This window comes from Hippopotamus amphibius, chromosome 9, assembly GCF_030028045.1.
Source record: "Hippopotamus amphibius kiboko isolate mHipAmp2 chromosome 9, mHipAmp2.hap2, whole genome shotgun sequence".
Lineage (NCBI taxonomy): Eukaryota > Metazoa > Chordata > Mammalia > Artiodactyla > Hippopotamidae > Hippopotamus > Hippopotamus amphibius.
The window spans coordinates 38336466-38405428 of record NC_080194.1 but is presented as its reverse complement, the minus strand read 5'-3'; the positions used below and the strand labels follow the sequence as shown (position 1 = coordinate 38405428).

Below are 68963 nucleotides of genomic sequence, written 5' to 3'. Positions count from 1 at the left end.
ACATGCCGACTTGTTAGGTGATCTTTCTAACATTGGATGCTAATTTTCTCATTGTATGCAGCCTTAGTTAGAATAACCTGCTGGCTATCAAAAAACCAATTCCAATTTGTCAGTGATTTAAAACAAAACAATTTTATAATTTTTAATAACATCTAGTCCAATGCCTGTAGAAGGGGAAAGCTCTCTTCCATGCAGTCATTCATGTCCTAGCCTCCTCCACCGTGTGGTTCTACCATTTTTTATGGATTTGTGTCTTCCAGTGGATTATCTGCAGCTAGCCAGAGGAGGAGGAAGAGATGGAATGCAGAGGACATTGAGGAGATTGTAAAAGCCATTCCTGGAAGAGGTGCATACCATTCCCTTGGGCAGGCTTAGTCTTATAGCCTCACCCAACTGCAGGTATGCCTGGAAAATATAAATTTATTTATGTTTAGTAGGAAAAAGAACTCTGTTTGGAAAAACTAGCCTTGTCTCTGTCAGATATATACATTGATTGTCAAGCTAAACTCCAGCTTGTGGCGTGAGAATGGTGAGAAGTGGCAGGGGAACCTTTGGAGATTTCCATGGCTCTCCTGGACTCTCCGAGACACTGTCTGTCCTAGAGCCTGATCTACCTCTTGCTTGCCTCATCCAGATGCTTTATTAAGTAATTCCTCATGTTTTACTTTAGACTCATTCGAGAGAGAAGCAAAGGGACACTTTTAGATCCCTTCCATGTTTTCCTGTCATCCTCCTCACCTGTGATCGGAAGGAAAGAAGGCACTGGGTGGAATATCGGTAAGCTGCCCCTCAGGGATGCAGATGGGGTGCAGGGATGTGAATCCCTCCCCAGACCCAGTCCCCAGCCCAGGGCCACCTAAATGTACTCCTGAGACCTGCCCTGCCATTCTGCCATGGTGACATCAGGAGTCCCATATTTGATTCAAACAAGCAACGATTTTCTACTCAGCCTTTGAGGGACATTTGCTGGGTCCTGAGGGGATAGTTGGGACATCAGAAATAATTATTTCTTACACTATTCTAAAGACACTGTTTTGTTCCACAAAGTGGGCTAAGGCCTAAGGTTGGGCAGCTTTTAGGATAATTTGAAGCAGATGCTCAGGTGATCAGAGCCACATTTCTTGATACCCTCCAACAGCCCCTTCCCTCCCCAGCACCAAAGCCTGGGGGTGCTGAGGGAAACAGATTGTGGTTGGGAGGGAAAAAGGGAGCACTACTGGGGAGGGTATAATATTTTTGACTGGGTGGCTCTGGGTTACTACCATACAACATCCACCCATGGGATGAATCTATCATTTTTTTTTTAATTTATCATCTTTTGTCAAATCAAATGCATTATCTCTGAATCTCTAAAGTTTCTGTTGCTCTTAACCATATTACTCCTAATATATCATTTATTTCTTATAATTTAGTGAAAATAATGTTACTATTTTCAGCATTTGACAAATAATTTTTACACGTTATATCTCATTGGATCCTCATAATGATCCTGTGAAGTAGGGTTTAGTATGTTCATTTCATGTGTGAGGACACTAAGGCTTGAAAATGATTAGATGCTTAAAGTCACATGGAAATATGTGGCATATGGCAGAAACAGTACCTCAAATCAGGATCCTGACTTCTGGTCCAGAGTTTACTCCAAGACGCTAGAACTATAGGTCCCCTCACATCTCCCATTTTCCCAGCCCTTGTGCCTTCTGCTGTCACCACGTAGTCTCCTTAGCAGTTGTGGTTGAAGGTATGGGCAATAGCCTTATGGTTTCTCTTGAAGAGAAAAACAAACGTTCTCAGTCATTTTAAAGCTGTGCTGTTCCTTCCTTCTTAGACTATGCTCCTGGGCTGACTTTTGCTCCTTTCCCTCATGTTTAGAGATCCCCTTTTGCTGTCCTTGAAACTGTGAGATGAACCCAGCTGTATCATTTCTGCCTGGAATGTGAATCACTTATCTTAAGCTCCAAATCCCTCTCAGACCCTGAGCCCAGGTCTCTGTGTGTCCTTGTGTTTTTCTTTCACGTGAGAGGATTGTGGTACTAGAGATATTGGAGGATGCTGGAGAGGCACGTCATCCCTAAATCATTCTTTATCTGCCGTGCTATTTGATTCCTCTACTACTCACTTTTGGGCACAGGGCCCTGAGTGTTCTTCCTTGGCCCCGCAGCAGTCACTGTTAACACGAAGACAGGATGATAAACCTACAAGCTCAGGGATCAGTGAATTTGAGTTCTTGTCTGATTCTGCCACTAATAACTCTGGGACCTGGGGCCATTTACTTCTTTCTAGACCTCAGTTTTCTAACCTACAAAATGATGGTTTGGGCATAGTACATGTTGGGGATACGTATAAATTGGTACACTTTATGTGATTACATGAAAAATGGATCTGGAGGAAATATCTGATCATTTTCTTTCCTGTTCTCAACAATGTGGCTGTGATATAAAATTCTTTGATTTTCATGTGATTATTATTAAAAATGCTTTTGTTTTTTCCAGGTAACCACACTCTGAACTTTGTGTCTGCCCCTGTACAACACCACCTTGAAGGAGAGGGAGATACAGGAGGTGGTGAAATGAGGTGTCTATTGACATATTGAGGAGAGAAACAAGCTATGCATTTGTGAAATGATTGGGGAATAATCCAAGGAAGAACCTAATCAGTGATGGAGTCATCAGGGACCATTTATTCTGTAACCTGGAATTCAAGTGGGATTTGGAGGAGTAGAATGTCTCCAAATTAAGGAATTTTCCAGATGTTAGGATTTTGGGCAGTTTCAGATGAAGGGTAGTGGTATAAGACGAGGGGACTATGTGAGGTCTATGCTGATTAAATCAAGCACCAGCATTCAAGACTTGGGAAAATAAGCATGATGGGAAGGAGTTTCACTTGCAACAGTTCCTGAGCATCCTCTTAAATCTGGTTATGTGAATTGCTCCAGTCACAGATACAGTAGGATATATAATTATGGGACCTGGTTTCTGATTTTCTTATCTAATGCATTTCCCACCAGACCAAGCTGACTTGTCTCTTCTGTGTTTAAAAATCTTGCAGAAATATTGACTAAATTGAAAATTATTTTTGACTGTTTTCTAAGAGCAATGGGGGAAGAGTGATGGTGATAGTGGAGTTAGTGAGACCATATATCCTGAGCTCCTAACCTCCATATCATTGAATTTAACCTGCCTGCCTTTCTTTGCAGGGGCATTTTGTTCTACTGAGATGATCACCATGATTCTTTGTAGTAATTCTTGTCTCTTTCCACATACTTTCTTCTTGGCTGGCATTCCAGAACTGACTGCTGTTCATATTTGGATCTCACTTCCCTTTTGCTTCATGTTCTTACTGGCAGTGACTGGGAATGGTGTCCTGCTTTTTCTCATCCGGACAGAACGGAGCCTTCACCAGCCCATGTTTTTCTTTCTTGCCATGCTTTCCTTTGCTGACCTGGTTCTCTCCCTCTCCACTGTGCCCAAGATGCTGGTGATTTTCTGGTTTGGTGCTACAGCCATCAGCTTCTACTCCTGTCTTTCCCAGATGTTCTTCATCCATGCATTCTCTGCTGTGGAGTCAGGAGTGCTGGTGGCCATGGCCCTGGACCCCTTTGTGGCCATCTGTAACCCACTGCGTTATGCAATCATTCTTACCCCTGAAGTTGTTGCCAAGATTGGAGGGATAGTGGTGCTGCGAGGTGTGGGTTTGACCATCTCCTTTCCAAGCCTGGCCCGTCGCCTGCCCTACTGTGGGTCCCACACTCTTGCCTACACCTACTGTGAGCATACGGTAGTGGTGAAGCTGGCCTGTGGGGCCACCACCGTGGATAACCTCTATGCCTTTACTGTGGCGATCTTTCTTGGTGTGGGGGATATGGCCTTTATTGCCTACTCTTACGGGCAAATTATGAGGACCGTGATTCATTTTCCTTCACCTGAGGCACGTGCTAAAGCAGGCAGTACATGTACAGCTCACGTCTGTGTCATCCTCTTTTTTCTATGGACCAGGCTTTCTTTCTGTGATCATGCAGCGTTTTGGCCCAACCACAGCCTCCGCTGCCAAGGTCATCCTTGCCAATCTCTACTTGCTATTTCCTCCTGCACTGGACCCCATTGTCTATGGAGGCAAGACCAAACAGATCCGGGAGCACCTGTGTAAAATTCTAAGCCCCAATCACATTGGCCCCACTTGAGTATAGCTCTCATTAGTTGGACCTCAGGGGCCAGGGTGACCTTCCCCTATGGGGTGGAGCCCCGTAAAGCCAGAACATTTACCTGGTGGGGACAATGAAGAGAAAGCAAACGAAGTTATCCTGAGTGTTTGGAAGTTGGGAAATCTCTTCTGAGACCTATGATGTTTAGATATTGGGATGGAAATTGAGACGGGCTGGAGTACCTCAATTGATTAATCAGCAAGTAGTTTTTTGATACATTTTTCTTCTAAAAGTTTATTATTTACTCGTGTTGACAAGATCAATGCATCAGGTAATTAAGAAACAATCAGGGCTTTGATGGACCTGGATCAAGTGACTCAGGAGTTCAGGGAGAGATGAACTGTGTGCCTTTTTTAAACATATGAAAACATGGGCCACTTCCCACCACCATGACCCTACACATAGCCAGTCGGTGGGGGTGGATAGGCCCTCTCTATCAGAAAAACTTTAGCTGATTCACTTTTCTGTACAGCAGAAACTAACACAATATTGTAAATTGACTATACTCCAATAAAAATTAATTAAAAAGTAAAATACTTATTGAAAACAAAAAACCAAAAAAGAGAAGAACTTTGGCATCACAGAAACTGGGGTGACAAACTCTGGAGATACTTTAAAGTTTTAAGTTTATGAGAGAAACTCTTTAAAACGTTCATGTTCCATCCGACTCCAGAATTGCAGATAAAGTTTGATTTTTTTAAATCCTTGTACTTTTCCACCTGTTTTTGAGATCAATGACCCTCTATGACTCAAATAGTGTTATGTATCTTTAACCTCTGAGAGTAATGATAATTCTTTTATTTCCTCATTTTAGTCTCAGGTGCAAAGACTTGAGTTTAAGTTTATTGCATACAATAATTATTGCTCTAATTCTTGTTTTATTTTGTCTTCATTCCTAACTCTCTTGCCTATTGTTTTCCAGTTCCTACCATTGGCACTCAGTTTAATGTCTGTTGTATGTTTTTAAGTATTTACATATTCTTGCAATATATTTAGTGTTGATTGAGTGGTACATATTCCTAATATACATAGATACCCTTCTTTAGTTCCTCAAGTGTCTGTACTTCCTCCAGTTATGGGTTGTCTGGTCTCTTCCTAATGGGAATGTATCAACCTGTCCTTCTCTCGCTGTTCCTACTCATCTTGAATTTCAGCTCAATCCTCACCTTCTTGAGGAAGATTTTTTCAGATTAGATAAACTCACTTGTTTTCTGAACGCAGAGCTCTGTGTGTATGCTTTTCATCATCCATCATAATTTACATATACATAATGATTGAAGGAATGATCTTTCTCTCCCATCCCTGCTAAATGGTGAGTCAGGCGTACTGTATTCTTATCATAGCACCTGACACATAATAGGCTCTCAATAAATATTTGTTCCATAAATATGTCTCATTATTTGAATGGACTGTGTCATCACTAGCTTATATCCTCCTCAGTCACATTGATATATGTATTTTTGCATAAATGAATATATAAATCTTTGTAAGTGTAACACAGTAGACACAATACATTTTTATTGGAGAAATTAAATAAGTTGTCACAAAAATACCATTGCAATTTCAATCACCATTTACACTACTGTCTTCTCTACCATTGTCATGACTAAGATCACATTAACTTAGTCTTTTCAGGTGTTGTCATTTCAGTTGGTGGTATTTTGGATTTTGGATACTATGCAGACATATTAGAGGACATGATTACTCTTATAACGCAAACCCACTGCTGTGTGAAAGCAAGGAACAAACAGAAAACTAACATTTGTCTTTCTTATCTTCTTCATTTGCTCTCCTTTTCATCATTATTTTCTTTCTCATCCTGAGTGTTTACCATGCCCTCAGAGTGATGATGAAATGAACGTGAAAATATAGAGGTTATGATAAAATGTGATAGTGCTATGATACAGGTTGGTTCTAAGTCATAGAAGATTAATTCTCAATGGGAGGCCATGGGCAAAAATGGGACGTGGCTTGGGCTGGATTGAACTGATGCTATAAATGACCAGGGTTTAGAGACTATGAGCCTGGATTTTTGGGTGGGTAGATGAGTCAGGATGAAACTTATGGTTCCTAGGGAGAGTCTGCCTCAATCTTTCTCCTAAGTGGCTTCTGCTCTATGCCATAGTCTATGATCCCATTTTTCTGTTAAACATGAATCTTCAATATTATTAGTAAGAAGATAGATTTTCAAAGAAAGGGCAAAAAGAGGAGGCCCCACCCCCCCCCACCCCGCCTTATCCCTGCCCTACTGATGGGAGTGGAAGAAAGATCTACAGGAGAGGGGAAGCAGCCACAGAACTGTAGAGGAAGATTCCTTAGGTAGGTGGAGGAGTGAGTGATTATCACCACCAACAGAGAGCTTTGGTTACACTGGTTTTGAACAGTCTTACTCTGAATATGTTAGTGTAAAATCTTATAGTATGAGCAGCTCCTATCATTTCACTCTTATTCCATGGTACCATGAGCCTTTGAGAATAAAACTTTGTACATAAACTCTGTCATTTAATGTCTACAAACCGTGTATGAAGCTGGTACTCTCATTATTCTCATATTTTTCTCATGAAAGATTTACACTTCCATCCATTTTCTCACACCTCTTCTTCCTCTGGTTTGGAAGTGAGTTCTCTGTTCTTGTTCCCAAATACAATTTTCAGTTCTTTCTTGTAAAAACAGACTAGCAAACAAACAAACACAGACTGGTGCTTTTGGGGCTCGTGTCATTCATGCATATCCTCCTCTACCACTCCCAGTTCCTGCTGTCTCTTCTGGTTGTCCTCCTTCATCAAGTGATGTCTTGGTCAATATATTTTTTTGACTGCCCATAGATCTGGTGAGAGACATCAGAATTCATGTGAATGACCCACTGAACACTCTGGGTTTTCATATTCCTGGTTGCTTTATTCCCAAAGGTTCTATCTATCTCATTTACTCATTCCCATGACATATACTTGAACCTCTCTAGAAATCACTGTGTTTGTTTCTGACAGATGCCCAGCATCTATGCTTCACCCCTCCCTATCCATACTCCTAGCATGATACTTCATAATGAGATTCTGATTGTGTTTCAATCTTCTGCTTAAAATCTTCATGACTTTCCACTGCCCTTTAACGTGACCTAAAATGCGCATGCTGCAGTTCCTTTTCTTTTTCTTCTTTTAAGATTTTTTTTATTATTTATTTATTTATTTTATTTTTGGCTGCATTGGGTCTTTGTTGCTGTGTGCAGGCTTTCTCTAGTTGTAGCAAGCGGGGACTACTCTTGATTGTGGAGCATGGGTTCTAGGCTCGCAGGCTTCAGTAGCTGTAGAGCGTGAGCTCAGTAGTTGTGGCAGTCGGGCTTAGTTGCTCTGCAGCATGTGCGACCTTCCTGGACCAGGGCTTGAACCCGTGTCCCCTGCATTGGCAGGTGGATTCTTAACCACTGCACCGCAAAGGAAGCCCCATGCTGCAGTTCTTGCTTACAGACCCAGGCTCAGTTCCTGGGAATAACATCCCCAAAGTTCATGATTCCTTCAGGTCTTTGACAATACCAAGCTCCCTTCCTTCCTGCCTCAGAGATTTTGTATCCTCAGCCTACCCACACAGCTCTCTTCACTTTTATTTCTATGATCATGTATCTAAAAGTATCATGCCATCACCTGTGATGACAAGGACCATTTTATCATTTTAGTTATTTGTTTTGTCCAACATCTAGTAGAATATTTAGATTTGGTAAATACTTAATATCTATTGAATAGATGAATAAATGAGGCTTCCCACTAGCTATAAATGAAATAGTTGTTGACTGGAAGAATGAAAAGACTGCACTTGAAACATTATTCCAAAGTAGAACGTGGCCCCTGGAGTGGACTGGTAGCAGCTTTATCCGAGATGGGACCAAGAGAAGCGTTTGCCTGGTGAAGGGAAGATATGATAAAGAAGGTCTTAGTCCATCTCATTGGAAACTTGCTGGGATGGACTGTCTGAGAATCTATACTTATCCTATGCTTGCTATAGCACTGAAGTTGATGTCTGTGTGTCTGCCACAGTCCCCCAAAGAGGAGCAGATTGTTCAATTCACCTGAGACAGGCAGCATTTGTCTTAGGTTAGGTGCTCCAGAATAAAACTAAGGCAGAGATTTTCTTTCAGGAGGCTTATTTTGAAGTATACTTGGGAATGACACCTTCAAGAGTGAAGGCAGGAGGATGGAGCAGAGGAAGAAGTTAAACTATGATCCAGTTACCTAAGCTGATTCCACAGGGGTGCTCTTGAGCTGGGATTATCCTTCGATGTTGTTTCAAATTGAAGAAAGAGGGTCAGGTCTTTGGATTTGTACATAGTCCAGTCATTGAGCAAGATGTGCACTCAGGAAGGAGAAGCAATTTTGCATGAGTCAGCTCTCTTTGTTCAAAGGAGTAACTCAATCATGGGCTTTTAGCACCCAACACAGTTATAGCATACTGAACTACAGGATCCACTAAAGAATTTATTGGGTCTGAATTTGACCTGGGAATATGAGAAGTCTGAGCTTACACAGCAATGTGGGGTTTCTTAGCTCCCTGGACATGAGATTTCCTATTATAGACGTCAGGATATACAGGCTTAGCTGTGATGCCCAACACTGGACCAATGTTCGCCATCTGCTTAGATGCCACTAGTTTCTTGCCTCTCTGTCTAATCAGCTGTCCCTGGGGTAGCAGAATTTAGGTCCATGTATTTCTACCCAATTGAGAGATTAACTTTGGCTCTGTCCAGGTATGTCTGTGTGGCCTCTGGGGCCTGCCAATTGGTAATAACATCTTCCCTGCTCAGTGCCTTGTTCACAGTCACCAGGACTGCTTTGGAGAAGTATCAGAAAAGGACTTGCCTTTGACGGTAAGTTTACAGAAACAACTATGAGTTTGTGTACTAGTTATAGAATAACCTATATACCTGGACCTTATATACATCTTAATCTTACAGGTGTTATAATCAATACCTTAATCTTACAGATATTATAATTAATATTTATAATACCTGCAAGATTTATATTATTTACTCTAACATCAGATGAGACAACATAGACTCAGAGAGTTTAAGTATGCTACCAAGATTTCATTTATAGACTATGAATGGTACAGAATTAAAACCTTAGTCTGTCTTCCTTGCAAAGCTTGTGTTATCCTGCTACACTCTGAAGCCTCTATCAGTTAGCTTGTAATTATAAAGTTTAATGAGACATGGTCCTTGACTTGAAACAAACCATTAAGACACTGGAAGGACTTGTATAATATAGATAACAGAAAATTGTGGATGAACAAAGAAGGATCATAAAATAAAATGTTCATAGCTCAATCAGTGGTCCAAACATAGTCAATGAATCCTTTTAAGAGGCAGGAGACAGGGGACTCTGAATTTTGAGGGCTGAGAAACACCAATTCAGATAAAGAGGAGGAGAAAGAATACACAAAAAGACATGTGTGAAATAGAATGATATATTCATATAATTCCAAAAACATTAAAATGGTTAAAGTAAACTCAATTTGTGGGAGTATTTTAAGCAGAAGTCAAAACAATACAAAAAGATAGCTGTTGAAAACTTTGTATGCCAGTCTTAAATGTATGGTTTTATTCCATAGATTAAATGAACTAAAAGATTTTACCAATAGGAGCGACATGATGACATTTGCATTTTAGATGCATTTTAGAACACTTTGACTTCAGAATAGAGAATGGATTGAAAGGATTGGTGGCAAAACCAGAGACATCTAAGGAAACAATACAGTTGGGAGAAGCTGTGAGTATGATTTAGGCAGTGACATTGGGGGTTCAGAAAAAGGAGTGGAAATAAGAGGGATTAAAAATCCAATTAACAGGCACTGGTGAATATGTAAAAAGGATGAGAGACAGACTAAATAAGGGTAATTTCAAGTTTGGAGATTGGGTTGGATAGGTTGACAGTGATGTAGTTCACAAAAACATGGCAAAAGTGAGGTAGAGCAGATTTGGGATGATAGGTAAGTTAATTTAGTCTTAAATATGTTGAGCATGTGGTATAGCTATTTAGGAAGCAAATGGAAAAGTGGGTTTGTGTTTCAGAAAGATATTTGACTTAAAACCCTATTTGGAAGAAATTAAAACATATAAAACTTAAACCCATGTGAATGGATCAACTCAATCAAAGATAATGCACAGAATATAAAAGAGAGGAAGGAATGCAACTCTGGAATCAGCAACATATAATGAATAGGTAGATGGAGAAGGTGGTGGGACTGGGGACATAAGAGAAACAGTGGTAGAGTACTGTGGCATGGAATCTGAGGGAGAATAATGTAAAAAATAACAGATTGATTTATAGTATTCAGTGATGCCAAGGGGTAAGAGAAATCTTCCAGGTAGACAGATCCAGACTAGAAGTAATTGAATGTTGGCGTTTCAACCTTTCCCTAAAAGCAGCATATGCTTACTCTTATCTCTAAACGAAACTAGTCTTCCTTTAATTCAGACATGTGGATGTCTCACCTCTAAAAACATTATCTCAAGAAATAGAGATTTTCCTCCTTGTATCTAATTTTATTCTCTGTGTTGCAGTTTAAACTTCTTTCTTCTCATGAAGATGGTAGCCAGGTCTGGACAATGTGATGACTCATCAAGAATGAAGAAATCATGATTTTGGTTTCTTCTGCCCCTTCCCTTTCCAAGCCATTGATGATGGCCCTGAGTAATTTCAGCTGGAGGCTGATCCAGCCGTCCTTTTTCCTGATTGGCATCCCAGGTTTAGAGGAAAGCCAGCACTGGATAGCGTTGCCACTGTGTGTCCTTTACCTCCTTGCCCTAGTGGGCAATGTCACCATTGTCTTCACCATCTGGACTGACCCATCCTTGCACCAGCCTATGTACCTCCTTCTGGCCATGCTCTCTGGCATTGACCTGGTCCTGGCCTCCTCCACGGCACCCAAAGCCCTTGCTGTGCTCCTGGCTCGTGCCCATGAGATTGGGTACACTGTCTGCCTGACCCAGATGTTCTTCATCCACGCGTTCTCTTCCATGGAGTCAGGTGTACTTGTGGCCATGGCTCTGGATCGTTATGTAGCCATTTGTCTCCCTCTGCACCATTCCTCCATCCTGCATCCCGGGGTCATAGGGCGCATTGGAATGGCAGTGCTGGTGCGGGGGTTACTCCTCCTCCTCCCCTTCCCCATCCTGTTGCAGAGACTTGTCTTCTGCCAGGCCACCGTCATAGGCCACGCCTATTGTGAACACATGGCTGTGGTGAAACTTGCCTGCTCAGAAAGCACAGTGAACCAAGCTTATGGGTTGGCGGTGGCGCTGCTTGTGGTTGGCCTAGACGTCCTGGCCATTGGTGTTTCCTATGCCCTCATCCTGCAGGCAGTGCTGAAGGTACCAGGGGGTGAGGCCCGACTTAAGACCTTCAGCACATGTGGGTCTCATATTTGTGTCATCCTGGTCTTCTATGTTCCTGGAATGTTCTCCTTCCTCACTCACCGCTTTGGCCACCAGGTGCCCCATCACGTCCATGTTCTTCTGGCCACTCTCTATCTCCTTGTGCCACCTGCACTCAACCCTCTTGTCTATGGGGTGAAGACTCAGCAGATCCGCCAGCGAGTACTCAGTGTGTTCTACGTAAAAGGATAGATCTGAACACATCCCAATCCTTTTTTTTCAGAGGCTCCTGCCAGAGACACTGCCAGAAGCCCATGGCTGGTCTTGGCCACATGGATAGAGGCCATTGAAGAGTGAGGAGTGCTTCTGGTCCTAGTAGTCTCATGGCAAAGAGCATCATGAGCTCTTGGCTTCACAGTTCATTGGGATGTGCCTGGAGAGCCTGACTTGTGGCTATTTCCCCCATCCTTTCTTTTGCTCCTGATCCCAACATTTCTCTACTCCTTGTGATGGAGGGATTTGGGGAGAGGAGAAACAGATGATAGCTCTGGATATGCCATTTTTCTATTTCTTTCTGATGACTGACTGTGCGACAACATCTAGAGTGAGAACAGATAGTTGCAGCGTTTGCCTGGTTTTAGTCCTGAGTGTCATCAGGCCCTCTAAGTGCTGTGAGCTCCAGTCACTGGGCTCCTGTGTAGTAAGAGTCTTTTTCAAAGCATTTGAGACAACCACAATGTGAGAAAATACCTTTCATTGCAATGTGGGTGTATTTATTTAAAACAAGCTTAAATGATGCAGGTACTGTAATAGGTTCTGGGAATAATGTGATATGATCCCTATTTTCTTTCTTTTTTTTTTTACCACTTTTTGGGGGGGCTGTTTTGGGTCTTCCTTACTGTGCACAGGCTTTCTCTAGTTGTGCATACCCTTGTTTCAGTGCACGGAGTTCTCAGTGCAGTGGCTTCTCTTGCTACAGACTACGGGCTCTAGGCATGAGGGCTTCAGTAGTTGAAGCATGCAAGCTCAGTAGTTGTGGCACATGGGCTCCGGGGTTGTGGCACATGGGCTTAGTTGCTCTGTGGCATGTGGGATCTTCCCAGACCAGGAATCGAACCCATGTCCCTTGCATTGGCAGATGGATTCTTAACCACTTTGCCACCAGGGAAGACCCTGATCCCTATTTTCAATGAAGAAACACATGAGTATAGTGGTTTTCTTTTTTAAAATGTCTGTTTCTATTTTAGCTTTATTGTATTTTAATTTAGCTATATTTTTGCTTAGGTTAAAAAAAGAGGGAATAAGACAAAGTATTGAATATATGTGTTTTATAAGTATTAACTTAACAAAGCAAAAGTAACCGTGTACTATTAGTATCTTATAACAATAATGTGTGCTAGAGTTTGGTGTTGGTAAACATAGTTTTATTAGTAAATGTAGAAGCAGTTATTCCACTCCAACTGAATTTCTCTTTCTGAAATATGGATATAGAGTGATTTCAATGATTTCTGCTAACAGGAACTGGGTGAAAACTTAGAAGAGGATTGTCCCAGTTGGTTTGTTGTCTGCTTGTGGGATGTTGCCCTATTGAGCTTAACTATTTTGAGTTCCTAAAATGTTACAATGTTTTTCAGTCCTGGAGGAAATCAAGTCACTGGTACCTAGAGGTAAGGTGCTCAAGTGATGAGAAGATCCTATCTTGGGATTCTGTAGTGGTAGAAGGGTGGAGTAGATGGTTAGTGTTTCCAATTTCTCTTTTCTTTGTAAATTTTACACATAATAAATAGTTTTCTGTTATAGAGACTGAGTATGACGTCTGTAATTTTGTTGGCAGACATGGGTGAGTTGGGGAGGACTGGTATGGGTTCTTATTGCAGGAGAAATTACACGTTCTCATCATCTTGGTTCTAGATCTGGGACTTAAACTCTGGTAAATTGTCCTGGGAAAGCCTGGCATATGGTGTATCACACCCATTGGAAAACAACTACTTTGACCCTAGAGGTACTTAGTTTGGGTAGATTATAAAAGGAGAAATTTGCTCTCTGCTTCCCTTTATACTCCATTCTGACCCCTGGAATGTGGATCTGAAGCAGCCTCCTTGGATCAAAAGATGGAAATGTGTGTGGAAGATGGCAGAGCAACATTATAGAAGAGCTTGCATCCTAATGATGTCTGGGCCACCAAACCTGACTTAAACCCGGGACAGAAATAAACTTGTATTTGATTTAAGCCACTGTATCTTGGGGAATCTTTGTTGCAGCAAAGTTACCTATAGCTTAAACGGTATTTAGTTTTCATCTCAGATCTTTCCAGTAGGATATGTATTTTTCTGCCTGAAGGTTGTCTTTAAAATTTCCTTTTGAAAAGGTTTGTAGTTCTCGTCTAAAAATCTATTTATTTTACCCTCATTCAAATTTGGTATGAGAAAATTTTTCATATCATTTCTTGTTTTATTTTCCAGTTCTCCCCATATCCAAGAAGTGTTACTGAACTATTTTCATAATTTTTTAGCTATTAAATGGGAATTTTGGGGGAGAGGGGAAGTACATCATGCTTTCAATCCAACATCTTGAATCAGAATTATTACATTTTAATTTTGATTTTGTGGTATTATATGTTTTGTATATATCTTCCATATTAAGCTGTAAGCTTCTAGTAGACACGAGTTTTTTGTTTCATTTACTTCTTAATGCTAAGTGTCTGACTTAATCCCCAATGCAATAAACATCTTTAATAATTATTTGTGATACAGGATGAATGCACAAACTTGGTATCTCTGTACAGAGTGCTTCTTTTATCCTGTTAGTAAATTTTAGTGTGATTTTTTTTTTGTTGTGACTGTTAAGGATTAGGAGGACAGATCTCTCATCCTAGAATTAGATGTGCCTTACCCTGGTAGAAACAGAGTGCCTCCTTGAGAGAAAAAATCTCAGAGCACTATTGGAGATTAGAAATGCAGATTTTCCACTCCTTATCTATGTTCTTAGCAGTTGTGATTGCTCACAAGGAATTAAAGATGGATCAAAGTAATAGTAGTTGGAGCTTAATAACTTCCATATGCATCACTCTCTGGTAAGTCATGACTGAAAGATATATGTGGGACCAGAGAACATAGAGGAGGCCATCAGTTTCCTTCCCTTAATTCTAGATCTTAGGATCTCTGCTTACTCCCTCCCCGAATCTGAACATGGGGATACTTGAAGTGAAAATTTGGCTCCAAATACAAATATCTTAGTCATCTGCAAGGAGATTTGTAGGACCCCCTTAAGTGGATTGAAATCTAGAAGAATGTATAGTACAAAAAGACAATGGCTGGCCCCCAGGTTTTTCTCTGGGAAGCAGATCATGGGTGCTTATGCAGGTGAATTTATGGAATTTGAATATGAAGCAAAAGAGAGTCCATTGCTATCCTCACAGGTCCTCCTGGCAGGCAGTGAAACAGACAAGTTGGACCATGCTTCCTGCTGTGAGACTCAAGAACCCCACTCACTACTCCAACAGTTTCTGTCCAAATAGTGACTTTCTTCCCATATGGAAGAGCAAGCAAAGAAGAGGACAAAGGGGAAGACAGAGCAGGAGTATCCACTCCTATTATTTCCCCCTTCTGGTGAGAGAAATAAAAGTCTTCCTCGGTGGAAATGATGGAAATAAGATTCTTCCCTAATAGGCAGCAGAGGGCTCCTTTCAAATTTTTTAGGTGAGGTTGATAACGTAACAGGAAAGGTAGAAAATGTGGGGAAGGACAGGGTACATTTTTGTGCTGGGTCACAAATTAGGTCTTAATAAATTTCAAAAGAAAGAAAAATACATAATGAAACTGGAAACCAATAACAATATCATGATAAGTCCCAAAGACTTGAAAATTAAACAAAATACCTCTAAATAATCCATGGCTCAAATAAGAAATCACAGAGAATCTTAGAAAATATTTCAAACTAATTTATAATGACATGTAGTAAAAGTTGTGGAATGCAGCTAAAGTAGAGGGAAAATTATACTTTTAAATGCTTATATTAGAAAAGAATAAAGATTTAATATCAATTGTCTAAGCTGACAACTTAAGAAGTTAGAAAAACAAGAATAAATTAAGCCCAAGGTGAACAAGATTAAGGAATTAATAAAGATATTAGCAGAGTCAATAAAATTGAAAGCAGAAACAATAGAGAAAATTAACAAATCAGCAAAAGAGCAAAGTTGGTACTTTGGAAAGATTAATAACATTAATAAAGTCCTGGTAAGAATTATCAAAGAGAAAAAGAGAAACACAGAGGATTAATATGATGATGGAAGAAGTTATTACACAGACCATAAATCTTAGGAATGCACTTCCTGTTTCCAAGCACCTACCCTCTAGGTTTACTATAAGATTATCCCAGGAACAACCCCCCGCCCCCCGAGCTGCAAATGCTCCCAGACCGTCATCTGCCCAATCCCACCCTGTGAGCAAGTTACCCTATAATAAACCCATCCATTGGTTATATGGAGCTGCCTGCCTTGTTTTTTGGTCTCAAGATACCTTCTCTGTTTGGTGGGCACTTTTCTTTCCCTCCATCTTCCAACACTTGGTCACTCTGGGAACAGTCCTACTCAAACCTAGTTCTAGGGGACAGCTATCCCAGATGGACAGCTCTGCTGGATTGAATTGTTGGAAGAAGCGGTGTTCTCTGTTCCCTCAGGCTTGGTTTCCTCCCTACTCACTCTAGCAGGTTTAGTTGGTTCTCTTAAAATGTAACACATGAGTTCTGAAAAATCACTGTGCTATGCAGAATCTCATGTGAAAACCACAGGATTTATGGAAAAATGGAGTTAAGAGCACAATACTAAGAAAAAAGATCGACACATTTTTGAAAAAGATAGAAAACAACACACAGTAGCAGAGTTTTACACGTTAATTAGGTAAGCAAATACAAAGACTACATCGAATACAACGCTTTACTTTGAAAAATACATGGTTTGCTTGTGGAAATGGGCAGAAGTGTTGCAGCTTGTGAGTTATTTTGAAGTGGTACAAGGAACTTTATTTGAAATCAGATGGAAATTTGTGACGTGAACTAAGGTAGTCTGTAGTTGTTAGGGGTGTCTGCGGTAGTGTGTTTTGTGTATTCCTATGAAGGTCATTTTCAGTTTGATGCAGTTTTCTGTGTTCAAATTACACTAAGGCAGATGTGAAGTTCAATTGCCCTCAAATTGTTTTCTAATACATCATTGGGGTTGGAACACATTTTTATGTTCAAACCAGGTGATATAGCAGAAGTGACTGTATCCCTTTTTTCCTTTGTCAGCAATCTTCCGCTATTTTGTATCGCTCACCTCAATATATGAAGATTCAAGGACTGCCAACTTCAAAAAATATCTCTATTCCACATACTTCTGTCTAGGTCTTTTCAGGCACGTCCCAGTCTCACCCCAGTATCCTCATATCTGCCTTTCACTGACCTATCCTCTTGTAACAGTTATCTTGCATACTGCCTTTACTTCTTCACCTTTTTAAATCTGTGGTCATTTAAAAATCTGTCCTGTCACTACTTTAAAGCTGCTCTTGCTAATGAATGTGCATGGAATTAGGTAGACTCCTACCAGAGAACTGATAGTCCACTCAAATTAGAATACTTTGAGAATGGTTTACTTACAAAGGGACGATTTGTAAGGATGTGGTCAGTAAAAGATCCTAAGCAATAGTGCAGTTACTTAGAGCTCATAACATCACTTGTCACCACCTCTAGACATGGAGAAATGAGTGACTGTATTTCTGAAGTAGAGAGTTGGCATAGAGGAAGTTACCTTGTGAGGAGCTTTCTCGGTTGATGTTGTTGAATTTATTCTATCTCTACAGGTGTGAGTTATGTTTGTTAATTTTAATGCCACTCTTTCATGTTGATTTTGCTCAAATATCTGATTGTATTTGGTGTTTAAAGGAAATTTCACTAAAGAGGATGAGCAAGCAGAAGTTGATTTTATTTGATACTATTGCCAGAAATAGGGGAGACAGCACAGACCAAGTCTGGATATCCACTTCTACTAAAAACAAAAAAAAAAGTGGAGTTTGGCTGGGTTAAGTGTCAGGTGGAATGGATTTAAGCTCTGGGTTGAGCTAGTGGAAATGTACTGGAGGACTTTAGTGGGAGGTTGATCAATTGGGTGTGTCAAACACATTGAGTTATTCCTGAGATTGCAAATGATTTGTCTGTGATTAGACCATCTGTGTTTACTTATTGGTTCTCTTAGAAGTTAGGTTCCTACATTCCACAGAGACTGAGAGATGGGGTGCTATCTCATTAAATGTTTATATTGTAAGAGAAAGTTCTACATCTTGAGAAAGATATTTGTAGGTTGTAAAACTGGGAGGAGGTTGGGAGAAGATTATATACACAGCAAAGGGGCAGAAAAGAATTTACACTTACAAATTTTCTCAAGCAAATGCCCTAAGGAAACAAACACTAGGGGCCTATAGTCTGGAAGAAATCTGTCTAAAGTTTAGACCAAGCCATCTTGGTCATTGGCTGATTGTTTTTCTTTCTAGAAGGCAATCTCAGAATGCTGCTGCATTTGTTTGATGCAGCCTGTGGTAGAGGAGCGGTGGGGTGTGCTGGGGCTTGATTTATGTTGAGCTTCTTTTCCGTGTCTCATGGGGCATGGTTATTTGTAGCCATGTGGGCTGCTGTCCTGTTTTCTGACCCAATCACCACTGTTCTGGAACACCCACACATTGCTTGACTTTTGGCTCACTTCTTGGTCTAAGAGTGTGTGTGCAAAAGGCTAGACCTGTCTGTCAGCTCCTATTGTGCTGCCACTGATCAGCAGGTTGATTTTCTCATGACGCCCTGCTTCTCTCAGTATCAGATATTTCTGAGTCTGAATCAATATTAGTTTTGTAGCAGCCCTTTCTCGTGCAGCTTCTGGGCTTCCATTCTTTTCCAGAGTTTCATCACAGATGTCTTTCATCTTTTGGAGTTTCTTCATGTTTTTCTGCTTTATAAATGCCTCTCTATTTGTTTTGTATCATGTCATAGATTGATTTACTATTGAACACCTTGCCAGTACTGCTATGTTTTAGAGTGGAAGGAGGAGGCTGCAGTGAGTGCTGAGTTTGTCATGTGGATTCAGAGATCTTTGGAACTCATTTACTCTTTGGAATGTTTGAGAGTTTCTTCATGGCCCGATATTTCATCAATTTCTGGAGACATTGCATGAAAAAAACATGATTGTATTATCTGTTTTTACTGACAGTTAGCTATTCAACATCCATTCAAACCCACCTTTCCATTGCTCTCTTCTATCTTAGAGACTGGGAAGCTGAAATACTCAACCTTTAATCTTGGAACTAGCTATGGACATCAGATTCATTCCAATCAATCAGATGCAAAGGTCTGTTGTGGCTTTTCTTCCTTGTTTTTTTCTGGAACGTCGAGTTGAAAGTGAAGGATTGTAATCCTTACTTTGGATGGCAGAGCAGAAAAATAGAAAAATCTTGGCCTCTTGATAGCATGATAGAGGTGCTTTAACAGCTCTGAACTGCCTGATTCTGTGTGTGTGTGTGTGTGTGTGTGTGTGTCTGATGAGATAAACAAACCCCTATTTGGTTAAACCATTTATGATGTAGTGTTTCTTACATACAGATAACTGCAATCTTAATTGATTATTTACTAATGTTAGGGAGGCACACTTTTCCCTTTCTTGACATTTTGTGTTGTGCAGGCCAATTCATTGTCATGACACATGGTTTTATTCCCCCTTCAGTCAATTTTCAGAGTAGGAGTGTCCTAAAATGAGTGGTTAATGTAAAGGGAAAAAAAAAGGCATGTAGAGCTGAGTGCTTTTGTCTCTTCCTGTCTATGCAGCACGTGTCTCTATGGCTCTCAGCCGTGCAGTAGCTCCAACTGTAAAGGTCCTATGTCTGCAGGGCTCTATGTCCTGGCAGTTTGGGAGAGTCAAGAAATTGTTAGCATCTGGTTAATTGACAGAGTACATTGAAAAAAAAAGATATAAAATTATAACTTGGGCATTCAAAATACATGTTTAGACACAAAAATCCTCAACAAAATACTCACAAATAGAACTCAGCTGCATATAAAAATGAATATGCATCATAATCAAGCGTGATTTATGTCAACAATGCAAGACTGGTTTAACATTTAAAAATTAATTAATGTAACATACCATAGCAATAGAATAAGAAACAAAACCACATGATCATGTCAAGATGTAGAAAAAGACACTCCCTGGTGGTCTAGCGGTTAGGATTCAGCGCACTCTCTCTCTCAAGATGTAGAAAAAGCATTAGACAAAATTCAGCATTCCTTACAAACTAGAAACAGAAGATAACTCCCTCAACCTGATAAAGGGCATCTGCAAAAAACCCCATACCTAACATCATACTTAATGATGAGAGACTGAAGGTTTTCCCTCTTACATCAGGAATAAGACAAAGATGTCTATTCTCACTGTTTCTGTTCAATGTCATACTGAAGTTCTAGCAAGGGCAAAAGCAAAAAAGCTCAAATAAAAGGCATTCTGATTGGAAAGGCAGGATTAAAACTATCTATATTTGCAGTTGACATGATCTTGTATGTAGCATGTCCTAATGAATCCACTTAAAAACTATTTAATTAATAAATAAGTTCAACAAGGTTGCAGGTCATTTGTACTAAGGCCATCTGTATTTTTTATGCAATTAACTATTCAAAAATGAAAGTAAAAAAACAGTTACATTTACAATAGCATCACAAATAACAAAATATTTAGGAGTAAATTTTATGAAAGGAGTACAAAATGTATGCTCTGAAAACTATAAAACATTGTTGAAGAAATGAAAGATGAACTGCATAAAAGGAAAGATATTTTGTGTTCATAGATTGAAGGCAAAGATGAACTAAATTCACCCCTTTATTTTAGTACATCAAATAAAACCAATTTCTGGGGGAAAAATCAAAACCCACAATAGAAAAAAAGAGTTAACACTGTCTGGGCCATATCAGAAGCAGAGAATACATTCTTTCAATTGAAAAATTCTAGGCAGTTCATAATAGACCTTTTAATACAAAATGATCTATTAAATTTGCAATTCATGGTCCTTAGAATTATTTACTTATGTCAGTGTGGATTTATGGATATTTATTTGTACGTTAGGTAATAATACAATACTAAGGCTTCTGATGTGTAAAGAGCTTAGAAGTCATTGCTGTTGTCCTTACAAGAAGAAAAATCAGTAAAAAGGAAATGTAAATGATTTTTCTTGGACCACAGAGAACTGATGTTGCGGGGTAAACTGCCACCCTGAAATTTGGAGAGACAGGTGAATAGAAAATGTAGCTACTTGAAGTAGAAGTTCCTAGAGCCACAAACTGGTAGGGAGACTTCAAAGGTAATTTTAACAAACTGTTGGAGTATGAATGTGGTCTAGCATGAAAATAATACTGAAGGCTGTAATCTTAGAAAGGCCCCCTACTTTATATTCAGGAACCCCAGCAGATTCTAATAATAAAGATCCAAGAATAATCCCCTAGCTCTGGCAGCAGGATGGAAAAAGTTAACACTGTGAAACAATTCCGGAGGATTTTCCATAACAGAGCCTCCTCTCCAGGGGAAAAGACATTATTAGAGCCATATCCCATCTAAGGGAAGGGTATTTCTCTGACTCCAGGTTGTCAATTAGCTCTGTGACTTCAGTTCTCTGATGGCTCCAGAAAAGTGATTAATTTTTAGTTTGTTCAGCTTTGTCTTGATGTAAGGATGGGAGCGACAGCGTCTAAGCTCTTTTTACATGTTAGAGATGAAAAGAAGTCTGTCTGAGTTTTCTTTTACACTCAGGTCTAAGCCACATAACTTTTACAATCTCTATGCCCAAAGATACTTTATTTATCATTTCTATTCATTCTCACAGAGAATCTGTTTGAATTATACTATAAGCCATTAGTAGAAGTGGAAATCCCAATTCTTGGCTAGTTAGATTAGAAGAAATCCTGTTTTACCTCCCTGAAGTGTCAAAGGATCTCAGGGACTTAGTCCAAACCCCACATGGAAAGAGAAACAGGCAATGTGACCCATCCATTAGTGCATTACTGTTTATCCGCTGTCCGTGCTTTTGTTCTTGGTATATGGGATCATTGTTAAAAACAGGTGAAAGCACTTGGTCCAATTCTGCCTTATCAGTAGATAAAATAAAGCCCTTGCTACATAACTCATTCTAGCAAAGGAAAGATAATTCAATTCCTTGAGTTCTAAAGGCTAGAGTTCTCACACTGGGGCTTCCAAGTTCACTGGCACAAGTCAGGCTTTTCTTAGCAAAGCCTGGCATGTGTCATGCGATTTGTTAAGGAAAGTCTTCCAACCATATCCATGTGTCATCTCAGAAGCAACATTAAACCTTTAATGATTTATTCTCTGGCATTGAAATTAAAAAAAAATTGACCAACTTCTCCCACTCCTTGTCCCCAGACATATATCTTATGAAGAAAGTTCCCTTTTAGATACCTTTGGTGTCCTTTATACTTCCAATGAACCATTGGACCTCACTGGGATTTTCTTAACTCATTAGAGAAGCACAAGTAATTTTGAATGTTTAAAAAAGCAGTCGGGGTATTCCTTTCTGGGCTCAAATGCAAATGAACTCAAGAATTGGCAAAGATTTTAGAAAGTAACAAAATAATTCCTGTCAAATCTTGACATATAACTAAGAAAGTCTTCTAGAGTGATTCTTTCTAGAGGATTTAAAATCTGCTGTATGTACCATTCGACAGGAAAATTGCTGCCAGCTTTTAAACAAAGTTTTCTTTTATTAAAAGAGAAATGCTGTATAATTCCCCTTAGTTAAACATCATTCCTTTTATCGTCATCTTAATTTACACTTCTAAAAAATTAGTCATGAAGAGAGAGAAAGAGTTAAGAGCAGGGACTTTGGAGCCTTACTACTTGGGTTCTAGTCTCACTCTGCAACTTCTTTCTTATTTGACCTTTGGCAAATTTCTCAACTTTCTTGCCTCATCTGTAAAATTATAAATAACAATTGGTCTTGCTTCATAGGGTTGTCCTGGGAATTAACATTTGTGAAATGTTTAGGAGAGTGCCTTGCACTTAGTATGTGCTATACAAAATAGGTGAATTAATGTGAGTTGATGATCCTCAATAGTGGGAGATGTGGACTTTTAACCCAGAACTGTTGGACTCCAAAGCCTGTGCTCTTTCTGTAACACCAATGACAACATTCTGTCATTTAAAGCTGATTTGCTTTCTAGACACATCCTCACCCAAACGGAGGACCCTCTGGAAGCCCACTCTCAGCTCCTGAGTCCTGAGGGCATATACCACAGGGTTAAGGGCTGGGGGGATGACACTATGCAGCACATTGAGGAGAACAGAGATGAAGGGAAACTTTCTTCCTGCCAGGTGGGTGACAGACACCACAATAATAGCTGTGTAGAAGAAGAGAATGAGGATGAGATGGGAGCTGCAGGTACTCAGGGCCTTAGATGTTGTTTCAGCAGAGTTCAGCCTCAGCACTGAGCAAATAATCAACACGTAGGAAGCAAAGACCAGACCCATGTCACTGCCAGCTATAACCCAGGCCAAGGCCAAATGGTAAAACCTATTAATAGTGATGTCATCACACGCTAGACTGGTGACCCCCAAATTAGAACACAGGCAGTGGTCAATTTCATTCCTGGAGCAGTAGTGTCTCTGGGCAGCCAGTACAGGCACTGGGATGGTCAACAGGCCATTCCTGAGGATCATAGACAGTGTGACTTTGATCACAAAAGCCTCAGTGACTATGGCGGGGTACTGAAGGGGATAGCAAATGGCTACATATCTATCCACAGCCATGCAGAGAAAGATGCCTGACTCCATGCCCATGAAAGTGTTGATGGCATACATCTGAGCAAAGCACTCAGGGAGGCTGATGGTCTTGGCATTAAACCAGAAAATGGCCAGGATTTTGGGCATGATGGTGGTAGCCAGACCAATGTCCACTGCAGCCAGGATGCCAAGGAGAAGATACATGGGCTGGTGCAGGGTAGGCTCACGTTGGATGGTGATCAAGATGAGGAGATTGGCACCAAGAGCTAAGAGGTAGAGCAGAGCCAGGGGCAGGGAGAGCCAGTGCTGCCACTCCTGAATGCCTGGGAGCCCCAGCAGGATGAACTCAGACACTTGAAACCTTGAGCTATTGCTTACACTCAGGGTGGTATCCATGTCATGGGATTGTCTTGTTCTCAGCATCTACCTGTGTATTGAATGGAAACAAGAATAGTCTGTGGTTAGCTCATCTGAATCCAAAATTTGTGTAGAGGTATAAGATTGACCAATAATAACTCAGCCCTTTTTAACACAATGCATCCTCTATGCCCTTGAGACTCTGGGAAAAAGTTTACCTAAGAATAATAGAAGGTCCAAGATGGATCCCAAGGTAAAGATTTTAATATAATTAGAGACTGAATGACTTTAGATGCCTGAAATCCCAGGTAGATTTTTATATGTGGGGGAGATGGTTTTAATGTAGGACACATATGTTATGAAAAAACAGACATTTCAGTAGTGTACTAGTTTTCAAGGGCTGCCAAAGGAAAAAAATACCAACAGAAATTTATCTTCTCACAGTTTTGTAGGCCAGAAATCCAAAATCAAGGTGTCAGCCAACTTTGTTTCATCTAAGGCCTCTCTCCTTGGCTTGTAGATGGCAGTCATTCTGGTGTCTTTACATGGTTTATTCTCCACACATGCACATGTCTGTGTCCAAATTTCTTCCTTTTTTTTTTTTTTTTTTTTTTTCTGGCCATGCTGCACAGCTTGTGGGATCTTAGCTCCCTGACCAAGGATTGAACCCATGCCCTCAGAATTGAAAGCATGTCCTAACCACTGGATCACCAGGGAATTCCCCCAATTTCCTCTTCTTAAGGATACTACTCATACTATAAAGACCTCATTTTAACTTAATTACTAATTTAAAGGTATCTTCTCTGTAAAGAGGTTTAATTCTGAGGTTCTAGAGGTTAGGATTTCAATACATGAATTTTGAGGAATGCAATTGAGCTATAATAAGGAAGTAAAGTTAGAGGGTAGAGATGTTTTCTCCATTCTTGGGGGTCGTCAGGAAGAGAATTAGCAGTCACAATGAGAACCCTGACCAGGCTTTTCTTTTGAATGCCTTGTTGGAAAATACTTTCTAACATAAACCACTTCATTTAAACTTCACTGTACGGATATTGTTATTCATCTTAGAAAACAGAGGTTAAACTATTAGTGTAAATGAGAGTCATACATTGAAGTCACTAGTAAGTGACAAAGCTACAGTAAAATGTTAATATTCTGCTTAAATTTAATTCTAGCTTTTTTTTTTCTGTGAAATCTTAGCCAATAGGTCAGTACCCTGTTGTTTCCTCTTCTGATTATGAAAGTAAAGTTAAAGACATACCTAAAGCTACATTTTAAAATCACCAGTGTTATTCATAATAGAAATAATGAGAGACAAGTGGAAACAAACTTTTAACCACTTCTGTACTTCTACATGGCATAATTTGGACATGTAGAAATATTGCACACATTTAGACTTTTTCTTGTGTTTAAGTCATATCATGGTTTACTTTTGGCCCTTTCACACTTGGTCCTCATCATTTTTACATTCTTGATTTTGTTAATTCTTTCATTTTGGAGGAACTTTTCAAATAATTGTATCAAAAAGTGTACTTGAGTGACTGATGTCAGCAAAATGACAGACTAGGAAGCTCCACGTTCTCTTCACAGGAACACTAAGGAAGCAACAGACTGACGAAAATAACTTTGTGGAAGTTCTGTACACTAAGAAACTAAGTAAAGATTTGTAGTAACAAAGTAAATGCCATGCCAAGAATGTGCCACACTCAAAATGGCAGGAAGTTTCATGGAGTGTTTTTCCTCCTTGCCCCATACTCTCCCTTGTGCAGTGCGCGCAGGAGAAATCCACCCAATTCCCAGCTCTTCCTTTGTGACCAATACAGTGAAAAGGCAACCCGAGGCATGAGAGGGAATATGTGCAAGTCATATATCTGATAAGGGGTTAACATACAGACTGTATAAACACTACCTACAACTCAACAACAAAACCCAAACAACTCAATTAAAAAATTGACAAAGGACTTGAACAGACATTCTTCCAAAGAAGATATACAAATGGCTAATAAGCACGTAAAAAGATAACCCAACAAATAGATAGCCAGTGGGAAGTTGTTGTATGACAAAGGGAGTTCAACTCGAGGATGGAAGATGCCTTAGAGGACTGGGACAGGGAGGGTGGGGGGGACTCGAGGGAGGGTGGGGGGGGGACTCGAGGGAGGGAGGGAATACAGGGATATGTGTATAAAAACAGATGACTGAACTTGGTGTACCCCGCAAAAAATAATAAAGTAAATAAAATTTAAAAAAAAAGAGAACCCAACATCACTAATCATTAGGGAAGTGTAAGTCAAAACCACGTTGAGATACCACCTCACACCCATTAGGATGACTTACCAAAAAAAATTAAAAACCTAGAAAAGAACAAATGCTTGCAAGGATGTGGAGAAATTAGAACATTTGGGCACTCTTGGTAGGAATGTGAAATGACTATGGAAAACAGTATGGCAATTACTCAAAATATTAAAAATAGAATTACCATACAATCTAGGAATTCCACATCTGGGTATAATCCCTCAAAGAATGGAAAGCAAAGACTTGAAAGGAGATTTGTACACCCATATTCACAGCCGCATTATTCCTAATAGCCAAAAGGTAGAAGCTACTCAAGTGTCCATGAACAGATAAATGAATAAGCAAAATGTGGTGTATACATACATGGAATATTAGTTAACTTTAAAAAGGAAAGAAATTCTGACACGTTTTACAATATGAATGAAACTTGAGGAAATTATGCTAAGTGAAACAAGCCAATCACAAAAAGATAAATGCTGTATGATTCCATCCACATGAATCAAACTCATAGAGACAACAGAATGATAGTGCCAGGGACTGGGGGAGGCGGAATTGGGATTTACTGTTTAATAGGTAGAGTTTCAGTCTTTCAAGGTGAAAAGTGTTCTGTGGATAGATGGTGGTGATGGTAGCACAATAATATAAAGGGATTTAATGAACTGTACACTCAAAAATGATTAAGATGGTAAATTTTTATGTTATATGTATTTTACCACAATTAAAATAAAAAAATGTACTCAAACAATTTGCTTCAGGGATGCTTGCCAGTCTAAGAATTTCTTTTTGTTACTTTTGTCTGTGAATAATACTTTGCTTTGTCAAATATCTAGGTATCAGTATCTCCTTTCCCAAATCCCTGGCTTTGTTTGATTTAGTGGCATTATGTATAAAATGGAGGCTCCATTTCCCATCACTTCTGTGAATGAGTACCCATGTCATTATTAATTATAAGAAGCATATATTACTCATGAAATTGATTAAAAATAGGAAAAAAAAGAAATTTTAGGAAATAAAAAAACGAAGAAAAAATAACTATGAACCAAGATCTTAGTAGCCAAAGATACTAATTACCACTTTAGAATTTTAAATTTTCAGTATTTTTTTTGTGCAGTCCCTTCACACGGTTGAAATTTTATGTAAATGGAATAATTCATCATGAGCTTTTTCTAATCATGATACATTTACGTTTTTAATTCATTGGGAAATTATAAACATCGTAATTCTATAAACATTATTTTCAATGGCTGGATGTGGCTTTATAACATTTTCCACAATTTTTGTTTGGCTTTACACACTGCCTATATATTTTTAGATATAGCTATATTTTATCTTTAAAAATCAGGCTTATAGTATTTTCCTTTCATCCTTTTTTCTAGATGTTTTAGGCTTAACATGGAGTTTTTAACCAAGGATTTATGGATAGCCTCTATGGCAGTCTGTGAACTTGGTAGATTTATTTGGAAAAAAAAAAACCCGTCATTATTCTCATTATTGCCATTGTTATTTATTGTCATTAGGAGAGGATCTATTTAGCTTTCATCAAGTTCTCAAAACATTTCACTCCCCAAGTAAATTCTTTTTTTTTTTAAGCTCTTTATTGGAATATAATTTCTTTACACTGTTGTGCCAGTTTTTGAGGTACACCAAAGTGAATCAGCTTATGTATACATATATCCCCATATCCCCTCCCTCCCGCCGACTCCCTCCCACCCTCCCTGTCCTGGACCTCTAAGGCATCACCCATCATCTAGTTAATCTCCCTGTGTTATGCAGCAACTTCCCACTAGCTATCTATTTCACATTTGGTAGTGTAAATATATCAGTGCTACTCTCACTTCGTCCCAGCTTCCCCTTCGCCCCACCCCCACCTCATGTCCTCAGGTCCGTTCTCTACATCTGCATCTTTATTCTTGCCCTGTCACTGGGTTCATCTGTACCATTTTTTTAGATTCCATATATATGAGTTAGCATACGGTATTTGTTTTTCTCTTTCTGGCTTACTTCGCTCTGTATGACAGACTCTAGGTCCATCCCCCTCACTACAAATAACTCAGTTTCATTCCTTTTTATGGCTGGCTAATATTCCATTGTATACATATGCCACATTTTCTTTATCCATTCATCCATTGGTGGACATTTAGGTTGCCTCCATGTTCTGACTATTGTAAATAGTGCTGCAATGAATATTGTGGTACATGTATCTTTTTGAATTATGGTTTTCTCAGGGTATATGCCCAGGAGTGGGAATGCTGGGTCATATGGTAGTTCTATTTTTAGTTTTTTGAGGAACCTCTGTACTGTTTCCATAGTGGCTGTATGACTTTACAGTCCCACCAGAAGTGCAGCAGTGTTCCCTTTTCTCCAAAGCCTCTCCAGCATTTATTGTTCCTAGATTTTTTGAAGATGGCTAGTCTAACTGGTGTAAGGTGTTACCTCATTGTGGTTTTGATTTGCATTCTCTAATGATTAGTGATGTCGAGCATCTTTTCATGTGTTTGTTGGCCATTTGTATGTCTTCTTTGGAGAAATGTGTTTAGGTCTTCTGCCCATTTTTGGATGGAGTTGTTTGTTTTTTTGATATTGAGCTGCATGAGCTGATTATATACTTTGGAGATTAATCTTTTGTCAGTTGCTTCATTGGCAAATATTTTCTCCCACTCCGAGGGTTGTCTTTTCATCATATTTATGGTTACCTTTGATGTGCAAAATCTTTTTATTTTCATTAGGTCCCATTTGTTTATTTTTGTTTTTATTTCCTTTACTCTAGGAGGTGGGTCAAAAAGGACCTTGCTCTGATTTACATCATAAAGTGCTCTGCCTATGTTTTCCTCTAAGAGTTTTATAGTGTCTGGTCTTACATTTAGGTCTTTGATCCATTCTGAGTTTTTTTTTGTGCATGGTGTTAGGAAATGTTCTAAATTCGTTTTTTTTTTTTTCCAATCTTTATTGGAGTATAATAACTTGGTACACTGTTGTGCTAGTTTCCACTGTACAACAAAGCGAATCAGCTGTATTTATACATATATCCCCATAACCCCTCCCTCTTGAGCTTCCCTCCCTCCCTACCCCACCCAGCTAAAAAACTTGTAATTTTAAAACAATACAATGGTATCAAAAACCATATTGTATTGACACGAATGTAAAAAGGTTATAAAAAATTTAAGGAGAGCATTATTATTCTATGAGAGAAAAAAAGAACACCCTATATAAAACTACAGTACTAACCTAATTATCATTTTTTATCTCTTTGCACCCCGTTTTCTTTTCTTCATAGTACTTAACACCTCCTAGCATTTGCATTGTGTTATTGTCTGTTTTCCTCTACTAGAATATAATATCCTCCAAGCCGTTACTTTTTCTGCTTTTATTCTCTGCTGTATAACAGCCTCTAGAATAGTGCCTGGCATAGAGTACAGCTCAATTAATACTTTTTCAATGTATTAATGAGTATCTAAATAAATGGAGAAATAAATTGTCTATGGGTAGAAAAAATCAACATTATAAATATGTTAATTTTAGTCTAATTAATATATAAAGTCAATGCAATTTAAATAAAAAATATCTACACTGTTTTTCATGAAACTGGATGAGCTGGCCCTAAAATTCTTAAGGAATAGTGAAGGGTTAAAAATAGCCAATCCATGTAAGAAAGAGAAGAGGAAAGGTGAGAATAGAGTTGAGTGAGAGGAAGTATACTACTGGATTCAACAATTACTAAAATAATATAGAAATTGATGAAATATAAACGATGGAACAGAAAAGAGTGCCCAGAGAAAAACCAATGTATAAGAACTTGTCATATGTCAAAAGTAGACTTACAAATTCATAAAAGAAGAATCGACTATTCATAAATGATATTGAGACAATTCTGGTAGATTGATTGCAAAAATGGCTCCAGGAAAACCACAATCCAAAAAGAAATATATACCACAATGTTCATTGCAGCACTATTTACAATAGCCAGGACTTGGAATCAACCTAAATGACCATCAACAGATGAATGGATAAAGAAGATATGGCACATATATACAATGGAATACTACTCAGCTATAAAAAGGAATGAAACTGAGTTATTTGTAGTGAGGTGGATGGACCCAAGTAAATTCTTTACTTAAAATTTTGACTAATATTCACTTCCCCGAACCTTTAAGTTTTTAATAGTTGAGCTTTTGGTTTTGTGACATAAATTATTTATATGAAATTAATTTTGCTGTTAATAAGTATGAAAAAAATTGATTTTAATAATTAAACAATATCTTCTATATTTTTCCCCAACTGATTATTATGCCCTCTTTGTCACATATATACTTTTTATATGTATTAATTCTATTTCTGGGTAATCTGTTTCACATTTCTTTCTGGTTATCTTTGTGCCAATATCAAACTGAACTAAATATTCTAATTTTATAAAAATTCAGTGCACAACAGGACCATATTACGCTCATTCTCTTCATTTTTAAAGCTTTTTTCATGTGTTTATTCTTCCAGATTAACCTTGGAATTCATGCATTGAGTTCTAAAGTAACACAGTTTGGTTAGGATTTTGTTAAATTTGTAGATTAATTTTGAAAAAAAAGAGATGTGACATCTTTATACTATCAAGTCTTTTCTTTTAGTAATGGAGACTTTGCCTATATTTAAATATATAAAAAAATCCCATTCAAAGTTTATACTTCTTCACTCTTCTTATGATGAATTTTAGTATTTGGGGATATATTTAGGGAATACGATTTCCTGCATTATGTATTCTATTGTATGTTTCTAGCCTATGGAAGCCCTTTAAATTTGTCTTTTGTAGTATTATTATTTTGCTTTTTGTTATTTCATCTTGCTTCATCCACTTTGATAAACTCTTATCAGTTTTAAATGTTTTGTGATTGTTTCTCCCCATATTATTATAACCAATTATCTGTTTTTGTTGTATTTTGTATTTTATACATTACAATTGTATTTGTTTTATTATTTGTTTTGTATATCACCCACTTTGCTAAACTATTGTCAATTCTTACAATTTTCCCATTGGTATTCTTTGTTATCCTAGGTAGACCAAAAATTTGCTTCAGAATAATGGTTTTCCCTTCTTTAAATTATTAACATCTCTTAATTTTTGTTTTACATCTCACTGAAACCACTGGAAATTCATTATGGGTGTAGAACAATTGTGATGGAAAATATCTCTGATTTCTTTGGTTGAATTTAATGGAAATTAGCTAGAATTTCATTAAATATATATTTTATCTTTAGAGTTATATGTCCTTTGTCAAATGTAATAAAGTAGTTTTTTATTTTTATCACTTCAAATACATTTTATTTAATAGTATTGTAGTTGATACCAATGATTCTTGAAATTACTTTTTGTTCTAGGAATCTTGGATTTAGAATTTACTATTCTAAACCTCTTCGTTTATCATTTATTTAGCGCACTTTTACAGAGTCTTTTATGTAACACTGAGAAATGCATGCTTTTGCTTCTGTTTTTTGAATATGTCATTTTATTATTTATTTACTTTTTTTTTGCATGGTCTTCTAACTGGAAAGTCCCGTCCTCCCCAGGGTGTCCTATCATCTTGCAACTCACTCTCATAGCTCTCCTATTTCCTAACCACAGACCTTAGTCCCTACAAAAGTGAAAAGCTTGACAGAAGGGAGGTACCAAAATCAAACAAATAAAGTCAACCATGGAGGCCAAAGTAAGGCACATAATTAACTTCAGAATCCAGGACAGAATTAAAGAAACAAGAGGCACATTCATCCCCTCACCTCTGAGGATGCAGATCATTGACTGGTTTACTTCTGGCATTAGGAGGGACTTTGAAGAGACTCTCAGGCTGCAGTGGCTTCTGTAGCTGCTTCTACTTTCCTGGCTGCAGCTGCCTGTGTTCAGCCTTTTGTTGTGCAGAGCAGATTTGTGACTCTACTTGGCATCCCTGGAGTATGAGGTTTTTGAAATACCGTAGATTCCTGAGATTCCCTGGTTTGGTGTGCAGCTCTATAAACCCTTCCCACTCTCTTCCAAGCATCCTCTAGGGTCTGCTTTCTTACACTGAAATAGGAAAAGGCCTGCAGTGCTCTCAGGGGTTAGCCAAGTAATTTCTGGGAGTAGACCCATTCAACCTAATCCCAGGGGCAGCCCACCACATGGACAGCTTTCCACTCCAGACTCCCAAGAGCTTAATTCACCCTTCTCTGATGCATAATGCCCCTCATTCTAGGACAGTTCTGAAGTATCCTAGCTCAAAATATATCTTTACTTCATATCCCTTCTGTGGGTTGCCCCTGTCTAATTTCCCTCCCACAAATTTTGTGAATAGTTTATTTTGTTTCCTCTTCCTCAACTCATAAATACTTCTTATTTTGCTACAATTTAATTTTTGTTTCAACACCACAGAAATTGCTCTTGCCAATGCTCTCACCTTGCCAAAATTAATTTATTAATTCATTATTTGTGGGTATTTTTTGGACTTAATCTTATCTAAACCCTTTCCAGTATTGGTCCATGTTGATCCGTTCTATTTTCAAGGACCACACACCTCTCTCATCTTTTATGACATTTTAATTTTAGTTAATTAAACTGGAATAAGAGATTGATATTGAATTTGTATTCAAGATAAAGTGCTCTTTATTGAGAGATATATTTGCTGATAATTCTACCTATAATAGAAGTCCCCAACTCTATCATTCTCTGCTTTGTTTATCTCTGGGGCATTTATATGGCATGCCATCTTATGAAGTTATTTGTTAGTCATCTTGATTTGCAAAATCATTCTCCTATTCTGTGGGTTGTTTTCTTACTTTTTTTAATTAAAAAAAGTAAAAGAATAGGTATTGGAGTGTATATTTCATCTTCTTACTTTCTTGATGGTATCCTTTGAAGTACAATCATTTTAAATTTCAATGAAGTTCAATTTGTCCATTTTTCCCTTTGTCCTGTGCCTTTGGTATTGTAGCTAAAAAGATTGCCTAACCCATGGTCATCAAGGTTGTGAAGACTTACTTGAATATTTTCTTCTAAGAAGTCTGCAGTTTTAGTTTAGTGTTTAGGTCTATGACTCCTCTGAAGTTAATTTTTGTATATGATGTGAGAAAGGGTCCAAATTCCTTTTTTTTTTCTTTTTTTTTGCACGTGGATATTTAGTGCTCCTGGCACCATTTGTTGAAAAGCTCATTCTATTCTCATTGAAGAATCTTGCCACTCTTGTTGAAAATCAATTGACCATAGATGTATGAGCTCATTTCTGGACTTTCTATTCTATTTTGTTCAACTCTTTGTCTATTTTTATGCCACAACAATATTGTTTTGATTACTTTGCTTTGTATTCAGTTTTGAAGTTGGGATGTGTGAGTCTTCCAACTTTGTTCTTGTCCAAGATTGTTTTGATTCAAGGTTCTTTGCAACTTCATATGACTTTTAGGATCAGCTTGACTATTTCTGTAAGAAAAAAAGCAATTGGTATTTTGCTAGGGATTGCACCTAACCTGTGGATCCATCTGGGGAGTACTGCCATCTGAACCACATTAGGTCTTCCAATCATGGACATGGATGTGTGTTTATTTACTTTCACTTCTTTTAGAAATGCTTTGTGGTTTTCATTGTACAAGACTTGAACCACCTGGATTACATTTATTCATAAGTATTTTTTAGTTTTTGATTGTATTGTAAACAGAATTACTCCTTAATTCTATTCTTTGCCAATCTGGACAAATACAACTGATTTTTTAAAATGTTAATGGTGTATCCTGCAACATTGCTGAATTTATTAGTCCTGATGCTTTTATTGGTAGAAAGATTTTCTATATATAAGATCATGTCATCTGTGAATAGAATAGTTTTACTTCTTTCTTTTTGATTTGGATACCTCTTCTTTATTTTTATTGCCTAATTGCCCTGATTGGTCTAGCTAAATGTTTGTCAATTTTGTTGCTCTTTTCAAAGAACCAACTCTTGACTTTCGTTTTTCCCTACCTTCTTTTCCTGTTCTTTATTTTATTTATCTCCACTGTAATCTTTAGCTTTTCCATTTTTCTTCTTGTTTTACATTTAATTTGGTCTTTTTTTTCTTTACTTAAGGTAAAAGGTTTTTGATTTGAAATCTATTTTTTTCTTTTAATGTAAGTGTTACAGGTATAAATAAATTTTCTAGTGAGAAATGCCTTTGATGCATCCCATAAGTTTTGGTATGGGATGAGCTTGTTGTTTAATGTCTACCCAGTGAGGTTTTTGTTTTGTCTGGGAAAATCTCTCTCATCTTTGAAGGACAATTTCAGAGGGTGCAAAATTCTAGGTTGTTGTTTTTTGTCTCTCAACTCCTTAACTTTTGTACTCCACTCTTATTTCTTGCATGGTTTCTGAAATATCAAATGTAATTCTTTGTTCTTCTATAGGTAGGGAGTTTTCCTGCCCCTGGCTTTAGCCACGATTTTTTTCTTTGTTTTCGATTTTCTGTAGTTTGAAAATCATATGCTTAGGATTAGTTTTTTTGGCATTTCTCTTGCATGGTGTTCTCTGAGCTTCCTGGGTCTGTCTGACATTCATTTTGGGGAAATTCTGTCATTATTGTTTCAAATATTTCTTTATCTCCTTCTTCATGTATTCCTATTATATGTATGCTATATGTTTTGTAGTTGTCCCACAGTCCTTGGCGATTCTCTTCTGTTTGTTTTTCTTTTTTTTTCAGTCTTTTCTCTTTGCTTTTCAGTTTTTTTGGCTGCATTGGGTCTTCATTGCTGCACGCGGACTTTCTCTAGTTGCAGCGAGCAGGGCTACTCTTCGTTGTGGTGCACGGGCTTCTCATTGCAGTGGCTTCTCTTCTTGTGGAGCACAGGCTTCTAGGTGCGTGGGGTTTCATAGTTGTGGCACATGGGCTCTAGAGTGCAGGCTCAGTAGTTGTGGCACACAGGCTTAGTTGCTCCATGGCATGTGGGATTCTCCTGGACCAGGGCTCGAACTCATGTGCCCTGCATTGGCAGGCAGATTCTTAACCGCTGAGCCACCAGGGAAGTCCCGCTTTTCAGTTTTTGAGGATTCTGTTTATCTATTCTCCAGCTCAGAGAATCTTTCCTCACCCATACCTAGCCTACTAATAGGCCCATGAAAGGTATTCCTCCTTTTTGTTACAGTGTGTTTTTATCTCTAGCATGTATTTTTCTTTTTCCTTAGTATTCCCATTTCTCTGCTTATATTGCCTATCTGTTCTTGCATTCTGTCAACTTTATTCACTAGCCTTTAGCCTATTAATCATAGTTGTTTTAAATTCCCAGTCTTGTAATTCCAACTACCCTGATGCTTGCATTGTCTCTTTATATTGTGTTTTTTGCTTTTTATATATGCCTTGTAATTTTTTCTTGATAGTCAGAATGATGTACTAGGTAAACAGAACTGCTGTAAATAGGCTTTAGTAATGCAGTGGTAAGGTGTGGGGGGAGGGGATGTGTTTTATAGTCCAGACGAGACTCTCGGTGTTTTAGTGAGTATGTGCCTTCCGACTGTGAAATTCACAAATGTTTTAAAGTTTTTTTTCTCTCCCCTTATGGGGGACAGGATGGTTAGAGGGGGCTGGAGTCGGGCATTTCCTTTCTCCCAGGTCAGTTAGGTTCTGATAATACCCCAGGAGGTTAGACTCTGGTTAACTAATTTCCCGAGGGTAGGCCTTGTTAAGAAGAGCAGAGTGCTCTGATGCGTTTCAAAATGGTTCCTTTTCCATTCCTCCTAACAGAATACAGGGAATTTCTCTGATATTTACTGTGGGAACCTGATGAGCCCCTGAAAGTAACTGCCACAGTATTTTGGGGTTTCCTCCCATGACAGAGCCCTCCTGGAATTTATAGCTCTTAGAGTCATCCTTACTGAGCCCTCGGCAATTTGTCAATTACAGTTCCGGTCTTCCAGCCCTTGCACTGCTTCCTGGGGCTGTTTCTGCTCCCAAGTCTCTGCAGTGATAAGCTGTGATGATCTTTATTTGCCTGTCTCTCCAGTTCTGGGGGCAGCGGCGTGCTTTGCATTCTCCCCTTTCTTATGGATACAACAAGAGTAGTTGACTTTTCAGTGTTCAGGTTTTAGGTTGTTGTTAGAATGGAGTGGCAACTTCCAAGATCCTTACATGTGGGAAAGCAAGCTTTTGAACTCTTTTATAATATATATATATTTTTGGCCACATTTAGACTACATCTTTAGGATATCTGTCTAATAATAGGCTTGCTGGAAAAAAAAACAATTTGAACATTTAGAGACATTTTGCTGAATCACTTTTTGGTATGTTTGGGCCAATTTACAGTCCTACCAGATGTGTGTAAGTGTCAACCTTGAGGTGGCATCGTTGGTGAGGGACATTTTGTTTTCTACTCTTATTAGTTTTCCAGATAATAAAAAATCCATTGTAATTTTAATGTGTTCTTTGATTAGTGTAGCTCACAGTTGTCATAATTTTATTGGTCAATTTTTTTCTAGTGCAAGATAAAGGCAGATTACAACCCACATCTGTTGAGAGCTAAAACCTCTACCCTCTCCTAACACATTAATGGCCTTTCATCCTCCACCATAATTTACAATTATACATATGATTGTATTGAACGATCTCTGTCTCCCATCCCTACCACAGGGTGAGTTCTATTGTATTCTCAGCATAGTACCTGGCACATGACAGGGTCTCAATACATGTTTGCTAAATAAATAAATTTCATTATTTAATGGACTGTGTCTTTACTATCACATTTCTCTAGTCCCATTGACATGGCGTGTGCTTTGGATTTGATGAGTACATAAATCTCCATGTGGAACACTGTACACATTCAGTAAATTTTTACTGAAGAAATAAGTGGTTACAAAGTGACTATTGCAATTGTAATCACTGTTAACATTATTGTTTTACTGCCATCCTCCTGACTGACACCCCATGACTTAATCTTTAAAGACACTGTAATTTTAACTGGTGGTATTTCGAACACTGTGTGGGCAGACTAGAGAGCGTGATTGATGACTCTTGTCACGCAGACTCGCTTCTGTATGTAAGCATAGAACACATAGAAAGCTAGCAAATGTCTTCCTCCTTTATTTGTTCTTCTCTTCTTCAACATCCTGAGTATTTACTAGATTATCCATGTGATGATGACGTGAACTTGAAAATAGAGAAATTATGATAAAATGTGATAGCACAGCAGTAGAGATTGGATTGAAGTCACAGAGGACTAATTTTCATTGGGAGCTGAGGGGTAGAAAAGGGACATGGGTTGGGTCAGGTTAAAGAGATGCTATGAATGACCGGACTTGAGAAGACTATGGGCGCAGATTGTTGGCTTGGTACATGGAGGGTTAGGGCTAAACTGATGTTCCTTGGGGGGAGTCTGCCTCAATCTTTCTCCTAAGTGGTTTCTGCTCTGTGCTGTACTCTATGATCCCATTTTCCTCTGTGAAGTATTAATGTTCAATATTATTAGTAAGAATATAGCTCTTCAAAGAAAGGGCAAAAAGCAAAAACTCTCTCTCCACTTTTGTCATTGCTCCAAGTGGAACAAAGATCTGCAGGAGGGGAGGAATAGCCACAAGATGGCAGAGGGAGATTCCTTAGCGGGACTGAGTGACGTCCACCACCAGACTTAGACATCTCTGAGTGCTTTGGTCAAACTAGTTTTGAACAATCTGAGTCTGAAAATTTTGTATTAGCATAAAGTCTTGATGATATGAGCAGCTCTTTTGTGTTCAGATCTTATTTTATGGTACCTGGAGCCAGTGAGGAAAAAAAAAAAAAAGCAACTTTGCACATAAACTCTCTAATTTAATGCACACAAAATGCATATGATGTCGATGCTCTCATTAGTCCTTTTTTTTTCTGATGAAAATGCTAAGCTGTTTATTGAGTGGGGAATTCCCTGGACTCAGCAGGTTTTCCTATTATGTGCTTTTAACACACTGTAGTTTTAGGTTATAAAATTTATAACTGTTATTGGGTATCTATGATCACATAATTAATATATATCATTCAATTATCCATGATGACAAGGACCATTTATTGTATTAATTGTTTCTTTTTTCCAACATCTAGCAGAATACATGGGTTTGGTTGATATATATTATCTATCGACTGAATGAATGAATAAATGAGGCTTCCCACTGGCTATGAATAAAATACTTAAAGATTGGATGAATGAAAAGACTGTGTGGTTGAAGCATTATTCCAAAGGAGAGTGTGGCCGCTGCGGTAGACTAGTAGCTAATCAATCCAAGATGGAACCAAGGGAAGGGTCTGCTTAGTGATCAGAAGACATGACAGCAAATGTCTTAGCCCACCTCTTTGGGAACCTACTGGGATGAACCGTTTCAGAATCAATATTCATCCCATACTTGCTATAGTACTGGAGCTGATATCCATAGACCTGTCACAATCCCCCAGGAGAGAAGCACTCAATTCATCAAAAGCATGTGGAATTTGTCATAGGTTGGATTCTCCAGAATAAGACTCTGAGGCAGAGACTTACATGCAGAAAGCTTATTGTGAAGCATACTTGAAAATTACACCTGTCAGGGTGTGAAGGAAGCATGGAGAAGAGAAAGAAGTTAAACTATAATCCAGTTACCCCAGATATCTGTGCTAATTCCAGGGGGTGCTCTTGAGGGAGGTGACCCTTCAGTGTTATTTCAAAGTGAACAAAGAAGGTCCAGTGAGTGTATTTGTACATAGTCCAGCCGCTGGCTGAGAGCTGCACCCAAGAAGGAAAAGTGATCTTGGATGAGTCAGCTCTCTTTGTCCAAGGGAGAGTAACTTAATTATGGGCTTTTAACAGCTGACACTTTCAGCGGATAGAGAAATGAACACATTTAACCATGGAGTCCACTAAGGAATTTATTGGGGCTGAGTCTGTCCTGTAAATATGAGAAGTCTGAGCTTACAAAGCAACATGAGGTTTCCTAGCTCACTGAGAATGAGCTTTCCTAAAGAGTCATTAGGAGGTCAGGCTTGGGGGTGATGACCAGCGCTGGACAGATGCGGGTCCCCTGCCCAGGTGCCGTTGCCTCTTCCTGCTCTGCTCTCTGCCCAACCAGCTCTCCCTGGGGCAGAAGACAGCTCTGTGTGCCTCTAGTCATTCTGGAGGCTAACTCTGGGGCTGTCCAAGTATGTCTGTGTGTCCTCTGGGACCTGCCAAATGGTAATAGCATCTTCCCTGCCCAGTGCCTTGTTTGCAGTCACCAGCCCTACCTTGGGGTGGACTTGCCTTTCAGAGTGAAGATGACAGAATCAGCTGGAATTTCTTGCCTTTTATTTCAGCTGTGGAAAAAGAGGTCAGGTTTGGGGCTTATGGTTTTGGGCAGGACTATTGACAGCTGACTTCGGCCTTTCCCATAATCCTTGCAGTAGGAGTTATTTCTTGGTTGGCTACTAAGGTTCCGAGTCTTCTAATACCTATGACACTGCTTGGTAGTTATAAGTTTATTCCCCTTTGTCTCAGAGGAGCTGTTGTCCCCTCAACTAACTGACTCCTCAAAACTAACCCTCTCTGTTTCAATCCCCTTAGCTTCTTTTTTTGGTTTTTGTGTTTATTTATTTATTTATCGGCTGTGTTGGGTCTTCCTTGCCACACACAGGCTTTCTCTAGTTGTGGCGAGCGGGGGCTACTCTTCGTTGCGGTATGCCATCTCCTCTTTGCCGTGGCTTCTCTTGTTGCAGAGCACAGGCTCTAGGTGCATGGGCTTCAGTAGTTGCAGTAAACAGGCTCAATAGTTGTGGCCCATGGGCTTATTTGCTCCACGGTATGTGAGATCTTCCTGAAATAGGGATTGAACCCCTGTCCCCTGCATTGGCAGGCGGATTCTTAACCACGGAGCCACCTAGGAAGTCCCTCAGTCCCTTAGCTTCTGCCCTTCAGAGCACACATGCTGCAAGCTAACCTGTGAGCTTGTAGATACTTACCAATGCCATTAAATGTTCATGGTCACCTGAGGCATTCACAGGGGCCTTTAGCATTCTCCTAGGCTGGCATGCTCATCATCACATAGAGTGCGGGTAGGCATAGCTGATTTATCTAAGTTACCCAAGTCTTGCGAGAGCTGCTGCTCATGCTTCATATCTTTAGAAAACTTCAGCTGCACGGACCTGAGTGATGCATTTGATTTCCTCTTTGGGATTCAGAGATTGCTGTGCAGCCCTTCAGGATATAAAATTCTCATCAACACCATTACTTCCAAGCTGAGCAGAAGATCATCATGGAGACAAGAACTGGGACTCAGTGTGTTTCTCCAGCTGAGCAGAGAGAGCCATAGTGAAACCTTCTTGAGTCTGGGAGTTTTCTCCTTTTTCTAAGTTTCCTCCATGTTGCTAAGTCTCCCTCAACCCTCTGTCAAGACTGTAAAGCACACATCCTCAAAAGATAGCCCAGAGATCAGGAGAACGGTGCCCTTGTACCAGGCATATATTATTGATTGTTTATGTGTCTCAAATTTGACATCTGATCTCTGCCTCTGAGGGTTTGATTTCTGTTTCTCCCTCTCCTAGTATGTCATCACTGTGAATCCACTATTTCTGTGTCCTCGCCTAATCTCTGTCTGTGTCTTTGCATCTCCCTTTTCCCACTATCATAAAGTTCATGCCACTGTTAAGGGGAGGTTAGGGAGGCAGGGACAAGCCACAGCCTGCAGAAGAGCCTCCCTACTTGCAGTGACAGAGGCAGTGGCAGAAGTGACCAGTGGTGACCAGAGGAGGTCTTCATTTCTGACACACACCTGGGATTCTGTCATAGCCTCTTATGACAGAGAAATTCAGTGGTTCCTCTGCCATGAGGCACCCAGAATATCACTTTAGGTGAGGAGTGTTGAGGCTCAATCAGTCCATCTCTCATGGATACCCCACTGTCTGCAGCATCATTCATATCCCTTAAGTTCAGTGTCTGTCTTATCAAGTTCCCATGATTCCTGGTTGTTTTACACACTCATTCATTTATTTTAAATGTAATCATACAGATTTTATTGATTCACCAAACATTACCAGGTACCAATTAAATTCTGGCCCTTCTAGAACTTGCCCTGGGACTGCTGCATAAGCAAGGCATAGTCCCTACCTTTTAAGGCCTGACAAACTAACAAGTTTTAAGGTGCAAGGTAATTGGTACAATGACACAGCCAGTAAAGTGATTTTGTAGGAGACATGCCAGGGTGCCTTATAGAATTTGGGGACAGCTTCATAGAAGCTCACAGAAGAGAGGTCATTTGGGCCAAATTTACGTGAATAATCAGGAATGGACAACTTCAATTTTTTGCTAATTGTCCTCTGCTTCCTGGTCAGAGAGCTAACTATATTTTCCTTTTTAGGTTCCTGGGAGTAAAGTCCCTTCTGCTTTGCCTCTACAAATCACTAAGGGACCTCTTGTTTACTTTAGTAATTAATGCTTAATAAATACCTCTAAGCTTTCCCCCTAGACTCACACACTAGGGGAAGAGACAGGCTGTAGTCAGGCACGCGCATCTCTGTTCCTCTCCTCCGCCCACTGAAGGCTGGCTTCATCCTCCATTGCTCTACTCATACTGCTTCTGTGGGTGACCTTCCACAAATACTCAGCTGTTCTCTGACTCCTCAGCGGATAGGTGAGAAAGGGGTTGAAACTTGCAGCAGAAGGGGAGTAGTTAAGGAAGAGAATTAACTTTCTCACTGTGTAGAATGTTAAGCACTGAAATGTGAATTTTCGTAAGATTATGAGGTTCTCCTGGAGGTCACAATGAAAAATGTCACTTGAAGTTATCAGTGGATTTGAATCTGGAAGGAAAACAAAGCCTGGGAGATATTTGCCAACCAGGCATTTCATATTTTGTAGCTCTCATGGTAAGAGTTTTGGGGCAATGTTTTTGTCATCGGTGATTTGCTATACATAAAAGACAACTGGAGGGATCTAGAGATTTATAATCCACAAGAACTGAGTAATTCCTCAGTAATTCCTCTTTTAATATGTAAATACACATGTGCATTCCTCTCTTACATAGAAAAGACAATTATTTCATACTGTGTCTGTCTTTTAAGACAAACATACATACACAAACATATACAGTTTCAAGTTTTCTGTTTTAATGCTACAGAGGTTAAACACAGTGCCTATTTAACTGGTATTTCTTGTGGGGGTTGTCTTGGTATTAAGTGGGGGTTTCACAAACACTGAATCATCATGATAAGATACAGACATACCAAACATTTGAAGCAGAGAGGCATGGGGACAAAATAAATGCATCAGTAATGGAAAAAATCATGATTTTCTTTTTGCTCTTCCCTTTCCAAGCCATTGATGATGACCCTGAGTAATTCCAGCTGGAGGCTGATCCAGCCGTCCTTTCTCCTGATTGGCATCCCAGGTTTAGAGGAAAGCCAGCACTGGATAGCGTTGCCACTGTGTGTCCTTTACCTCCTTGCCCTAGTGGGCAATGTCACCATCATCTTCACCATCTGGACTGACCCATCCTTGCACCAGCCTATGTACCTCTTTCTGGCCATGCTCTCTGGCATTGACCTGGTCCTGGCCTCCTCCACAGCACCCAAAGCCCTTGCTGTGCTCCTGACTCATGCCCGTGAGATTGGGTACACTGTCTGCCTGACCCAGATGTTCTTCATCCACGCGTTCTCTTCCATGGAGTCAGGTGTACTTGTGGCCATGGCTCTGGATCGTTATGTAGCCATTTGTCTCCCTCTGCACCATTCCTCCATCCTGCATCCCGGAGTCATAGGGCGCATTGGAATGGCAGTGCTGGTGCGGGGGTTACTCCTCCTCCTCCCCTTCCCCATCCTGTTGCAGAGACTTGTCTTCTGCCAGGCCACCGTCATAGGCCACGCCTATTGTGAACACATGGCTGTAGTGAAACTTGCCTGCTCAGAAAGCACAGTGAACCAAGCTTATGGGTTGGCGGTGGCACTGCTTGTGGTTGGTCTAGACGTCCTGGCCATTGGTGTTTCCTATGCCCTCATCCTGCAGGCAGTGCTGAAGGTACCAGGGGGTGAGGCCCGACTTAAGGCCTTCAGCACATGTGGGTCTCATATTTGTGTCATCCTGGTCTTCTATGTTCCTGGAATATTCTCCTTCCTCACTCACCGCTTTGGCCACCAGGTGCCCCATCACGTCCATGTTCTTCTGGCCACTCTCTATCTCCTTGTGCCACCTGCACTCAACCCTCTTGTCTATGGGGTGAAGACTCAGCAGATCCGCCAGCGAGTACTCAGTGTGTTCTACGTAAAAGGATAGATCTGAACACATCCCAATCCTTTTTTTCAGAGGCTCCTGCCAGAGACACTGCCAGAAGCCCATGGCTGGTCTTGGCCACATGGATAGAGGCCATTGCAGAGTGAGGAGTGCTTCTGGTCCTAGTAGTCTCATGGCAAAGAGCATCATGAGCTCTTGGCTTCACAGCTGATTGGGATGTGCCTGGAGAGCCTGACTTGTGGCTATTTCCCCCATCCTTTCTTTTGCTCCTGATCCCAACATTTCTCTACTCCTTGTGATGGAGGGATCTGGGGAGAGGAGAAACAGATGATAGCTCTGGATATGCCACTTTTCTATTTCTTTCTGATGACTGACTGTGCGACAACATCTAGAGTGAGAACAGATAGTTGCAGCGTTTGCCTGGTTTTAGTCCTGAGTGTCATCAGGCCCTTTAAGTGCTGTGAGCCCCAGTCACTGGGCTCCTGTGTAGTAAGAGTCTTTTTCAAAGCACTTGAGACAAGCACACTGTGAGAAAATACCTTTCACTGCAATATGCGTGTATTTCTTTAAAACAGGCTTAAGTGGGGCAGGTACTGTATTAAGTTCTGGGAATAATGTAGTATGATCCCTACTTTCAAGGAAGGAACACATGTGTATAATTGTTTTCTTTTTTAAATGGTCTGTTTACACTTTATTGTATTTTAACTTACCTATAGTTTTGCTTAGGATACAGAGGGAATAAGATGAAGAGTTGAATATTATGTGTGTTTTATAAGTATTAATTTAACAAAGCAAAAGTAACTATGTAATTATTAGTATCTCAGAACCACAACATGTGCTAGAGTCTGGTGTTAGCAAACATAGTTTATTTAGTAAATGCAGAAGCATTTATGACCCTTAAACTGAGTTTCTCTTTCTGAAATGTGGATATCCAGTGATGTCCCCACGTCTCCTAACAGGAACTGGATAAAAACTTACAAGAGGATTGTCACAATTGGTTTATTGTCTATTTGTCAGAGGTTGCCCTAATATTGCACTCAACTATTTTGAGTCTCTAAAAAGTTACAATATTTTTCAGTCCTGGAAGAAATCAAGTCACTGCTACCTTGAGTATTGGAGAAAAGATGATAGCTTAGGATATGTCATCTTTTCCAGCTTCACCCAATAACTGAGCATTCAACATCATGTGGAATAGGGGTGGAAAGTCTTGACTTTTGCTGGGTGCCTTCAAGTCTTCTACATTAGTGGTGTGAGCTCTAGGTCACTGTGCTCCTGTGTAACAACAGGCTCTCTCTCAAAGTAGTGGAGACAGCCATAATGTGAAAAGACAGGTTTTGTTGCAATATGAGGGTTACTCATTTGTTTAAAATAAACTTAAGAGGGGAAGGCGCTGTAATAGATTCATAGAGTAATAAGATATGATCTCTATTTCCAAGGAAGAAGTACATATATGTGATAGTGGATTCATTTTTAAAAAGATGTGTTTGTATTTTAACTTACTCATATTTTTGTTTATGGTAAAGAGGCCATAAGACCAAGCACTGAATATATATTTATATATTTTATGTCTTAATTTAACAAAGCAAAATAACGACGTAATTATCAGTATCTGTAAACATAAAATGTGGCGTCTGCTGTTGGTAAACATAGATTTATTAACATGTGTGTAAATAGTTATGCCACTTAAAGAAAAGTTTGTCTTTCTGAAACGTGGCTATGGAGAGATGTCAGTGAGACCTCCCCCCTGCCCCCCATTTGTTGGATGTTGCCTTAAAATTGAACTTAATTATTTTGTGTTCCTAAAAAGTAACCAATTGTGTTCAGTCCTGGAAGAAATCAGGTCATTACGACCTAGAGGTAAGATACTCAAGTGATGAAAGGATCTTATCTTGGGATACCACTGGGGTAGAAGGGGTGGAATAGATGATTAGTGTTTCCAGTTTTTCCTTTTTTTTGGTAAACCTCGCTCCTAATAAACAGTTTTTTGTTATAGAGACTGAATATTAAGACGTCAATTTGGTTAACACATGTGGGTTAATTGAGGGGGGAGCTGGCATGGGTTCTTGTTCCGGGAGGAATTACACATTTTCATCACCTTGGTTCTAGGTCTGGGACTTAAACTCTGGTAAGTTATCCTGGGGAAGCCATTGGAAAACAACTATCTTGACCCTAGAGGTAGTTAGTCTGAGTAGATCATAAAAGGAATAGTTTGCTCTCTCCTTGCAATTTATAACACTTGCTAATGCTTGGAGTGTAGATGTGAAGCGGCTTCTTTGCATCAAAAGATGGAAATGTGTGTGGAAGACGGCAGAGCCACATTATAGAAGAACCTGTATCTTGATGATGTCTGAGCCATCAACCCTGACTTAAACCTGCAACAGAAATAAACTTGTATCTGGTTTAAGCCACTGTGTTTTGGGGAATATTTATTGCATCAGACTAACCTATAGCCTAAATAGTACATGTTTTTATTTCGGATCTTCCAAGTAGGATATGTACCTCTTTCAGAATTCCCTTTGAAAATGTTTGCATTTTTTGTTTCTTTAAAATGTATTTATCTTACTGCATTCCAACTTACTATCAGAAAATTGTTTATATCATTTTCTTATTATAATTTATTTTACATTATGCCTGCATTATACCCCTTATTTCATTCTTAGCAATGTTCATTTGTGCCTTTTCTGTTTTCTCTGATCACCCATATTAAACATTTATCAATATTATTAAACTATTAAATTTTTTGAATTGTATAACTATTTAGCTAAATGGTAGCATTGGCTTTTTGTATTTAACTTTTCTTGTCTTTGCTGCTGATTTAGATTCCTTTACTTTTCCACCATTTCAAAATGCATTAAAAAGGATGCAAAAAGTATTATTACAGTTTTATAAAGGTCATTTCCCCCTATATTCATTTTTTTTTTTTTGCCCTAATGGATTAGTTTTTTCTGCTTGTTTAACGTGGTCCTTTTCTTTCTTGCTAGTTTTCCTCAAAAATCTATAGATTCTTACCCTTATCTATTTTTTAATAGCTGAGAAATCACTGGTTTGGATAGGTGCTGTGAGTTTCCTCAGAGGCTGAGAATCTTATATGATGGTGGGACTCTATAGGTCATCGAGCAGGGATTTGCTAACAGGCAGAATTCCCTTTAGGCTGTCAAGAGGAAAACAAAAAGGTATACTGAGTTTCTTCTTCTTTTACTGAAATAGAGAAGCTTTTATGCCTGGAAACAGAGATGCCACAGTATATTTTACTGATCTGTGGAGCTGCTTTTCCATACTTTTTCTCTATTTCTAACCTTGAGAACTGACCCTCCTTGGAATTGACTCATTCTCTCTGTGTGGTCCCACAGCAATGACAGGGTTTGGATATATAGCAGCATCTCCTTCATTTACAGAGGGAGCTGATTTCCTTGTCACTTTGTGTGCACAGGATACTAGACTGAACCATCTGCTCTGGCAATACAAGAATAATTACCATATCAATTCACTGAAGGATTGTTTTCCAGTTCTGCTATCATTTCCATGGATTCTAAGTTTGGAGTAGTCACTGGATCTCTTAATAAGAACATTTCCCATCTCCACACCAAGCTTTAGCTTCTCCATTTCCTCTTTCCCTAACTCATAATTCTACCCTCCACACACATATATATCTACATTGGTTTGCAGGTTTTTAAATTCAATCCAATCTGACTTATGAATTCCAGAAATATTTGAAAGTGTTTGAACCAATTCTTTTACACCTCCCCACATCCTAGTATGGTTATTGAGTTATTTTTATATTTCTTTATTAATTAGATTTAAAATTGTATTACAAAGCTGTAGTTATCAAAACAGCTTTGTATTGATAACTGCATAAAAACAGACACATAGAAACACATAAATCAATGGAACAAAACAGAGACCGCAGAAATAAACTCAAGCATAATGGTCAATTAATTTATTACTAAGGAGCAAAGAATAAGCATTGGAAAAGAATAGTCTTTTCAATATATAGTGTTGGAAAAACTGGATATCCACATGCAGAAGAATGTAATTGGATCCCTATCTTACACTATACACAAAAATCAACTCAAAATGGCCTACAGACCTGAAAACATAAAACTCCTAGAAGAAAACATAGGGGGTAAACTCCTTGGCATCAGTATTGGCAATGATTTTTAGATTTGACATAAAAAGCAAAGGCACCAAAGGCCAAAATAAACAAGGTGCACATCAAACTAAAAAGCTTCTGCACAGCAAATGAAACCATCAACAAAATGAAAAGGCAACCTATGGAATTAGAGAAAATATTTGCAAATCATATATCTGATAAGATATATGATTTCAATTGCATAAAGACCTCGTACAACTCAATAGCAAAGCAAAACAAAACCAAAACAAAAAAGAATCTGATTAAAAAACGGGCAGAGGAAGTGTATAGATATTTTTCTGAATTTTTCTGAAGAAGACATCTAAATGGCTAACAGTTACATGAAAAGGTGCTCAACATCACTGATCATCAGGGAAATGCAAATTAAAACCACAATGAGGTATCACTTCATACCTGTTGATATCTATCATCAGGAAGACAAGAGCTAGCAAGTGTTAGGGAGGATGTGGAGAAGAGGAAACCCTATGCATTGTTTGTAATGTAAATTGATGCAGCCGCTATGGAAAACAGTATGGAGGTTCCTCAAAATGTTAAAAATAGAACTGCATATAATCCAGCAATCCCACTTCTAGGTGTATAACCAAAGGAAATGAAATCTCTATCTCAAATAGATATCTACACCCCCCATGTTCATTGTAGCATGGTTTACAATAGTTAAGAAGCAACCTAAGTGTTCATTGACAGATGAATAGATAATGAAAATGTGGTATATATACTATATATAGCTACTATTCAGCTATAAAAAGAAGGAAATCCAGCTTTTTGTAACAACATGAATGGACCTTGAGAGCATTATGCTGAGTAGAGTAAGTCAGACAGAGAAAGGCAAATACTGTATATTCTCACTTATATGTGGAATCCTAAAAAAATCCTGAACTCTTAGACACAGAGAACAAATTGGTGGTTGACAGAGATGGAGTGTAGGGGCGGGAGAAATGGTCAACTGTGATCAAAAGGTACAAAATTCCAGTTATATGACAAGTAAGTCTGGAGATGTAAAAAAGAAAAGGTAATTTTGAGAGAGAGAGAGAGCGAGAGAGGAAGGGAATAATGTTGTCAGTCCAACATCTTGAATCAGAATTATCATAATTTTAGTTAAAGTTTGTGATATTACTCATATTGCGTACATCTTCCATGCTATACTTGACTCCAGGAAGACAGGAGTCTTATATGTTTCATTTACTTCTCAATACTAAGTGTCTGACTTACTTCTCAACACATATCCTCAATAATTATTTGTAATATTAGATTCAATTAATGCACAAACTTGATACCTTTGCAGTGAGTACTTCCTTTTTCCTTTTACTAATTTGTACTGTGATTTTATGTTTAGGACTGGGAGGACAGATCTCCCATCCTAGAATTAGATGCTCTCATCTGACAGAGACAGGGTGCCTCTTGAGAGAAAGCAGCTCAGGAGTGCTATTGGAGGTTAAATGTACAGACTTCTCACTCCTTAACCCCTATGCCTTTCTAGCAGTAGAGAAGGCCCCCAGGAATAAAAGAGGGATTGAAGTAATAATAATTAGAACCTAATACATTTCATATGTACAGCTCTCTGGTAAGTCATGACTGGAAGATATATGTGGGACCAGAAGACAAAGAGGGGGCCATCAATCTCATTCCCTTAATTCTCAATCTTAGAATCTCTTCTTACTCCCTGCCCCCTCCTAGACATGGGGGCATTTGATGTGAAATACAGCTTCAAATAAAAATACCTCGTTATCTGCAAAGGGATTTGCAGGATCCGCAAAAATGGATGGAGTCCTAGAAGAATGTAAAATGCAAAAGAAAAAAATGACTGGCTCCCAGCTTTCTCTCTGGGAAGCAGATCACAGGCTCTTCTGCAGATGAGGTTATGATATTCTAATACAACCAAAGAGAGTCCACTGCTGTCCTTATAGATCTTCCTGGCAGGCGGTAAAACAGACAGCTTAGACAGTATTTCCTACTCTTGAGTGACAATAACTCCATCCATTGCTGCCAACAATGTCTGTCCAATTGTATTAGTGATCTTACATCCCATAAGGAAAAACAAGAAAGGGAGAGGAGAGAGGGAAGACAGAGTAGAAGTATTCACTTCCACTTCTTCCACCTTGTGGTGAGAGGAAGAAAAGCCTTCCTCTGTGGAAGTGGAAGTGGAGGAAATAAGGTTCTTTCTTAATAGGCAGCAGAGGGTGCCTTTCACTTTCTTCAGGTGAGGTTGATAATGTAACAGGAAGGTTAGAAAATGTGGGGAAGGCCAGGGTACATTTTTGTGCTGGGTCATAAGTTATGTCTCAATAAATTTCAAAAGAAAAAAAAAACCTAACACACAATTAAATTGGAAAACAATAACAAGATGTCCCCAAAACTTGGAAATTAAACAAAACACATCTAAATAATCCATGGCTCAAATAAGAAATCACAGAGAATGTTAGAAATTACTTCAAACTAATTGATAATGACACATAGTGAGAGCCATGGAATGCAGTTAAAGAGAAACTAGAGGGAAAATTATATTTTTTAATGCTTATATCAGGAAAGAATGAAGATTTAATATCAATTATCTAAGCTGACTACTTAAGAATTTAGAAAAAAAAGAATAGATTAAACCCAAGCTAAACTGGAGTAAGAAACTAATTAAGATAAGAGCTGAATCAAGAAAATGAAAAGCAGAAACAATGGAAAAAATCAACAGAAGAGCAAAGTTAATTCTTTGTAAAGATTAATAACATTAATAAAGCCCTGGTAAGATTTATCAAAGAAAAAGAGAAGCATAAAGGATCAATACGATGATTGAAGAAGTTATTACACAGACCATGCTATAGAATAGAAGGAAAATAAAGGAACAATACAATCAATTTTCAGCTGATAAAACCAACAATTTACCTATGAGATTTTAGGACACATGAGTTATGTGAATTCCAGTCCCCGAGCACCTAAGTGGAGACTTGTGATCAGGAATTCTCAAAGGATAGCCTTTCCTTTCTCAAAGAAAATCTACCTTTCCTTTCCCTCTTTCTTCTTCTGTTTGGTAAAGGAGGAGAAAAAAAAAATCGCACAATGAATCTGACTGGCTTTTCTTTAACGTCATCATCACAAACCCCCAAGAGAGATTCACTCATGTCTGTCAATGAAATAATCACCCAGTCAGGGAAGTGGTTCTAAATATACTGAAGAGGTAGTAAGGAGGCAGATTATACATGACCTTGAATTAATTAATTAAGTAAAAATGTGTTGATTCTACTACATTCCAAATACAGCATGAAACACATTAATGAGGAACCAAATTAACGTGGATCTAATGCTCATTGAAGCTAACAGTCCAGTTCATGTGTAGTCTTGAGTAGTATATATTATGAAAACTGGTTTTATTTTATGAACAATGGGAGTCTTCTGATACTATAATGTAATGTAAATACTATAATGGAATCTTGATGAAGGCAGAGACCTTAATTACTTAATTTACCTTTCTATCCCTGTGACTATTCTAGTGTTGGACGCATGGTTGATAATAATAAATAAATGCTTATTGAATGACTGAGGTTTACATAGGATAAGTCAGCTGCTCAAATTCATGCAGATAAACAGCAGAGTTGAAATCAGGATAATATAAGAAGCAGGAAATAGTATAGTTTTATTAAGAAATTCTGGAAAGTTTCAATGTAACATTTCAACCTTTCAAAGTGGCATAAGGTAATATTTAAGAGGATGGTCTGTGGGGTCAAGCAGATAGATAGAGATTTGAACTGCAAGGCAGTTTCAAATCCTGTTTCCCACCTTGTAACTACCACCTAGTAGCACCTTAACATAAGGTAAGATGAAGGTTCCCAGGAGATCCAGCTCATTAGCCACAGGGCCCCAGTATCCCAAACTACTACTGTTCCCAGCTGGCTTGGAAGACGGGGTGGAACAGTATGAGAAACTGACTGCAGATCATAAAACCCTCTACATTTTTTCAGCAGAGCCAAGGAAGCATTTCCAGTCTGGTTACAAGACGCAGGCAGTTGACGTCTTAATCGGGACCCAATCTGTTGCATCATCCGTGAGTTTCAGGGCTAAGGGAGGGAAGCAAGCCTGTGCTGGACCTGCAACAGCTGGGTCGTCGAAAGACTCTGAATAGGAGACCTTCACACTCTTATATTGGCTTCCATGATAATAGAAGAAAAAGGCTGGGTGGTGCTGGATGGGTGAACATTCAGAAATTCTAGGTTCCTCTGGGAAGAGAATGATCTTTTATAGTCTCAGCCATCCCATATCATTAAATATAAGGGATCCCATTGCTGGGAATTTCATGCATGTACGTGACTGACATCCATTTGGCTTGCCCAGAAAAGCAGTCTAGTGACTTTAGAAAAAGATAGGATGGTTCTGGGACAGGGGCATGGTTTGGAATTTAATATGACACTGGGCACCCAGCCCATGGATTCAGAGAGAAAGCTGGTGAGATTTGATTATTGCCTCCCCTCAACATGTTCCAGCAGAGTGGTGTTAACAAAAAGCCTCCTCTGATTATTACACAGGATTCATATTCAACAGAAACAGATTTCTCTGCAATTTTCTCCTAGTGGTGTTAGTTGTTCTCTTCCTCTTGAAAGTCAGTTGTATGTTTACATCACATGTAAAATGTCTTCACTTTCCTAAATTGTTCCTCATTATGTATTCTTAAGGCCCTTTTACCCTGGAAACCTTCTTCTAGGTGGTAAAGTTTCAAAAGTGTCGCTTAAATCTAGGTGCACTGACCTGGATATAGTATTCTCAGTATGGATGAACCAGAGGCAAAGCAAAATAGGATAATTATCACTTTCCCTCTGATCAGTACTTTGAGTAGAGAGTTAGTTTTTAATCGTTATCACCTGCATATATCAAAACTTCAACTTACATTCATGTCTATACTTCTACCTGACAGTACATCCAGGCATCTGATCCCTTTTCTCTGCACCTATTCCTTTTTATCCCCTCTTTTATTATCCTTTATACTAAGTACATTCTTCTTAGTGAAATTCAGGTAGCAGAAGCATGAGCTTAATTAAAATAGTTCTCTATTATGTGAGGAAGGAACGAGGACAGAGACTGGGATTTGTAAAGCACAATCCTGAGTAGGGACTACACGTAAGAGGCACGAAGAGAACAAAGTGCCAAGGAAGGGATCTTTCAAAGATGGCAGAATAAGACAGGGAAAGAGAATGAGTGGAGGATGAGAAATAAAGATAATAATGGTTTGAACTCTGTCTTATCTGCTGAAGATTCCTTTTTCTTTTTTTTTAAATTAATTAATTAATTGTCATTTGCTGGCTGCATTGGGTCTTTGTTGCTTTACGAGGGCTTTCTGTAGTTGCAGAGAGAGGGGGTTACTCTTCGTTGCAGTGCATGGGCTTCTCATTGAAGTGGCTTCTCTTGTTGTGGAGCACAGGCTTTAGGGGTATGGGCTTCAGTAGTTGTGGCATGTGGGCTCAGTAATTGTGGTTCACAGGCTCCAGCGCGCAGTCTCAGTAGCTGTGGTGCACGGGCTTAGTTGCTCCTCGGCATGTAGGATTTTCCCGGACCGGGGATTGAACCCATGTCCGCTGCATTGGCAGGCGGATTCTTAACCACTGTGCTACCAGGGAAGCCCTGCTGATGATTTCTAACTCTCTACTTTTAACTCCAATATTTTAAGTGAATTCAAACTCTTTTCTCCAAAGTGAATAGTCATGTATACTTTGATAGCTTATAGACTCTATAAAATAAACATATCAAAATTGGATCCAACATCTCTGCCTCTGCAACATACACAAAATCTTTCCAAAGACTGTTGCTTGTCTTGTGAAATTTAGTCATTTAATCCAGAAGAGACAATACAAATTTAGAATCCTACCCTCTCTTCTTCTACAGAACTACTCAGTCTAATCTCTGTTTATGCCATTTTACTTATATCTCTAAAAGATGCCCCCTTTCTACATCCTCAGAACCATTCCAGAGCCATTATTTATAGACTGATCATTTCTCAAAACTATTGAAGCCAACAGTTGCTTGTATCCTTTTATATATCCATTACCTTTTTTGGTTCTTTAAGTTTGGGTGTGAAAGAAAGAAGAAGAAAAGAGATATTTGGTATCTTCGTCCAAAACTGAAATTATGGCCTTTATACCAAATGGGGCTGTGGGAGAGATATAGAAGTCTATTAAGACATGAGAGACTTGAGCATTTTGAGTATCCACAGGAAGTATCTACAGAGGGAGAGATTGAATACATAGGAGATGGAGTGAATAACTAATAGGTCAAAGTTCCTATGAAGATCAGGGTGGATAGACTCCACATCAGAGGTGGAGGGACTGAAATTAGGAGGAAGGATAGATCCTCATGTGTCCTAGATGCAAAGAGGTGAGCAAGGGTATAGGCATTGACAGTTTTGTGAGTCTATCCTGGGACATTGAGGAAATTGCTTCTGATAGTCTCTGATGTCTTTGTGAAGCAGTTGGAGAAGTCATCCTTAAAATTTAAAAATAATTTAGAAAATTTGAAAAATTACTTGCAGTGGGTGAAGGAGTGAATTAACCAGAGGTTATTATAATGGACTTACCTATTAAGTGCTCATTTGAGGTTGGTGGTTATAAATGTTAATGAAAACAGCCTGCCTTTGAACATAAAATTTTCTTTAGGAATACTGAACTTCATTTGTGCAGACTTGAGTTAAGTATGTCCAGGATGGCTTATGCTTGAGGAACAATTAGTCAGAATATCATAGGGGAGTTTGGGAGATCCCTTTTAAATTTAATCAATGTTTACTTTTATTTTCTTCTACTTTGTCATAGAATTGAGAGTATACCATAAATTTTTCCATCTCCAATTTACTTTGGTGTGTGATTAAAAAGTGAGGAAAAACTAATTTTTTACCACTAACAAATTATGTCAGCAGTACTCATTGAAAAGCCCTATAGTCAAATGTGATTTTATGACATTTTTACAAATTCTAGATTAATCTGTAAATTAGTGAGCATGTCTGGCCTATGGGATCCATAATTAGCCAATTTGCTTTTGTCAGTATCATTTGGAAAATATTTTGTAGCTTTACAGTATGTTTTAGTGTGGCAATTCTTCTCATTATTTTTCTTTTAAACCTTGTGGCTTGTCTTCTTTGTTTTTCCAAATTTACTTTAGAAATAATTTGTCAAGCTCTCCTCATATTAATATTTACTGAACTGTGACTTCATTTGGGATTGTTCCTCTATATGGTAACATTTTTCTGGATGAGTGCGTGCTCATGAGTATTTTCAGAGATTTGTTTTCTATTGACCTGATTCTTGTGTCTTACCATACATAAACCCAGATAAAATCTCCTCAGTTTAGGATTTATCTCATGACATCGCCCAGCAACTACTCCACTGCTCCAGTCTCTGAATTCCTCCTCATCTGCTTCCCTAACTACCAGAGCTGGCAGCACTGGCTCTCCCTGCCACTCAGCCTCCTCTTCCTTCTGGCCATGGGGGCCAATGCCACCCTCCTGATCACCATCCGGCTGGAGGCCTCTCTGCATGAGCCCATGTACTACCTGCTCAGCATCCTCTCCCTGCTGGATGTGGTGCTCTGCCTCACCATCATCCCCAAGGTCCTGGCCATCTTCTGGTTTGACCTCAGGTCCATCAGCTTCTTTGCCTGTTTCCTCCAGATGTACATCATGAATTGCTTCCTCCCCATGGAGTCCTGCACATTCATGATCATGGCCTATGACCGCTATGTGGCCATCTGCCATCCACTCAGATACCCGTCCATCATCACTGACAAATTTGTGGCCAAGGCTGGTGCTTTCATCATAATTCGGAATGCTTTGCTGCTTTCACCTGTTCCTATCCTCTCTGCTCAGCTCCACTATTTTGGGAGAAATGTCATTGAGAACTGCATCTGTGCCAACCTGTCTGTGTCCAGGCTCTCCTGTGACAACTTCACCCTGAACAGAATCTACCAATTTGTGGCTGGTTGGACCTTACTAGGCTCAGATTTTGTCCTCATCTTCATCTCCTACATCTTCATCCTAAGATCTGTGCTCAAGTTCAAGGCCGAGAGGGCTGCAGTCAAGGCTCTGAACACATGTGGCTCCCACTTCATCCTCATCCTCTTCTTCTGCACCATCCTGCTGGTTGTGGTGCTGACAAACGTAGCCAGAAAGAAGGTCCCCATGGACATCCTGATCCTGCTCAATGTCCTTCATCACCTCATACCCCCTGCCTTGAACCCTATTGTATATGGGTTTCAAACCAAAGAGTTAAAGCAGGGGTTTCAGAAGTTGTTGCAGAGGGGACTTTAAATACACAGAAGGAAACTCTCTATAAAAACATCTATTACTATTTCCTCTGTTTCTATTTCTGAATATGTGATCCCAGAAAGCAAAATAATGCTTGGATAGTGAACATTTCCTGTCCAGTTTCTGTCCTTTCAGTATCAAAATTCATTTGCCTAGAGCAGGTAACTAACATTCTTAGGTACCTAACTTTGTATCTAAACATTTACATATTTAAATCATCTCATCTTCATAACAATATGGCAGGGCAGGGATTATTGTTCTACTTTATGTTAGAAAACAATAATTTATGGAAAAATATTGACAAAGGTCATATCTGGTGAGTGATGAAGCATCAATACGAAGATAGGTCTATGTGACTCCAAAGCTTTCCTTGACACAGCACTCCTTCCTCAGATACAATTGAAGCTCTAGTTCTGCTCTCCAGGCCACAGTCTCTGGGTCATTTTGTGAACTTGCTGCTACCAATAGCTATCTTCTCTCTAGATCCTCTCCCTTGAGAGTCAGGAAGAACTAAGCAGAGGCACAGAACTCAAATAGGTCACCATCTTTAACTCATCATGACGTTCTAGCTTCTGTTACAAAAGGATAATATTCATAATGGTACTGCTTATGCCCAGCAGAATCCTCACATATCTTCAAACTCTTTACGGAAAGACTAGGACACTGAGGCCCAAGTGGAGGTAGAAGTGGGAATGAGAAGACCAGTAATGTGAGAAATGGTATAACTGATTGTGGTGGTATAGGGGACATTCTCTTTACTCAAAATCATGTATACAGTCTGGAGCGTCACTCAAGAGTGTCAAATGAGGAGAATATAAGTATGGCATATGGTTAAATTTCTGGATATCACAATCTGGTGAAAATGGGTAAGGAAACATAATACACAATTGTAGTTGGTAGGCAGTTATGTCATTATTTACATTGGTAGTAGGAAATTTAAGGTTTGGGGCTCATCCGATAGGTTTACCCAAAGGTCAGGCATAATTCTTACTTGCAAAATTCTGTAGACTGAAAGCAAGGACTACTGTATTAAGAAGTCCTTAAACACTGGTTCCAGTGAGTACATTCCAAAATTCTTGAAGGCCTTTGAAATGTAGAGAGTACTAATCCATTGTTTTCAAAAAATATAATCTTTGTTTTTGAAATGTCTCTTGACTGGTAAATTGCAAATACTGGATTTGAAAGGTATATATTATATGGCATTAGGGTATTAAAAAACTTGGTGGGGGGAAGCAGTCACAGGAGGGAGGGGATATGGGGATATGTGTATAAACACAGCTGATTCACTTTGTTGTACAGCAGAAACTGGCACAACAGTGTAAAGCAATTATACTCCAATAAAGAGCTTAAAAAATGCAAAGTTAAAAAAAAAATGGTGAAAAGTGAGAGCAGGAAAGCTGCTTGATTTCTTTAATTGCAAGGGCACAAAAAATTGGTTAGAAAGTATTTTAAAGGAATTTCTTTAAAGAATGAGCAGAACTTGATTATCAGTTGGGTATGTGAGAGAGAAAGATGACTATATTTTCATGCTGACATTTCTTTGGGTTTTATTATCTCCAATCTTCGGTTATTCAAGGAATATTGGCATAAGGTTCTCTCCTTATGAGTGAAGACAGAGATTGGGTTCCCCAGAGCCCAACATAATTAACCTGGAGGCCTGGTCATGAAGCTGTCCTTGTTTAGTCCTCCAACTCTGTGAATAAAATATTCACAGTGACATGTTCTTCCCTGAGACACTCATATTAACTCTGAGTACACATCTTATTGTCTCTGCCCACAAGGAAGAAAATTTTGATAGACTTTTTACATAAAATAAATCTAAGTGCCTTTCTTAACCTTGAAGGTCCTGAATTAGTCACATCTCACTTGATATCTCATTTCTACACACTACTACCCTTCCTCCAGTCCTAAAATCTATTTTCTTAAAATTTCTTGAATATATTTTAGAGTCCCCAAATCACTGTAACCTCAGGATCCCCCAGCAGTGTGTTCCCTTCTATTGTGGTGCATAGTCCTCCTAAATTACTAAGCCTTCAGATGTAAAATATGTCTCCTCTGGCTTTGGGGAGGGTAGAGAGCTTATGTAGTCACAAGTTCAACCCTGAACCCAGGGAGGTGTCAGAGGTTGGATGGTGTTTTCATCTGCTTCTTGTCCAGAATGATTTTATACACTCAAAAGGGACTTTTGCTTGTAAATACAGAGCAACAAGTTCTAGATTTATCCTCTCATTTGAAACAACAACAAAAACTGAACAAAATACATGAAAGAATGGTTGTGAAGACATTGGACATGAGGCAATGGAGGATAGGCAACCAAAAAGGTGAGACCTTTTTACTAGAGAAAGACTGTTGCAGGGTTCTGGAGAAGGATTCTAGGCCAAGTCAAAGGGAGGGTGAACTTAAGCACAATCTTCCTGTGTTGAGGACATGGGAGTCAGGGGAGGCCAAGGAAGTTAGAATTCCCAGGGTAGAGTACTGGAGAAAAGAGGACTGCCTCGAAAGAGATTTCCAAAAATCTATTAGAGGGGCCCCCTTAAATATTCAACAGAGTACTGATTGGTTCATGCATGCATGGAAATTATCCAAAAATATTTGAGAAAACAAAAACAAAAATAAGAACTCACATAACCACAAAGGGAGCTTGGGATGGCCTTTCAGTTTTCTAAATTGAGGCTTGTGTGCAAGGCCTTTTACCCCTTTCATCAGCTAGTCATTGGACAGGGGTTGCCCCAGAGAGGGAACATAACCTTGGAAGAGGCAGCCTTTTTTTGCTCAGGACAATGCACTGAGAGGAACACAGTTGAGTGTCCTTATCATTGTTACTGTTCAATGTAAAAGAGGATGTTCTGACCAACACAATATGTTAAGGAAGAAAGGGGAGTTTTAGGGATCAGAATCAAAATGGTTAAATTAACATGATTTTTATATGATATAATCATTTAAAATAATAAACAAATTTTAGAATTTAAATGCTCAGTAAGATGTTCAAATACAAGATAAACTTCAAAAAATCAATAGTTTTCTTTATACCAGCAAAAAATTATCTAAAAATATTAGGAATAAACATACCCCTTACAGTAGGAAAAACCTTAATATGTAGAAATTGGCATCATAAAAGATACATAAGACCTTTAGGGACATAATTTAAAAATTATGTTAAGGTATGTAAGTGAAGATCTGCTTAAATGTAGAGGAAAAACAATGTACATGGAAAGGACACATGAACGCTTTAAAGATGTCAGTTCTCCCCATATTAATCTATAAATTCAACGCAATTTCAAGAAACACTCCAGCCAGATTTTCAGAGGAATGTTTGTTACAGTTTTTCTAAAATGTATTGATATAGAGAAGGTGAAATTTTCACTAAATGGAAGAGAATTTTAAAAAGATTCAAGCCACACCTTAGATAATAAAACATACTACAAACTCATGGTATATAAAATGTTTTTGCCTGGTATTAAGGCATGGAATATAATAAAGAATCTGTAACAGACCCATGCATATAAGTTAAATTGACATAGGAAAATATCTTTTACATACATACATATGTAAAATCTTAATATGCACATAAAAACAGATGAAAAACACACAACAGATTGCTTATACTATTCTTTTTTTAAATGTATTTATTTATTTTATTTATTTATTGGCTGCGTTGGGTCTTCATTGCTGCACAATGGCTTTCTCCAGTTGCTGAGAGTGAGGGCTACTCTTCATTGTGGTGCACAGGCTCCTCATTGCAGGGGCTTCTCTTGTGGAGCATGGGCCCTAGGCACATGAGCTTCAATAGGTGCAGCACATGGGCTCAGTAGTTGTGGCTCACGGGCTCTAGAGCAGAGGCTCAATAGTTGTGGCACACGGGCTTAGTTGCTCTGTGGCATGTGGATTCTTCCCAGGGCAGGGCTTGAACCCATGTCCCCTGCATTGGCAGGTGGACTGTTTACCACTGCACCACCTAGGAAGTCCTATACCAGTTATTCTTAATGGGTGAGATTTTGTTGAACTTTAAATTACGTAAAGTATCATATAATTTGAATGCTAGAATGTCCATATATTATTTTGTAATGGGAGGAAAAATAAAAAAAAACTATTGATTGGGCTGTATTGTTCAGAGTGAGAATTCAAAAGATGTGTGTTGGATTGATGAGAAAACCATATCAGTGTTTATAAGTAGGAAACAAATGTAAGAAGCCATTGAATTAAGAGACACATTTAAAGGTCATCTGTTAGGAACTCGTGGGAAATGTAAAAATAAGGATGGGAGGACCAGGAACTACAAAGCAGCCTTTTCACATTGTATGGGCTTCATTATAGCATCTCTTTTGAAATTTTATTTTGGCCGTCAGTCTGTTCCGGTGCTATCTCTGCACAGCTCTATTGTGTTCCAGGTGTGCACCTCCCAGCACAAGTGAACAGAGCTGTGCTAAGTTCCCAGCAGAACAGCTCTTGCACTGCTTGCCCACCAAGTTGTTATCTCTTAGTTCTCCTCATTGTTATCTATTGCTGATGAACTCAATTCTCCCGTGCAATATAAAGCATCAGGAAGCACGATACAAGCAGCAGACTGCTACAATCACACCAATCCCAGACAGAGTTACAAAGGGCACCAGAATACGTTTCTGCCCATTTTCTAATGCAAGATAGCCCCCAGGCAATTGTACCTACAGGTGCATCTGATCAGACAAGAAGGGAATGAAATGAATTGCTTGTTGCCTAATTAAATTATTTGTCTAAAATCAGTGGGAGGCTACTGACTAAAAATTTGTATCTCAAATTATTTGTCTGTTGAACATCTTCTCTGTCTGAAGTCTAAACTTCTCCCAAGTTTTTCTCAGATTTATCCTTAATTTAAGAAATCAGACTATATGTATCCTTCCTATAATTATTAATCACTTCACTTACATGCATTTATTTTTTCATCAGAATGTCATTTGCATGCAGTGGGCATCCCATGGCTGGGAAAACTGGAAATGCTTGAATACTTAGTTCAGCATGTACTCAAAACTTAACCTTTCTTGTTTAAACTCCCAATTTTTGACTTATTTTTGTGCTTGACTCACATCTAAAACTTAGATTTGAAACATCCTGTTTTCTGACTATCACCTTCTAATTGCAGGCACAAATATTTAACTATCCTTAATACAGTCACAACTGTTGGACATCAAGACTACTAAACCACTGAAAGAATCCCCTTCTTTCTATTATTAATCCCTCTCTTTTCTTGGCTTTATTCCTTGTCAAGCTTAGATCCTATGGCCCATCTTTCAATTACGCTCTTGGAAATAATCTAACTTCCTGTGTTCTCTCCCTGCATTGCAGTTGCTTGAAATAACCTAAACACTGTTTCAATCTAAATATGTCTCTTCTGTGGAAGACTGAAGCTTTTTAGAAAAAAATCCCATACATAAACTTGTTGATTTCACATTAAATTTATCATCACAAACTTCAAATGTAAAACTCGACAATACCCAGAAATCTTACTATGTGATGCCATTACAGTAAATGAGTCCATATCCACCAGGTTATCAAGAAGAATCCTAAGAATTATATTTGATTTCTACATTGAATACCTCATTTTCAATTCATCAGTATATTTACTTGACCATTCTTCCAAAATCTGCCTACTCAAATTCATTTCCTCTGCCATCAGTCTGGTCCAGGCCACCATCTCTTGCCTGGACCAAGTAATAGTCTTCTTTTTTTTTTTTTTATAAATTTATTTATTTATTTATTTATTTATTTATTTATTAGCTGTGTTCGGTCTTTTTTGCTGTGCCCGGGCTTTCTTTTTAGTTGTGGTGAGCGAGGGCTACTCTTCATTGTGGTGCGCGGGCTCCTCATTGCCATGGCTTCTCTTGTTGCAGAACTCGGGCTCTAGGCATGTGGGCTTCAGTAGTTGCAGCACGTGGGCTCAGTAGTTGTGGCTCACGGGCTCTAAAGCACAGGCTGAATGGTTGTGGCGCACAGGTTTAGTTGCTCTGTGGCATGTGGGATCTTCCTGGAGCAGGGATTGAACCCATCTGCCCTGCATTGGCAGGCAGATTCTCAACCACTGTGCCACCTAGGAAGCCCTGGACCAAGTAATAGTCTTCTGACTGGCTTCTCTGCTTCTGCTCTTGTTTTTCTTCCTATTCACACCTCTCTTCCTTAAGGCCTTTTTGATTCAACTTATCGAAAGTAATGCTTCCACAGTAATGCTCTATGATGGCTTTTGACAGGATTTTGTATATTTTCTTCTGCAAAATTACCAAAGCTTTCTGCATTTTAACTGTATGATCAAAAGAATAAAACTAAAAACATATTTAATTAAAAAACAGAAAATATATGCACATAGGGTATTCAGTAAAAGTAATTCATTCTCTATATCAGTTAGTATTATTTCTGACTGCATATAATAGAAAACCTAAATAATGATGGTTTAAACAAATTAGAAAATACTTTCTCTTCTATGTAAGAGTTTCAGAGGTGGACATCTAGGGCTGAAACCAGAGCTTCACTAGTTTCTCTATTTCTGCTTTACCATGCTTGGAATCTGAAGTTCATCCTCAATGTTGCTTATAGTTTAAGGTGGTTGCTAGAAATTTAGGCATCAATCCTGTGCCTGTTTTGTGCAGAAGGACGGAGGGCAAATGACCTTCATTTCACAGCTGAGTTAGTTCACATTAAGGAGTTTTCTTGGAAACTTTGCCAAATGACACCTGCTAACATGCGGAATCTGAGAAGTCTAGTACTTTGGCAGTATACATGAGTATCCAAATAAAATAACGGTTTTTATTACTAAGGAAGAATTGGGGCATTGGATAAACAACCAGGAATCTCTAACATACCATTTTACTCCTGTCTGCCAAGATTGACACGTTTGTCTTTCTCAGAAGGAACTCCTCTTACAGGTTTCTTGTGTATCCTTCCAGAGGTAATTTGATTACATCTAAGAACATATAATAAAGTGTGTATATACATACACTTATTTACACACTTATTTATATTGTATTTTTGACATAGCATTACAAAATTATTTTGTATAGCAGTCTATGTACTGTTTTTGCCTCTTGCTTCTTTGCTAAACAATATACCTTAGAATAAGTATCAATACATTTAGAGATGCCTATTTTATTTTAACAACCACATCATTAGAATGAACTCTTGGTGAAGGCAGGGACCATGTTTGCCTTATTTACCATTGTATGCTGTGCCTAATAAAGTCTGCGGAGCATAGTAGGTAGTTAGTATTTGTTTAATGAATGGGTCTCACAAATAGCAAATGCCAGAGCTGGGATTCAAATCTGTTTGTGATTTGAGTGATTTTATTCCCATATCTTATCCACAACCTTGATGTGCTAAGTTAGATTGTCAGATTTCCTTATATTAAACTCTCTCTGCATTCTTTAGGAGATAAATAATATTTATCAGTTAAACACATTTTAATGGTTTTCTGAACTTGATGTTCTAGGATTTTGTTTAGGATTTCAATACCCAGAGTCACATTCAACAGAATAGTGGCGACAGTGGGGACAAGTCATTTAGGACACAGACATTGGAGTCAGATGGATGTGGCTATGAATGTAGGCTAACTGTGTGACTTTGGTTAAGGCTGTCTCTCTGTATCTACCCCCTACACACAATAGGGATAATAGTTCCTGCTCCAAAGAATTGCTCATTCACATTTAAGAGAGATGATTCAATGAGAAAAATTAGATAAAGAACTTAAGCAGTTTAGGTCGCTCAGAAAGAGCTCAAAACATTGGAGTTATTATTGTAGTAAAGACTCTAGAGTCTCTTTTCCTACATCTTCAACCATGTTTGTATGTCAGGTTTATGTACCAGATCCCTGGCTTCTGGCTTCTTGGCAAGTTCTTACCTCAGTTTCAAACCACTCCATCTTTCACATCCTAACTGCCTACCTGCAGGAGTATCATACAACACAGTTCCCAAAGGACTCAGCCTTTTACCCATCAAGTCTCTGCTTCCCAAGCCTCCTTTTCCCATCTGGGTCTAAGAAGGAGGGTAGGAGAGGAATACGAGCTCATAAAATGCTCAAGATTTATTTAGCAAAGTCCCAGCATGGTTACTACTATCGCTGATACATCACAAGGACTCCTCCCTTTATATATTCTGTAAGTCCCAGGGCCAAGGGTGGATAGCATAGGCTGTAGTGGATCTAGATAGGAAGAATGACAAGATAAGAAAGGATCATTTTCTAATAAGCAGCCTCCAATAAACAGGAAGAAAAAGGCAATGAGGAAGTGGGAGGCATGGCAACTCTGGAAGCATTAACATCTAGAAACCCTACGCATGTCTGTAAGGAGCCTCCTAATTTTCTTTTTTCCCTCCACCTTTCTAAAAGAGGGTCCCATTTCCTTGCTGGGTTAGGAGATTTAGTGCAAGTAGAGAACTGGGCTTCACCTTGCCTGACCAGAAAAGAAAGGAGGTCTATAGATCCTACAATGGGATAAAAGGTGTAGGGATGCTGAGTTAGTTTGTCACTGGATGCCTGGCACATGGATTCAGGAAACATACTGATGAAGAAGCTTCCCCCCAACTTTGTCCCAGTAGAGCAGTTTAAACTGGCTATAGATAACTTTCCTTAGAGTAACAGAAATCTGTCTTTCGTATTTAACCAAACTCAGTTTCTTTGTGATTTTTCTCTGATGGTCCTAGTTTTGCCCTTTCCCCCAAGATAGCCATTTATATATTTTGAAGTTATCACTGATGTCCTTGTTTTATTGCAGACCACACATCTCTATTTTGTAACAATGAACTCCCCTCCCACAAAAGGGATCAATGTCTTATATCATCTCTGTGACTTTGTCTCCGTTTGACAAGGAATTTCTTAATGCAGAGTGCCCTGAATTGGATAGGGTACTCCAGGTGGACTAATCAGAACAGAGTTGAGAAAGATTCTCAACCACTTTGTTCTTGACATTGTGCTTCTATGAAATAAATTAATACATATAATACTCTTGAATGCCTGGTATATACTAGGTGCTTCATGTGTTCCAGCTAATATCGTTAATTCAGCTTTAGAGTCCTTAATTTTTACTCTATGTACCACATTATTGACTTATGTTCATGTATACACTTCCACCTGTTAGAATATCTAGGAATCTGTTGCCTTTTCCTTCTCCTCCATTCCAGATTTTCTTCCCCCTCCACCTGTTCTCCAATGTTAAATAGTGAAGCAATTGAACTTTAATAGACCTAGACAACAATGGGTGGCTGAAGGCAAGTACCTTGGGCCTGATGAGTTTGGGCAACAATCCTTCCACAAGTAAATGGTGGAAGCCGATGATGAAGAATGGAAGCAGATACATAGGATAATTGATCGGTGAGTGGCTTTTGGGGAGGAGCATGAACAGGTATGAATATTATGTCAAATAATGCTAGAAAAGGACAGAGTGCTAAAAAGGGCACTTATCAGGGTTGGGAAGATAGAATATGGGGAGAATAAAGGTCAGGAAGGCGAGGAAAGATAGGTGCGGGGAGATGAGATTTTGTATGGGTAATTTGAACTGATGGAAATTCAAGAAAATTCGTACTAACATATTAGGAGTGAGCAATAGAGTTGTTCTATGTTTATTTTAGGTTAAGTCAGAGACCTAGGGCAGGGTTTTATCATTCACCAAGGGGCAGGCTCTTGAGGAGCTCCTGCAGACAGTGGGATGAATAAGCCTCCAAGTTCCAACATGCATTTTGTGCCATGCCCTGTCCGTCCCAGTCCACCACACAAGCCCTCAGGGATCACCATTCATAGTATTGATCAGAGCTTCTCCTTTCCCCTCCTCAGGGTTCCCTTCATCACTGAAACTCTGGCTAACTCTCCCCTCTCACTTTCCTTCCTTGACATTTTCCATCAATATAAAACACCAAGGACCAATAATTCAAAAATCTTTTTCAACAGAGTTTAATTAAGAATCTATGGGGTGTTAGAGTGTGTGTATAAATGAAAAGGGCATGTTATCTGTCCTCAGATATTTCAGAATAGGGTGGAGGGAAACAGAGAGGTACAAAATCTATTTTTAAAGGGTTACAAAGAAATGATAATTATCATAGAAGATGATGAACTTCTCAATGAACTAACAACTTTAATTATCTTACTTTCCTTCTGAATACGTAATCTTTCCCCAAACAAATAAGTATGCTACTGTATGTTTCATTCCTGTCTTGCTTTTTTCTTTACTTACAAGCTTGAAATGAGCCTTTTAGCTACATAGTCACCCTGCTCTACTTATATTTCCTCACTTAATAAATCTTCAACTCCTTTCATTCTGATTTCTATTGTCAGTCCAATGAATTAGTCATGCCCAGGTCATTAATAACACCCTTTTAATAAAATTCAATGGCCATTCATATTCTCATGTTATTAACCTTCTGCTTCACTGACAAGGTGGTTATATGCTCCTTAAAATTTTCCCTTCAGTTTTCCCTAGATCACCATATGCTTCTGATCTTCTTCATACCTTTCCAGATCGTCCCCTTATGTCTCTTTTCTCATCCTTGTAATGTTGCTATTTTCCAGGGTTTCATTCTCAGTCTTATGCTATTCTGACTACATCAATTATGTGCTCATGCTTTCTGAATTTATATTTTAAACAAGGATTTTTCTAATTTGTTCAATCTCCTCATTTCCAACAGTATAAGATAAACCTGTATATTGAGATTATAAACTCTTCAGCTTTGGCATATTCCCATACACACTAAACATACTCATTTGCCTGTGTTTCATATCTTGGTGATTCTGTTTATTTACTCAAGCCAGAAAACAGTGTCATTTTGGGCTTCATACCTACTGTCTCTTTCATAATTTATCTGTCACTAACTTCTGTCTGTATTACCACTGGAATATGCCCCTTCTTCCCACCCTCAGCACTTCCGTCTTTGTTCAGACACTCACAGCTTTTCATCTGGACTATGGCATCTTCCATTCTCCCTGCTTCTGTTTCCGCTCCTTACGCAAACCCATCTATAACACCACGTCCAAAGTGTCTTCCTGTAGCCCATATCTAGTCACATCTCTCTCTTAAAAGAAATATTTCTTGGTTGTCTCTTTACCTATAAGATTAATTCTAAAATCGTTAGCATAGAAAAGGTCCTTCATGATCTGACTTTCTCTTCCTTTCAACTCCATTTTCTGCTCTTTCTTTCAACTCCCATTCTTTTGGCTCCAGTCATATTAAATATTACATAGTACTTCTCTCCAAAGTTTTTCTCCAACTCATTTCTATGTGTTTATATAATCCATCTCATTTACCTGAAATAGTCTATCCATAGTTTTTCTGCACATGTAAGTCTTCTACATCCACTAAAACTCAACTGAGTTGAAAACATACAGTATGTCTTTCTCTGTTTGGCTTATTTCACTTAACATAATACACTCTAGGTCCATCCATGTTGTTGCAAATGGAAAGGTCCTTTTTTATGAGTCATTTCATTGTATATCTGTATCTGTATCTATATTTCTATATCTAAATCTATATCTATACCTATCTTACATCTTCTTTATCCATTCGTAATGTTGTAAGTCAACTATATTGAGTTAAAAAAACACTCAGCTAAGGTGTTAGCAATCTTAGGAAGGCTTCGCTTTTCTTCTCAGGCTGATTTAGGAAATTTTATTTTGTGTCACCCTATCATTCTGCTCATAAACTTAGCAATTAATTTATTATATAAATATTGTGGGACACCACTTTGTGCCACGCTTTGTGCCAATTGGTGGGCATGGGCCCTGCTTTTATGGCATGAAATGTCTAAATCGGCTTGGGAGAAAGGAGTATTTAACCAAATTATCACACAAATACATAATTACAAATTGTGAAGGTGGGACAAAGTACTATGAGAACATGAAATAAGAGAGCTTGCTCTTGTCTGGAGAGGGCTAGAGAAAACCTCAGGGAAGAGGTTATTTGAACTGAAATGTAAAGGACGAATAACAAATAAGTGGATGTGTGTGTGGAAGCACAATCTCCCAAGAGAAGTGGGAGCAGAAAGTACATGCTGTATTTGAAGATTTGAAAAAAGAACAGTGTGGCTGGAGCTCAAGTAGCAAGAGAGAGAGGGATGTCAGAAGACATTGGAAAATGAGGAAGCTGGCAAATTATATATGACCTTGTAGTCATTCATTTACTAACTTATTAAAGAATTTATTCAGTTGACTATGAGCACCCATGAAGGAATCTACCTATACACTGTATATATAGTGATAAAAAACCAGGTGTGATTTCTCCTCTCAGGAACTTCTGATCTAATAAAGTTCAAGTTAAGGATTTTGTGTTTATTATATTAACAATAAAAGCCAATGACATTTTTAGCAGATAAATGGCAAGAATAGATATATATTTTAAAATATTTCTCTGACTTCAATATAGAGAATGGTCTTATAATGAAACCTAGAATGCAATTTCATTATTTCACTCAAGAGATAATGGTACTTTAGTCTTGGATGGTGACACTGGAGATGGAGAAGTAAATAGATTCAAAAGCTAATTAAAAGGGACATTTGACATGTCTTGGTGGTGGATTTGTGATATAGGTGTAGGATATGTTCAAGATAGTTTCTAGCTTTTGGCTTGTGGAATAGTCCAGCTGTATATGCCATTCACCGAGTTAGGGGATGCTAGAAAAAGGTCAGGCTTGGCAGAAAAATTAAAAGTTATTTTGTGGACTTGATGAATTTTCTGTATCTTTAAGAGAGCCAAGTTGATATGCCAAGCAGGCTTTTAAAGAGTTCTAGGTAAGAGGTATAATTTAGTGATCATCAATGCAGAGATGGTAATTGTCTGAAGATATGGAAAAGAGAAAGGAGTGGAAGAAGAAGCAGACCAGAATAAAACAGAGGAGAAAAGAAAATCAAAGAGAACCTGGAACTGAACCGTGAAACTGATGCCAAGGTAGTGGATGAAAAACATGCAAGAGAAAATGAGAAGGTGACCAGGAGGTATGAGACAAACTAGGAGACTGTGATGCTAAGGAAACCAAAGAAGGTGTTTCAAGGAAGAAGATTTGATCAATTGCTTTAGCAAGATTCAACAATCTGCAGGGGATTCTTTTGAGAGCCGTTTTGTGGAACTAAGGGAGATGGAACCCGCTGAAAAGAGTCGTGGAGGGAATATGAGATGGGGAAATGGAGACAGTGAGGGGAGCCACACTTGTGAGAAGTTTGGGTGTGGGGGGAAGGGGAGAGAGAAATAGCTGGAAGGTAACAAAGAGGATTTTTTATTTTTATTTTTAAAGATGAAAGGTACTGGAGAATGTTTGAAAGGCAGGGCAGACCCAGTAAAGAAGGAAATATGATCCGGAATTAGAGATCTAGAACGGACAATGTATAGTACACATACAAGGCTAGGAGGGTGGGTTCAGTGTGGAAATGGAAGGTTTGACATTTTGAGGAGGGCAGAT

At 38.8% G+C, this 68963-nt stretch overlaps 4 protein-coding genes and 1 pseudogene across 4 annotated transcripts; 4 read left to right on the top strand and 1 right to left on the bottom strand.

The window, feature by feature from the left end:
* Positions 1 to 3222: 3222 nt before the first annotated feature.
* Positions 3223 to 4177, top strand: LOC130860786 (olfactory receptor 52E4-like; annotated as a pseudogene).
* A 6679-nt stretch (positions 4178 to 10856) lies between these two features.
* Positions 10857 to 11813, top strand: LOC130829387 (olfactory receptor 52L1-like). Its single transcript, XM_057695887.1, has one exon. The coding sequence runs from the start codon at positions 10866 to 10868 to the stop codon at positions 11811 to 11813; it is 948 nt and encodes a 315-aa protein (XP_057551870.1). The 5' UTR covers positions 10857 to 10865.
* A 10954-nt stretch (positions 11814 to 22767) lies between these two features.
* Positions 22768 to 23748, bottom strand: LOC130860785 (olfactory receptor 688-like). The gene has a single exon (XM_057749362.1). It carries the CDS (start codon positions 23746 to 23748, stop codon positions 22768 to 22770), a length of 981 nt encoding a protein of 326 aa, XP_057605345.1.
* Positions 23749 to 42228: 18480 nt separating this feature from the next.
* On the top strand, positions 42229 to 43200 carry LOC130829371 (olfactory receptor 52L1). Its single transcript, XM_057695863.1, has one exon. It carries the CDS (start codon positions 42253 to 42255, stop codon positions 43198 to 43200), a length of 948 nt encoding a protein of 315 aa, XP_057551846.1. The 5' UTR covers positions 42229 to 42252.
* An 11429-nt stretch (positions 43201 to 54629) lies between these two features.
* On the top strand, positions 54630 to 55574 carry LOC130829209 (olfactory receptor 56A1-like). Its single transcript, XM_057695485.1, has one exon. The coding sequence runs from the start codon at positions 54630 to 54632 to the stop codon at positions 55572 to 55574; it is 945 nt and encodes a 314-aa protein (XP_057551468.1).
* Positions 55575 to 68963: the final 13389 nt, after the last annotated feature.

Coding starts and splice junctions, on each gene's coding strand:
- LOC130829387 (XM_057695887.1), top strand. CDS start 10,866: ATGATGGCCCTGAGTAATTTCAGCTGGAGGCTGATCCAGCCGTCCTTT.
- LOC130860785 (XM_057749362.1), bottom strand. CDS start 23,748: ATGGATACCACCCTGAGTGTAAGCAATAGCTCAAGGTTTCAAGTGTCT.
- LOC130829371 (XM_057695863.1), top strand. CDS start 42,253: ATGATGACCCTGAGTAATTCCAGCTGGAGGCTGATCCAGCCGTCCTTT.
- LOC130829209 (XM_057695485.1), top strand. CDS start 54,630: ATGACATCGCCCAGCAACTACTCCACTGCTCCAGTCTCTGAATTCCTC.